The following is a 72,089-nucleotide window of genomic DNA, read 5'->3' on the forward strand; positions in this document are numbered from 1 at the left end:
CTAGAGGGTATTACACTGAGTGAAATAAGTCAGACTGAGAAAGACAAATACTATATGATTTCATTCATATGTGGAATCTAATAAAAAGCAACAACAAAAGAGTAAACAAGCAAAAAACAGAATTAATCCTATAAATACAGAGAACAAACTGATGTTTTCAGAGAGAAGGAGGTCGGGGGATGAGCAAAATGGGGTAAGAAGAGTGGGAGACACAGGCTTCCAATTACGGATGGATAAGCCATGGGAATAAAAGGCACACGTAAGGAATACAGTCAAGGGTATTGTAGTAGCATCATATGGTGACAGATGGTAGCTATGCTCGTGAACATAGCATAATGTATAAACTTTTTGAATCAGTGTGTTGTACACCTGAAACAAATGTCACATTGTGTGTCAGTTATACTCACATAAAAAGAATTCTGCATTATAAAAGCCTTGAAACACAAGATCATTCACAATGTGGGAGTATATGACTTAAGGATAGAGAAGTGAAGCTACTGGTCAAAGGGTATATACGTTGGTAATTTTGAAAGATATTGCCAAATTGTTAGCCTAGGATATTGGGTCAATTTTCATTCCCACGAACAATTGTGTAAGGGCCTATTTCCACACAATCTTGTTGGTAATATTTTATTACATTTTTTGATACTTGCCAACTTGAGAAATGTAAAGTATTTCAATGGTAGTTTTAATTTTTAATGATAATATTTTGAGTACAGTGAGGCATTATGTCAAATATAGAAGAACTATTTCTCTTTCTTCTTCTGTAAACTATCTTCTCATATCCCTTTCCATTGGGATGACTGGTATTTTTTTTTTTTTTCTGAGAGAGGGAGTGCGTGTGTGAGTGGGGGAGAAGGGCAGAGGGAGAGAGAATCTTAAGCAGTCTCCATGCTCAGTGCGGAGCCCAATGCAGGGCTCCACTCCGGGTGGGGTCCATGACCCTGGGATCATGACCTGAGCCAAAATCAGGAGTGGGACGCTCAACTAATGGAGCCTTCCAGGCACCACAAGGCAATAGGCCTTTTTTAATTTACTGACAGCAGTTTTTATGTATTAGGGAAATTCATTCTTTGTGTGATGCACAAGACTTTTGGATCTAAACTTCATGTTCCTACCATTATATTAAACAAATAAACAAAAAATCATTTTTAATGAGTGTCTCCGGAACTTGCAAATCTTTCACATAATTTATCTATTTGCGTGTAATGATATTCCCTTCGTATTTTTCCTGTAAGATTATTTCCTGTAAGATTATCTCTGCATTAATTTACAGTGTTGATGAATTTCAACTTCCTTCAATTTTCCTTATTTCTGAAACATCTTTAGAGTACCTTCCAAAATCCTAATCTTACCTCTGAGTATTCGTTCTTAGCAGAAGGCATTTCCTTTTTCTGATTTTTTTTTTACCCCAATATCTGGAAATAAATTAACTTATAAACTTCTAAATTTAGAATTTCACAGTAGCATAGATATTTCTTTTGAATCTGTTTGGGCACCTGAGTTTTCTGGGGGTGTGTGATAGCAAGTTGCACTCCCTGAGCTAACGCCTCTTCATATGTAATCCATGGCAATTGTGACATGTTGAATTTACCTCTGGAACATGGTGTTCTGGTTCCTCCCCCTTACTCAGTCTGTCCCAGAAAGAAACTATTGCACTGCTTTTTCCCATGCCCTCCTGTCCACGGATGAATTTTAGGGGATTATGGTTAGCCAAATACAAATTCTGAAAACATAAAGAACAGATTGTCATTGACAAACTCTTTGTTTTCAAGTTATTTATGTGGCTTTTCAGCAATAACACAAAGCTCTCTTTGTCTCTGAAAAACAGAAAGAACTTCTTAACTCACCAAGTATTTAAATCTACTCAATATGATGGGTGGGCTAATGCGTGAATCTTGGCCTGGTACAAAGCAAGTGCTGTGAAAAACTCATTCTCAAGCCATATACGCTGCTCAGTTTGCCACCATGAATGGTACTTAGGTAGAAGATTGAGAGGAATTAAAGAATGTTTAAAGATTTACAATGGGAATAATTCAAGTAGTTGGGAAATTAAATCTATAATGAAAGGCAAAAGGACTCACGGTTATTTAGCCTGCAAAAGAGAAGTTTCCAGAAAACTTCAATAATGTGTTTTTCTAGGTCATACTATAAACACAGAAAGAATGGTACTTATGTGGTTTTTATTTGGGGATAAGAGAAAATAGGCACATGAGTGAGGAGAAAGAATATCGGTAAGAAACAAGATAACACTTTGATTGAATATGCTCCTCATTTGAAAAATAAGGATGTGCTCATTTCTCTACACATATTATAGTTTAATAAAAAGTTAAAAAAAAAAAGGAACGACTGATTTTTGTCTGTGTGTGAGGCCTTTGGAATGGTCAGAGAGCTAGACAGTTTGTTTAAGCTTAGTGATAATGAGTATGACCCCTGCCATCAGATTTCTTGGGTTAAATCCTAGCTCCACTTTTTTTTTTATGTTTATTTTTGAGAGAGAGACAGAGTGCGAGTGGGGAGGGGCAGAGGGAGAGGGAGACACAGGATCCCAAGCAGGCTCCAGGCTCTGAGCTGTCAGCACAGAGTCTGACTCAGGGCTTGAACTCATGAACTGTGAGATCATGACCTGAGCTGAAGTCGGCTCTTGGTGCTTAACCGACTGAGCTACCCAGGTGCCCATTCCTAGCTCCACTTCTTCCTGTTTGGGTGACCCTGGGGAAACCTCTCTCCTCATTTCTCTCAGCCGCATTCCTCATGTCTAAATTAGGTATAATGATAGTGTTGTTATGAGGGTTATATGAGATAATGTATATGCCCTAGTTATGATTTGGTTTTGTTTTCAAAGGTGGAACGTCCAAATATTAGTGGTCTAAACAGGAGACACATTATTTTTGTCTCCTGAATAATTCTCACTAGGTGCCTGGGGCTGATGTGGTGGCACACACTTCCTGGCATGCAGGCAGTAGCTCGTGTGGTCGCTGTACTATGGATGACTTCCATTTCTAAGGATCTATCTGTCCTAGCCATCTAGTCACTGTCTGCATTCTGGCAACAAGAAGGATAAGGAAGAGGCTTTTTTGAGAACACTTCCTTTTCCAGGCTATTGGTCAGAATTTAGTAGCATGATGACATGTAGCCAAGGAAGGTTGGGAAGCATAGTCTTTTTCCAAGTGGCTTTGTACCCAGCCACAAGTCATGGGTTCTCTTAGTATAGATAAAGAGGAATACAGTTGTTGAGGGAGGACAAATATTTGGAAACGGCTAGCAACTTCTGCCGCAGAGTACCGACCGCGTAGTACAGACTTCAGGAATAAATAAAAACTCTTAAGATTGCTATCATTGCAAACTCAGATTCATATATCCAGTATCCAATGAGCTGTTTTCATCTGGATGTTCCACAGGCAATACCAACTCAACATTTCTAAAAATGAAGTCATTCTATCACTTGATATTCCCTTTCTTCCACTGTTCTCCCTCTCAGAGGACATGTGTTCTGCCTTTCCTAGTCTTGGCTAATGGCTTGACCACCAATCCATTTTGGAGCCTTTCTCTGCTATCCCTTTTGCTTCACTCACTACATCTAATCAGTTTTGAAGACCTACCAATTCTCCTTGGGAAACGTCCCTTGGATATAACTTCTTTTCTTTACCCTCACTATTCATTACTTTAACTTCACAACTCTTCAGAATGGACTCAGAATAGGCACAACCAATAGCTTGCAATTCTAATTGAAACTCACAGTCGAGGCCCTCCCTAGTCTGACTCCCAGTTTGGTATTCAACTCAACATACCTTGCACACTTTGTAATCTGGTAAAAAAAAAAAAAAAAGCAAATACTTGTATTTTTATTGTTTTAGGCAACTTTTGAACAAAATGTTTATTTAATACAGGATTTAATTAAAAAAAATTTTTTTAACGTTTATTTATTTTTGAGACAGAGAGAGACAGAGCATGAACAGGGAAGGGTCAGAGAGAGGGAGACACAGAATCTGAAGGAGGCTCCAGGCTCTGAGCTGTCAGCACAGAGCCCGACGCGGGGCTCGAATGCACGGACCGCAAGATCATGACCTGAGCCGAAGTCGGATGCTTAACCGACTGAGCCACCCAGGCGCCCCATAATACAGGATTTAATTTTGAACAAAGGTCGTGATTAAAAAATCTACATAAGCATCTAGTTTTATATGTTGCAATCAATGCAAAATCAGAAGCACTTTTCTGAATGGGGCACCTCTATATGTGTCTCAACAAGTGAAACAGCTTCCCAGAAAATAAAAACCACGTACGTTCTTTTCACTTATATTCACTTCTTTTACAATCTTCCCTCTAAAGCCTATAGATCCTCAGGAAAGTGAGAACATTTCAGAGATACCTACTTCTGCTCCAACGTTCCCCCATACTTTGCTAAAGATTTGCACATGATCCGTAAGTGAATTAATCTCTTGTAATCAAAATAAACTTGCTTTGTAGGCAGTTGATCCCTAGCTATTTGGTTGTTATAAGTTCCTAACCACTCTTCTTTCTGGGCTGTTAAAAAATGTTGGGACTCTTCCTTTGCCATGACTTTGAATCCAGAGTTTAGAATCCGAATTATTGTGTCTGTCTTATTTCCTTAACCCAACAGTGTTTCAAAAGGCATTTCCATCAATGTAAGGGACCTAGTGCAGACTCCAGCTATATATATCTATACCTATGTATCTATATCTATATCTATATATCTATATATATCTATATATATACTTAACTAGGTGAGCATAAGAGTTAGGAAACTTTAGTTATCAAGTTTGGACTCTGGGGTTGGCAGGCTGTAATTCTAGCCCCATCACCTCTTGGTGATGTGACCTTCTGCAAGTTCCTTGGCACCCTGGTGCCTTTCTAGAAGGCAGGTTAGATCAGTTTTGTAATGCTCTTGGAGTCTTGCTTTTGTTTTAAGGATTAAGTGAGTTAAGGTATGTCAAGCTCCAATGCCTGTGTTTATAGCAGATACCAATAAATGATAGAATCTCAGGTGCTTAATCCTTGAGTTCTATTTTAGTTTGCCAGATAAAATACAGGATATACTCCAAACACTATCAAATGATAATATTATTGCTCCTTATGTTGCAGATGAGGAAATAGGCTTAGAATAGTTAGAATTTTCCCACTGTCATGGAGCAAGTAAATGGAAAAGCTGGAATCAGAACCCAGATCTGTCTGTGTTTCAATGCTGAACCCTTTCTACATTATCAGACACTTGTAAATTAAGGCTTGAATTTAGTTCGAAATTCCAATGGCTGTGTTTTCAGGGGACTAAAAGAAAAAATGTCAGCTGGTATTGAAATCGGTGTCTGTCAAACTCATGAATGCTTTAACTTACTCAGGTTCCCTTTTTTCCTCCCTCAGAATAGGCACAACCAATAGCTTGCAATTCTAATCGAAACTCACGCTAAATTATTTCTTTTTTGAATTATAGCCAATATTTCCCCTGATAATAAAAAAAGTCATTCTCTAATTTCTCATTCTTTTTATACAGTACAATGTGGTTGTTGTTATTATAATGATTGAGAATCCAGGTCTACCAATAATCAAAATATTACATTTATTGTGTATATATTACATGTCAAATGTGCCAAATGACCCATATATAATTTCATTTAACCCATTCAACAGTCATGGAATTGTTGCCCCAGGGGGGCATTTGGCAATGTCTGGAGAGAATTTGTTCCAAAGGTGCGGGCAGGTATGAACGTGTGTACCTGCATCTAAAGAACAGAGACCGGGTGTGATGAGAAACAACTTGCAAAGTGCAGGACAGCTCCTTACAACACAGAACTATGTGTCCAGAATGTCAGTATTGCAGAGGTCAGACACCCAGCTCTAAAGTATTACGACCCCTGTATTATAGACGGAGAAAGCTCAGAGAGGTTAAATAACTTGCCCAAGGTTATGTAGCCTGTAAATGAGACAGCCAGGCCTAGAACCTGGATATATTTAGCTCAGAGCCCATGTTTCCCCCCGTAGAGAGGCAAAGAGAATCTCAATTTAGAGAAGGTGAAGATTAGTACATATATACCGACGACCCTAAAATTATTTCAAGGGATAATTAAATGAAAATACCTGATTGTTAAGCAGAGTGTTTAGCAAAAGCTTCTGACCTTGCAATGATACCTGAAGTTAGTGTCTAGAGTGCTTGATATAGAGAACTAAAACTGTAATCATGTCAGGAAAAACGGAATCATTTTTTCTTTCATTTAATCACTTTCTTTTTTGTTTCTGAAAATGTTGTGGCTGGATGTTGAAGCTTGAGAAAAGACATGGGCAATCAGATAAAGTTATTCAGGTTTCCAGGAAAGAATATCATCAAAAAATGTTCCATCATGGCTTCACTAAAAATAGACACATTATAATGGATACAAAATTGATACCAAGAAAGGCTTGATATTATGGTGGTAAACTGCCCAAAATGCTAAACTATCTTTTAAATGAGTTAATTGTATTTTACAACATATAAATAGAGCATCTGCCTTATCAAAAAACAGGACTGCCTGCTTATAGCCTTATTTGAAAGCTCACGCAAGCAATTTACAGAGACTAAACCTAAGTATTTTAGATTTTTGTTCACAAAGAGGAAATAAGACTTCTCTGAACCATATCCATAGTACTTCCACAGTAGCAAGTGGCAATGGCTATACGGAATTTGAAGGAGAAGTCAGATGTTACCGCTATACTGTGGAACTTCGGGGGACAGGTGGAATAGTGATGTTTCCAACTGTAAGGCCGGGTGTGACTTTGAAGGTGATGTATTTAGACCAAGAAGGCTTCAAATGTAAATCCCTGATCCACCTGGATAAGTTCATGGTGCCCAACCAAGCATTTCCAGAAGACCTGATAGCTCATCTTTCAGAGAATTTACCAACATTAACACTTTTGCTTATTCTGTTTCCTCTAGACTGTAAGCTTGGGGAGGACGGGATTTGTGTCTCACTTCTACAGTATTAGAGATTTCCTTATCGAATTCCTGAATGTACAGGAGTTTTCTTTTCCAATACAGGTGGTTTAGTTAAAAGGGTTTGCAGATAATACAAAAGAGCACCTCCACGGGGGGTAAGTAGATATATAAGTAATTCATGTACCCAGAGAGATGCAAACTGAGATGATCGGAGAAAAAGGGCATAGACTGACATAAGAAGTGGAATAAAAAGCTAAAGATAGATTCCCAAGGAACATTCCTAGTGATAAGGCCACAAGAAAACAGCCCTATTTGAAGGTATTTTTTTGAACCCACCATAGTTCATAGAATAGGACATGAGCAGGAATGCCAACACTTCCTCTTTCCTCTGCCTAGATTATGCAGTTCTCACCTCCTCCAGTTGAGATGTACTCAAGAAAAAGAAATGACTTTGTGGCTATTTTGATTGTGACTTTTACTGTGTGTTGAAGAAGGTCATGAGAGAAGATGACCACCAGCTAGCTCTCCAGCTGAACCTGGGCAATCAGAGGCTCCTCACCGCCCCCTCTCCCCTTGGACGTTCTGTTCACTGTTTCCATAGTGGGAGCCGTTTCCAAGGATGTAGCCTTCAGAGAGTATCGTGCTGTTGAGACCGTCTAGATTGGATATGTGACTATTTAAGATTTTGGAGGGCAGGTCCAGAGATCTACTGTCTTGTGGCCACCCAAGACAAGCTTCGTAGATAAGCTCCCTTGCTTATTCAACCTGCCACCTACCAGTCCGGAGTGGTCTGCCTCTTCCTTGGCCTCTCCTTGCCCACTGCACCTTTTCATTTTGAAGTGAATGCACCTAGAATGTAAATAATTACTCTTGGGCAAGTTTTGATAGCTTCTGGTATTTGTAATGGTACACATTTTTAAACCTTTTGATTCCTTAAGAACATTTTGCTTAAATAAGTTATGGGTACATTTCTGCTTGTTGGAAAATATTTTTAAGTTTACTTCATAAAAACTTGATCATTTATTTATAATATATTATTAGAATAACCCAACACTTTGAGAAAAAAAACCCCAAAAAGCATGATGAACACATGGAACTGAATTAAGGTATTCTATACTATAGCTCACTTGCCAAATCAGGTCGGTGTGGAAAGAAGGTCTTGGAACTTCTGAAATACGTGAGCAGGAAGAAGTCACCGAAAGGTGAAGTGTAATGGAATAGTAACCAGAACATCTTTTCTTAGCCTGCTCAATGTATTAGAGCTACCTGAGAAGCTGTTTTCGTGGACTATCATCTAGGTTTAGAGAAAACATAATGAGCCCAAGTAAATATGTCAGCAGCTAAATCTTGCAAAAGAATAGAGTTCAAGGGGTACACACTGTGCTGAGTGATGCATTCTACAAGCCAAGGGTAATTCCTTGGCTGAGCTTTGGTGTGACAGAGAGCTTTTCTCTGCTCTATGTAACAGACTTGCCACTGGCCATTGTTAATATCAGAATCTTGTCAAAACTAATTTTGCTTAAGAAAAACCTGTGCTTTTTGGAGTCATGAAGTGACTTGTTCAGGATCACACAATTGATTGGTTGTTCAGATACATCTCCGGGTTAGATGTTTGGCCTCCCAGTTTAGTTCTCTTGCTCCTACACTGTGAATCCTCTATAATGTGTCAAAGAATGACTAACAGAAAGAGAGATGAATAAATAGATACATTCCCACTCTGTGGGTTACAAGAAAAAAGTATGTGCTGTTTGGTGGGCTACAAAAACTTACCTTAAAAACAAACAAACAAAACAAAATCAACCTTTATGGAGTTTTTAAGTACAGATCCACCTAAAGGTTTAAAGTTCAAGGAACCATGATGGTTACATTTTTAAAAATATCCTCACATGATCTCACAGTTCGTTGAGTTTAAACCCAGCACAGGGCTCTGTGTTGATGGCTCAGATTCTACTTCAGATTCTGTCTCTCTCTGCCCCTCCCCTGCTTGCTCTCTCTCTCTCTCAAAAATAAAGGTTAAAAAATTTAAAAAATAAAAATAAAAAATATCCTGAAATAACAGACTAAATACACACTAATAGCATGATAATGTATAGCTCACATAATTTGAAGGCTGGCATAAAAAAGTTAGTGGTATAGTTAAGGAATTTAGTATCTGTTGTATATGCATGTTTTATGACTCTAAACAGGGAAAACAGAAATAAAAACAAACCCTAACCTGTAACTCCAAAAGGAATAGCCCTGAAATATTTTGAAATATTGAAGTACATGGTCTCCTATTATTGGCGGTAGCTCAGCATCTTCTCTGAAGATACCCGGGTGTAACTTAACTAAGATTTAGAAAAAGAAATGTATAGGGGCGTCTGGGTGGCTCAGTAAGTTAAGTGTCTGACTTTGGCTCAGGTCATGATCTCGCAGTTCTTGGGTTCGAGCGCCGCATCGGGCTCTGTGCTGACAGCTCGGAGCCTGGAGCCTGCTTCAGATTCTGTCTCCCTCTCTCTCTCTCTGCCCTTCCCCCGGCTCGCACTCTGTGCCTCTCGGAAAATAAACACTAAAAAAAATTCAAAAAAAAAAATGTATAAAACATTAGGAGTATACCCAAAGAAAAGCCAGTAACTCTGTTCTATTTCACCCTATAAAATAGGAAAAACAATGGTCTGTTTTGCTGCCCTTTTAAATAGGACACGTGATCATAAAAGCTGAAAGGAAAAGAATAGTCCTAAGATGGGAAAACACCCAAAGGAGTTGATTCCTGTTTGATGTAAGTCCGTGTATTAGTTTTCTATCACTGCTGTAACAAATCACCACAAACATGGTGGAACAAAACAAAAATCTATCTTATAGTCCAGTGGGTTGGAAGTATGACATGGGTCTCCCTGGGCTAAAATCAAGGTGTCAACAGGAGTGCATTCTGCTCTGGAGTTTCCAGGGGAGAATCAGTTTCTAGAGGCTGCCCACATTTTTGGCATCTTCCTCCATCTCCAAAGCCAGCAATGTCGCTTCTCTCTGACTATTCCTCCTAGTCACATCTCCTCCTCTGCCTTCTCCTACTTTTAAAGACCCCATGATTACATTGAGCCCACCTGGATAAGCCAGGATACTCTCCCCAACTCAAGATCCTGAACCTTAATCATATCTGCAAAGTTCCTTTCTGCCATGTAAGACAACATATTCACAGGATGTGGTCCTCACTGTGGGGCCATCGTTCAGTTTACCACAGTCCATGTAGTTAATATATTATACAGAACATTAAACAAAAAAATTTTCATTGGAGCTCTGGTTGTTCATTTAAATATTACTTCAAATTAATATATGGACATGGTTAAAACAATAAAATTGTCCTGAAGGGTTTACCCTGACTGACACCTAATAACCCTTGCTGGAAGTTGCTACTTTTACAACTTCAGTTTTTAGTTATTCTGGTGGTTAGCTCCATGTCTCTAAATAAATCATGTCTAATGCGATTTCTTGACTTATCAACTTCGACACTTTCTGGTGTCACCCTGCTGGGAGTCATGAGGGTTTACCTCACACAACTCACACCTGTCATTATTCCTCATGGAACTTCCTAAGGAAGGGGGTATGGAGGTAGATCTGTCAGTGCTTTCAGACGGAAACGTTCTTTTTTATTCCTCCCACTAGATAAATGGTTTGGCTGGGTAGAGAATGCTAAGTTGGAAAAATCTTCCCACAAAACCTTGAAAACATCGCTGTAGTATTTGGTGCTGCTAATAGAACAAGGAAGAATCAATCCTTCTGATTCTACTTTCTGTGTACACAATCTTCTTTTCCCAGCCCTCTGTGGAAACTTTTAATATCTTTTAACCATTGGAGTCCCGAAGGTGCCCACGTGTAGTTCTTTCTTCTTAAATTCATACTATTGGTTGCATGGGGACCCTACCAAATTGGAGACAGGAGCCTTCTTTCATATCTGGAGAATTTACTTGTTTTAGTTCTTTGATAAATTGCTCTCATTTCTTTAGAATTCCTAATAATTAGACTTCCTGTATTGAGTCTCCATTTTGATGATCTTTTCTCTCATATTGTCCTCTCTTTGTTTTCTGTTGTTTTTGACCTCTTAGAGAGTGCCTGTGACCTATCTTTCAAATTTTCAATTAATTTTTTGATTTGGGAAATTATTCAATTAATTTCTGAAAGCGCCTTCTTGTTTGTTGTTCTTTTTTGTAACTTTGTATTCTTGGTCTCTGGATATAGTATTTTCTACCTAAGCACACTAACGCGGCTTTCTTCCACTTACTGAACATTCTTGGCTTAGGGGACAATTTTTCTATTTATCTTGGTCTTTCTCTGTTACACTGCATCCTTCCTGTCAGTTTTCTGGTGACCAATTGTTGTCCATTTATTTTTAAAACTGAGGGAATTATAAGGTTAACATGTACTCTGTATGTGAAAAGGTTTGTGGGCTGGAAATTTTACCTTATAGGGAGAAAGAGGTGAGCCAGTTACCTTTTCTTTTGGCCAATACCAGAAGGATGAGGACTTTGCTTTCTGGGCCCAGTGAAATGCCTGACTTCAGGTCATCCTGTGTGAGAAGATAGGTGTCTAAGTCCTGTACAGGTCTTCAGTTAATGCCCTATTTTCACGTCCACTTTCTCCTGCCCTTTCTTCTACCTGTCGTCTCCGATCCGAAGCATCTCCATTTCTGCTGGGTGAGTTGTTTCCTCTATCTGCTGAAGTCTCCTTCTCTCTTCTTTTGGGCTCTGGCTTCAGTACAAGGCATTCTTTCTCAATTTCCATATTCCAGAAATGTGTTAAAGTACTGGGTTTTGGATAGTCCCACTATTCTTTTAGTTATTGTGTTTTTATAATTTTAGATAATCCTTATTTTAATCTTATGGGGTACGCACAGGGCAAAAAGTTGAAAATGGGCTGAATTTGCCATTTTGTCCTAAAATATAATATATAATGTTTGGATGAAGTTGGTGGGGGAAAGCATAAGACCAGCTAGTAAAAATTTGTTAATGATTCTTAGATTTTATGTAGAAAGTAGAGAAAGGGATAAGGATACACAGAAATAGCATCTTATGTGATTTGGACCCGTAGAATTCATGGGTGATACCTTGTTTTTCAGTCCTGCTATTCCCCTAACTTCCAATCAAATCAGAACTTTGATTCAAACACATCTAAGAATATAAAATCTCCTTTGATTTGGATTCTTTTGGTTTTTTAAGGCCCTTTTTCTATAGAGACTTCTCAGAATTGTGTGCAATAACCTCCAATCTGGTGTCTCAATTACAGTTTGATCAGAGAAGGAGACCCCCTACGAATGATATAAAATAGATTCATGGTAGCAATTAGACTGTACAAAGTGTAAGAGAATCTGGAGACACAAAGATCCGAAAGGTGAGGGTTGGAGGATCAGATAAATGTTGTTAATTATCTTAAAGGGAAACTGGTGAAGTAATATCTGGAAGTCCCCTCTGCACCCGTCTGTGGTGGGCCTGCAGTCAGGATAGATCAGGAGGACAAGGAAGCGGGAAAGAAATCTGGACCTGAAGTGAGGAAGGAAAGTGCGAACTGAGATCCACGGGGACAAAGTGGAACCCGAGAAGACAAACTGGAACTCATGTGGGGCAAAGGGAGCCCTGTTTGATGCTCATGACGTCTAATTGTGGCAATTTGGGTGACCTGAAGATGAACCTGGTGCCTTCTCACATTGTCGCACATGCACCTGGACTTGAATTCAGAAATCTAAAGAAGGATATGTGGTAGGAGCTGAGTCCCTGAGGACAGGCAGCATCTCCTAGTCAGGTGGGTGAGCAGGTCAGGGACAAGGTGCATAAACTGTAGCAGTGCGTGGGGGACAGTCTTAGTTCAGGCTGTCACCATTTATCAGTTAGACATAATCAGGTCTGATATTTCTGTTGGATGTCCATGTGGACATGTTGGTGGAAAGTTGGGAGTTTGTGGCCAGAGAGCATAATAGTAGAATCTTAAGGTTTTTCAAATAGAAGATTTCCATGGTTGATAAGATTCAGAAAATAGAAGATTAAGATCACTAGGTTTTAGGAGATTAAGGAACCATGAATCTAGGACTTTAGCCTATTGGATAAATCATCCAAATGGACATTGAAGTCATACACTATGATGATGGGTATTTTGAAAGACTAGTGCCAAAAACATCTAAGGTAAGTATTGGCCAATGGCAACAGATGGCTGAGAATAAGGGCTGCATAGCATGCCTCAAAGGAGGAGAGGTTTGTTTCCTTTTATTAGAGAAAGGTAGAGAAGAAATGCTTTAAAACTAACATGACGTGCTAGGGAATGCCATTTCTTCCCTAGTAAATAGCTTATTTTGTTTTCCTTTGGAGATATGAACTTCATGGAAGCCCTATTAAAATCAGACAGTGATAACTGGGCATAAACAAGGCATCGCCCTGGACAAATGGAATATACAGTCAATCTCTTTGTGCAGCAAGACGAGATTTAGTCTATCCCTGAGAGCATCTTTTCAGAGCAAACCTAGTCATCTGGAAACACAGGAAACAAAATGTGATGATGTTCAGAATTCTCAGAGGTAGAATATTGAAATAATGGCCACTGGGTCTATGACCTGAGTTGTGAGTTTTTCAGAGCCACCATTGCTTCAAAAAGATCTAGATAAAATTAGCACGGAGAAGATTAGTTTAGGTTTTTGGATATTTGTTTCTGATGAGCATTCACTTGTTTGCTTATTAAACACTGTTACTGTATTTTTGTACAGCAAATGGGGAAATAAGTTAGAAATATGCTTAAGCATAAATAAGCTAGTAATACTTCTGATGAGGTATGGATTCATATCTGAAAAACCACAAAATATTACTGAAGCTGATGCTTATTATATTTACCTAAAAATTCAGATATTCAAATATATTGAAAAATCATATTATTCAAATATTACTCAAAATGAGATTATATCAGAATTACCCTTGGAAATGATAATTGAGAACTTATATTTTGCCTTTGGACCTACAGATAGAATAATATAGGTTCTGTTAATAATTCCTAAATTTAAATCTTGTTGAATAGGAGACCAAATATTTTCAAGTTCCCATAGTGTCACATATTTTTACTCTTCTAGGGAGCCGGAGATATTACAATTTAACCTTCAGTGCGTCATATGATATTTTCATTTAGAGATCTTTGCTTGGTATGTGGGAAGGAAGCCTTACCAGGTTAAGAGAGAGTACCATTTACTTTTGGTTTTATTTTATTTTGTAGGTGTGCCCAAAATTTTGAAAAACAGAGTCTTTTATATTTAGTATAAAATTATAGTAACACCTTGCCAATAACCTAAATGCTTTGGAACAGAGCCCTGAATTGGAATTATGCAGAAAAGGCTTCTAAGTTCTCTAAACAAATTTCACAAAGCCTCCACACTAAATCCATGCCCTTAACTACAACACTGAGTTTACTGACCTATCATTTTGTGTGTGTGTGTGTGTGTGTGTGTGTGTACCAGAGTATAAAAAACTTCATTTTCTCTATGAATAGAAAAATTAGGAACAAAAAACTAGAGGGAAGGCAAGGAGAGCTGATAAAAAAGGAGACAAATTTAATCTACATATATTTTAATGAGATCTATTCTTAATGAAGACTCTGAATCAGCAAGAAAAATTTAAATGATGTCCATGAGCTACTGCTTAATAAGGGTAAGATATAATTTCTTTTAGAAAGAATTCCATTAAAAAATCAGTATGGAGCGCTTGGGTGGCTCAGTTAATTGTCTGGCTCTTGCTTTTGGCTCAGGTCATGATCTCATGGTTTGGTTCGTGAGTTTGAGCCCCGTGTTGGGGTCTCCACTGAGCCTGCTTGGGATTCTCTCTCCCTTTCTCGCTGCCCCTCCCCCGCACACACTCTCTCAAAAGAAATAAATAAACATTTTTAAACAATCAGTATATATGTTTTAACAAGTTGTTGGTATTTAAAGTTGTAGGCTTTACATTTGGGTAAAATTCACTGTCACTGACCACTTCATTCTCCTATAAAACTATATGAATGAAATGGTTTTATAATATGAATTATGTGAAAGATAATAAAAAATTATGCATATTATGTGATATGTAAGTATATAAAAATCTTTGTTGGTATAATTTCCCCCCAAAACAAATCTCTCTGGACATGAATACTTGAGACTGAGACTGATGAGGGAGAGTTTGGGAAAATACATAATTCTGGTTTTCTTGGCCGCAGTTATAGGACTGTTTTTAGCTAGTGCTTATTTGAAGTGATAAGTGACGTCATTCTCTAGTATAGGAGTCTAGAAACGCTGATTCAGTATCACGTCCAAAGACATTTCCTTGGGAAGTTGATGAGGTTGAGCTGGGAAACAGCTGTAGTTATGCATAGAAAGTGGTGGATTAGCTGTTACAAGGTACTGTGGCGACTGAGGATTCATCAACATTTCAGTTATGAAGAAAAACAAAATAAGCAAATTGTTTCATGAGAAGTAACATATTACTGTACTCTCCTTCCCGCTTGCCCTTCTCATCTATGGATTATTAAAATTGAGTTGTTGGGGCGCCTGGGTGGCTCAGTCGGTTAAGCAGCCGACTTCAGCTCAGGTCATGATCTCGCGGTCGGTGAGTTCGAGCCCCGCGTCGGGCTCTGTGCTGACAGCTCAGAGCCTGGAGTCTGTTTCAGATTCTGTGTCTCCCTCTCTCTGACCCTCCCCCGTTCATGCTCTGTCCCTCTCTGTTTCAAAAATAAATAAACGTTAAAAAAAAAAAAATGAGTTGTTAAAAACAACTTGGTCCCATCTTTGGGACCATGAAGAGAACAAGACAAGACTATAATAACTCCGGCCTGGGGCTAACATCGCCAGGATTCCATACTCCACACCAAACACATTCTTGTTGACAAATTTCTCTTCCCTCAAATTATGAATGAATCATTGAGTTGTTGGTATAACCTCTGAATCATTTTGCTGGTGTGAAAATATGCTGTTAGAGTTATTTACATTCCTTTCTTCCATTTCTTTTGGGTCGGGCTAGGGGAATCTGTGGACAGCAATCGGTTTCCCTCTGCTGAACCTTGTACTAGGATCGCTGCTTGGCTCTACTGCTGTTGAGATTTTATCAGCAGATCTACTTGGCCAGGTGCTTGTGGCTAATGAATACCATCTGCACAGTAGAGGGAATATCTTTCATTTTTGCAGATACACCAAGCCCTGGGGGCTGTGTGTAACATAAGCGCTGGACTTCAGTCTCTAGTTATTCAATGACCTACCAAAGCTCTCAGAACTTCTTTCAGGTCTTAGGTGTTGTGGCCTCCCTGTTTTGCCTGGTGAGGTTCTTGCCATCATTTGTCTTGTGTCTTCAGGACACAAAGAAAGGAACAAGCAGGGGGTGAGAAGTGGGGGTGGGAAAGAGCTTGGAATGACACAAAACAACACATTCTTTTCTCGTCTGAATCTTAATATGGTGGAGGTGGAGTGATCTTAGTGATTGGTTGGAAGTGTTTTCATATACCAGAGTGGCAACTCACATCTTTTTTTTTTTTTTTTAATTTAAATCCAAGTTAGTTAACATACAGTGTAATCATGATTTCAGGAATAGAATTTAGTGATTCATCACTTACATATAACACCCAGTGCTCATCCCAACAAGTGTTCTCCTTAATGCCCATCACCCATTTAGCCCATCTCCCCATCCAACACCCCTCCAACAACCCTCAGTTTGTTCTCTATATTTAAGAGTCTCTTATTGTTTGTCTCCCTCTCTGTTTTTATATTATTTTTGCTTCCCTTCCCTTATGTTCATCTGTTTTGTATCTTAAATTCCACATACAAGTGAAATCATGTATTTGTCTTTCTCTGACTGAATTATTTCACTTAGCATAATACATATTAGTTCCACCCACATTGTTGCAAATGGCAAGACTTCATTCTTTTTGATTGCCAACAACTACATCTTTCAAAAAATATAGTACTGCTTTGCTGATTATTTGCTTATTATTTATTTGTTTGCTTTTGGTAAGGCAGAGGACATTATTGCTAATAATAACTTCTCACTTTCATTTCATCACCATTTTTTAAGTTTATTTATTTATTTTGAGAGAGAGACAGAGAGAGAGAGACAGAGAGAGAGAGAGAGAACATGTGAGTTCCAGCCCCCTTTCAGGCTCCACACCATCAGCATAGAGCCTGAGGTGGGCTTGAACTCACAAACCAGGAGATCATGACCTGAGCTGAAATCATGACCTGAGCCAAAATCAAGAGTCGGTCACTTAACTGACTGAGCCATCTGGGTGTCCCTCATTACTATTTCTTGAGTGGGAAAAGAAAGGAGCATAGTTACAGTTACTATGCTGGGAATTTCACATGCCTTGTTTTCTCCATACTGCAACCCGGAAGTGACTTACTGTTTCATAATTCTGCCTGAGCTGTTCTTCACTCCTTTCCTGTTTGGCAAAAGAAATCTGCTGTTTCTTCAAAGCAGAGATCCAGTGTCACTTCCTTTCTACTAGCAGCTCTCCTCCCCCAACCCAGCAGAACTTTGCTCTTCTCAGTTCTTTATGATACCAGATGCTGCCAGTATGATGCTTATCACCTTATGTTTCAGTTGGGTATATGCAAATCTCTCCCTCCTACGAGAGGATGAGCTCTTCAAAGGCAGAAGCTCTCTTCACTGATATATAGACAGGGCCTCACAGAATGTCTATCTAGTTCTTGGTAATGCCTAACAGATATTAGTGTCAGAACCAGAACGGGTGCCAGTCTGATATTCTTAACACTATACCAAATTATTTCTGAAACAGAAATTAACCAACCAAACAACCAACCAACCCACGAAACAAAAAGAATAGTTGTTGACTTTATTACTGGCCTAATCTGCATCCTTTACTTAACTCAAGCATGGTTTTGAGCGTGGGTGTGTAGAACGTGGTTGGGGCAAGACAGGATAGAACATGTTTCTGAGCTTATATTTTCTGAGACTTCAGAATAAGTCACTTAAATCACAGAAATCTACATGATGAATACACTGTGAAACTTTTAAAAGTCAAAAAATACAGGCCTTTCAGATGAAAGGTGTGAGCTGTTGGGACATTAATAAGTGGAATGAATAATGAACATTGAAGGTACTGTACTTTTGTCAAAAGACTGGCTAAGAGAATCTGAAGGAATTTCTCTCTGTCCTTGTATAAAGCAATCTTTTTGTTTCTTCTTTTCCTCCCACCCTCCTCTCCTTCTGCTTTTCCTCCTCCTTCCCTTCCTCCTCCTCCTTCTTCTTGTCTCTATTTTATATGCTCTCTTTCCCTCCCTTTTTGTTCCTAGAAGTTTATTTTTAAGAAGTTGGCAATGACGATGGCAAGTCAGCAAATCGAATGAGGGGATGGTTATGGAGAAATTAGTGCACCTTAGACTATGACTATATGAGGAAAATATTTCTTACTTGTTTTTATTTTTCTGTGTTTCAAAATGCATTTATTTATTTTGTCCAGGCAATACGTTACATAGAGCAAAATTCAAAACTAGAGAAGGGAATATAGAGAAAAATCTTCCTCCCACATCTATCCCTTTAGTAGTCAGTCTCCTCTAGGCAGAAAGGCAAGATCAAGTTTCTTTTGTATCTTTTCAGAGATATTTTCTACATATACAAATAAACACTCACTCACACACAGATATTCCTTTCCTCCTCTTTTACATAAATGGAAGCACACATTTTGCACCTTAATTTTTCTGCAAATTATTTTTCTTTGATGGCTATAAGGCTTTCCACCATATGGATATATTATAATACATTTAGCTACTTATTCATTGATGGATATTTAGGTTGTTTCCAATATTATGTTGTTGCAAGTTATGCTAAGTAAATTACGTTGTACATATGCTGTTTCATACATGTTTAAGTATTTCTATATTCAAAGATGAAGAACTTCTAGGTCAAAGGGAATGATTTTGATAGGTGTTGCCAAAGTGCCCTCTGCTCTCCCTTCTCTCACAAGTGGTAGGTTTTAAAACTTTTTGATAATCCCCAGTATGATTCACAGGATTTCTATGAAGCATAATAATTTTTTATTAAATATTCCATTAGCTAATTATTAAGGCAAAAAGCATTTGCTTTTAGTGCTTTTATGATATTTAAATTTTAATAAAGTGCACAAATAAAAGAATCTATATTGGAGACCATGTCCAAAGAACTGGTTGAAAAGTAGAAAAAATAGAATTCAACTGGTTATTTTGTTGACATAATACTGAACCACTGATTTGAGGGTTTGTTTTACTGACTTGGCAAACATCATTTAGGCTTAGATTGAATTTCTTAATTTCATAGCAGTCCAGAAAAATATCATTTTATATCTGTTTATTTTCATAGTTACTTTCTATTTAATTCAATAAATATTACCTACCTAAAATGTGTTAGACAAGATTGGGAGATTCAAAGACAAATATGACAGTCTGCCAATTCAAGGGTTCGCAGTCTTATAAATGGCATTCAAACAGACTCCTTTTGGGGTGCCTGGGTGGCTCTGTCGGTTAAGTATTCGACTTCAGCTCAGGTCATGATCTCATGGCTCCTGAGTTCGAGCCCCACGTCGGGCTCTGTGCTGACAGCTTGGAACCTGGAGTCTTCTTTGTATTCTGTGCCTCCCTCTCCCTCTGCCCCTCTCTGCCTATGCTCTGTCTCCCAAAAATGAAATAAACATTAAAAAATTTTTAAATAGACTTCTTCTTCTTCTTTTTTTTAAGTTTATTTATTTTGAGAGACAGAGAAAGTGAGAAGAGAGAGAGAGAGGGAGAGAGCATCCCAAGCAGGCCCCACATGGTCAGTACAGAGCCCGACATGGGGCTGGAACCTACGAACCATGAGTTCATGACCGAGCCAAAATCAAGAGTCCCACACTTAGCCTACTGAGCCACCCAGGCACTCCCATTTAAACAGCCTTCTAAAATATAGTTAGGAAATACGGAAAGCACTTGCTTGTCATTTTAAAGATGGCTATTAAGGAAATCACTGTCATAAAGAGGTGAAGAAAATCTCAACCAGGAAATTTATCTCCATTTCAACTGACCAATTGATAATTAGTCACAATTCTCTCCCTGGTGCTAAGGCAAACTGGATAACCTCTTTGAGTAGAGCAACATGAAGTGAGAGCTATAAAATGCTTCACTCCTTTTGGCCTGGTAATTGCTACAATTAGGCAATTTTCTTTTAATTTGGAAATGGTTGGTCAATTTAGCCTGATCAGTGAAATTATCTACTTTTAAGAGACCAAACAACTAGTTGAAAGATCAATGTTTTCAATTTTCATGTTGTAGCCTTGCACTGACCATGAAGCATACTATTCATGAATTAATATTTACTGTATGATCAGACTATAAACAGAATCATGGACACTTGAAAGATATATTACACAATAGAAATTGTATGACATTGCTCTACTTAGTGAAGTTTTTGTGAAATCCCTTCTGTTGATTCAACATTAGATCTTAACTTCTTATGCAATGAATAATTTGTTCCATATTATGTGGTAAGAGTTTTGTCCCACAATTACATTGTAAATAGAAATTACAATTTATGATTTTTATAGTGTGTTATTGTTAATGTTGTGCAACTTTGATTTCAGTACTGTGCTTTCCTAGGGCCAGTTCAACCTTCTTATTTCAAAGCTCATGCACTGAACAAATACTAATTAGCACCTATTGTATGCCAAACTATATTTGGATATTAAGATAACAGCTGGGTATTGGGAGGTAGACCTTTTGTCATAGTGCAGAAGACAATAACAGATAAAAAAATAAGATAATTACAGATTTGGATAGCTATGATGAAGGAAACAACTAAGAGATGAGAGGAAATGTATCCAAAGCAACCACCAAATAGTCAGGGAAGGCCTCTGAGACGTTCGCAGTTGACCATGGATCAGGAGTTTGAGAATAAATGGGTTCTATGATTATTGGGAAGAGTCCTCTAGGCACAGATAATAAATGTTAAGCCAGGAAAAAGAGCTTGATCTTTTCTGGGAGAAAGATGAGAGCTCATGACTTATCTGGAGACACACTCCTACTTCATGCTAGAAGTCATAAGGCTCGCTTTGTGTAAAATCATCAAACACATCTGATTGAAGGTACAAGGGATTCATCATTCATCCAGGCCTTCACTTATTTAATATGTTTCCCTGGAAATACAAAAATCAAAACAGCAAAACCACTGCCTTGACATCTGGTATTTTCAGTGGTTAAATGACCTTTTAATAAGTTTGTGTTCTTATCATTTTCTTGATACTGAAATATGCACTTCATGAAGGATAAAACATGAAGATGAAGAAGGATAAAAGATGAAACATACAACGTTTGAATAATATTTTTCCTGGGTATAAAGAAGATTCTAATTGCCAATAGGTTATAAACTCTGACTTTTTAAAAGATTAATATGTAAATGGGACATCACACTATGTATTATGCTTTTCTTAGCCCCAGCTGAACCAGAGGTGGACATCTGATCCATGATGGACCAGGCAGATGATCCCTTACATGATGAATGGAGCTTAACCGGAGAGATTCAGTAGAGGGGGTGAAAGCCATTGCATGCCAAAGCAACAAACTACCTAAAATTTAGGGGGTATTAGAGAATCATATAATGCACAGAAAGTCAATTTGAAGAAAGTAGCAAGAAAATATGGCAAAAATGCAGAGAAGCAACATTAAGACCATGTGGCTCAATGAGAAACAGAGTGTGTGCTTCCAGATTTTCCAATCTCTATGTGTAGGATTGCTGTTAGATTCCCCCAATGGGATTCCTGCCATGGACACTTTAAAGCATGTGGGGCCCACATATCACAAACTCACACAAAAACAGTTACTTCACTAAAGAACTCAAGGATGCTTCTATCATTCAGTAGTTCCACACTGGCACAGCAAGACCCCAAATTCGGAACAGTCATTCCTGTGACTAGCACAATTCAGTCCTAGTCAAAATGCTGCTCTCTATCTCCTGCCCTGTGTCCTTGCAATAAAGCAGCAGTGCCAGTTGTGACTTTGACATCAGAGGGAGCCACTGTTTCAGAATGTGGGCCAGATGGGGGAAGGTAGACGTTCTTGAGTAAGAGAAAAGACTGGCTTTCTTATCAAAGGTTTCTCTCAGCCAGTATGAATGCAATAGACTTCTGCACAAGAAAATGTCATTTACAATAGTGCAGGATGCATATTTTTTGTTTCTCTTCAAATATTCCAATTTGTGACTCCAGAGGAATTCACAAATTGCTATAGTATTTAGAACAGTTGTGCATGGTGGAAAGGATCATTTTATAATATTAAACAATTCATATCCTATAGAAATGTATATAAATGTGAGTTATAATACACATATTGGTTTTTTTTTTTTTTTTTTTTTTTTATATATAACTGAGAGGTTCTAAATATTGTGAACAGAGCTGATGAAAACTGACATACAAGTTTGATGGATTGATGTTGTAGACTCTGGGTCTGGAGTTCTCTCTTGTCCAGCAAGAAAGCGGGACACAGGATTAAAAATGCAAGAAAGGCTAATGTCTGGGAGGAGACAAGAGCCCCGAGTAGGGACCTTGCTCCATTTTTATTAGTATCAGAAGGCTTACAAAAGTGGTGATGGACGTGCACAAAGAGACAATGAAATCGTGAACATTAACTTATGGGTGTGAGGGAAAGAGGGTTTTGAAGATATGCGGTGTGAGGGGCTTGGGTCAATATAAAACAAAATCCTGGCGCTGGGAGGAAGGTTGTTTACAGCAGACATGAGGCCCCCCTCCGTTTATCTAAACTGGCCTAGGGAACAAGAAAGAGCAAGCTACTTCAGGGTCAAAAAGGCACCTTTCTTTTGCTAATTACTCTGCTCTGGGAAGCTTCACCCTGCAATTGTTTATAGCCCTGTTTACCTGTTAACCTAATTTGGTCCTTCCTTCTTGTGAAAGCAGCTTTCTGCTATTGTACTAAATTGGTTGGGGGTGGGGGGACATTTCCGCCCTGAATACCTAATCTTGTTTACCTCATCTTGGATGTTTTCATCCCGAGATTCCCTATTCCTATACCTTTGTCCTATAGGGGGGGCCTTTGCCCCATTTACCTAATCTTATTTACCTAATCTTGTTTACTCAAATTTGGGTGTGTACATCCTGTGGCTTTCTAATTCTTTATGCCTTGTAAACTCATCAGCGCAGGCTCAGGGAATTCCCAAGCTTATTCCCCATAGATTGATACTATACAATTAGTATATTTTGCAATATTTTTGTGGAATAATAATTTTCATATGCAATCCCACTACATTTTAAGTTATGGTATATAGAGTTCTTGGTTCATTTCTGAGTTACTGACACTTCGTGTTGTCACTGCCTCATAAGAACAAAGTTTGTCCAAGTAGAAACATACAAATGTATTATTTAAGAACTACAGTGACTCGAGAGTGGAGTGGTTGTCTAATTTAGCATTACCATTGATAAAACACAAATTAAGTGAACATTTGACTATGACGACATCATCAGCAATTTTGCTGGGACAAAAGAATTAATTTTGTAGAATATGTTATTTATTGCTTATATATGTCTTTATTAGTCATCCAAGCATCTGCCTACCAGCAATATACCCGGATATTTACAATTATAATTAAATTCATTTACATGTGATATGTTGCCAACTTTCAGTTACGCTAAACCATAGGTTTATGTTAAGAAAAAAATTGTTATCAGGTTTGTGAAGGAGAAGGATCAAACGTATCTTACTTAACAAACATATTAGTATTTTGACATCACCTTCAAATATTCACTCATATGGTATAGAAGTCTCCATTGTACTCTTGTGCCATGTGCTACAGATATCAGGGGCGGGCCTGCTGTGACCTACTTTTATTTTTTTCTCGTTGAGATTCCTGTTGTGTCATTTCTATGAGACTCCTATTGTATCCTTTTAACAATGCCCCAATTTTTTGACTTAGGCTGGTTTGAGTGGGTTTCAGTTTTTTGCACTACAGAGTCTTATCTAAGGCAGTCACAGAGGCACATTTCATTTCCCATGTAGAGGAAGAATAAATTGGTTCTCATTTGAATAAAAATCATGTGAACCACAGTTTACCAAATTCTGATCTTCTTTATCTGGAGCCTTTTTTAAGAAATCAAGACTTTTGAAAGAGACTAGTGATCCTGACAAATTTATTAGTACATACACTTCTGTTCTCTGACTATTTGGATTGATTTGAAGTGTGCTATAGGGATAGAACAGGCCAAAAAAAAAAAAAAAAAGTTTTACAAAAAACAATAATTATACTTTGAATTCAGGTCCATCATTTTAATAGAGAAAACAGTCAGCTCAATGTATTACAGAGTATATTAAAAGCCAAAGTGACATTAACGGTACTTGACTCATACTTCAGACAGAAAACTAAATATAAACAACAGTAGAAAAGAACTTCGTGTAAAATATAAACACGGTTCAAAAAGAAATCTCAACTCTGTGTTTTGTTTTATTTGTTTTATTTAAGCACAAATTTCAAAGTGAAAACCCAAGAGAAACATTTCCTCTATTTATTTTCCTGGTTAAAACCAGATTGTTCACTGTTTGGAAAATGTCCTCTAATTTTGAGTCAGAGGATTCTTAGATCTGAAAAGATCTTTGTACAGTTCTCTAAATCCACCCTCTCACTTTAGAGAGGAGAAAATTGAGCTCAGAATGCTATACCAATTTGCTCAATGTTACCCAGACCATAAATGGAAGTTTAAAGTGTGCTTGTATTTTGGATTATTAAGTATACTCTTTGTACTTTCTTTAAATAAAAGAAAAAAAAATTTTAAAGTAATTATAAGAGAGAAGAAAGAGGGTTGATGACCAATTTTAGAATCCATTTCTGACCTTGTTATTCCCGAAGACATTACTGTGAGATCAAGAAGAGAAAGTTTAACCCAAGGGAAGTATCTTGGCATTAAATTCAGATTTGAACATATTTTGATTCCATCTAGCTCTGTGCATTCATTCAGATGTGAGGCAGATACTCAGATTCTGTCATTTGGTGCCTGAATGCCTGGAAAGGCAGTCTTGGTATGAAAAAGGGACAGAACTGTCGAAGTTTCGTGAAGCTTCATTTTTTTTGTGGAGTCACTATCTCAACCTCTTTCTTTTCCCTTCCTCCTCAGGGGAGTTAACCATTTTCATGAACTGTTTTATCACTTCCGTCTTTCCAAGGTGAATCCTTGCACATCTGCTTCGAAACCCCTCCATGGGTACCTTTTCGGGGACCTCATTTTTTCACACTTTTTGCTTGTCTCTCTCTAGGGGGTCTTTCCTGTCAACATCTGAATGTATTTCTATTTCTCCCATCATTAAATTCAAGCAAGCAAGCAATTTCCTCTGTCTCACCAAGTGGATATTCCCTTCCGATTCCCTCTTTCTCCTCAGGGCTAGGCTAACTTAAAGATAAATGTCTAATCTTGGTCTCCACTTGCTCACGCCCCACTCATTCCTTAATGTATTTCTTCTCGGGTTGGCCCTCCCTGACTCGCCTAACTCTAACTTCGAATCCTGAATTCCCTCACAGAAATTGCTCTCTACTGAAGTACCACTGGCTGCCTACGTGCTGAATCCCAAGGATCTTTTTCAGTCCTATCTGACTCCATCTATAGAAACACAGAATGTCACATCTAGGAAACAACTACATTGTCCCCTCCAGCCCCCTCAAATTGAGCACACAAAAACTGGAGCCATGAGACAAGGCATTCTCCTTGCCCACCACTCTCAGCAGCCCTTCCCTAGTGAAGGGAAAGAAATGAAATGTCACGTTGCCAGAAGACTCTTCTGAGTCTTCACTGTTCATCTGCCCGTCTCTCTACCAGAAGAAATAAATGAAAATTCATGATGCTGAAAGTGAAATGCTTTCAACGGGAGGCCAGTGGAGAACTGTTTTGTGGTTTGCATGCCTAATGAGTCTCATTCACGAGCTTTACGGTAGCTAGCTTTTAAAAACAGTGTGTGATTCTGGAATTTAAAAAATAATTTATTTTTACAAAGAAGAATAGATACCAAAGAACCAAGGAAGGTTTGACAGGAGTAAAATCCCTCTCTTAGTACCAGTGAGTTTCTGAAGCGGCCAATGCTCATACATCTGCGTGAATGAATTGTAATTACGGACACAGTAAAGAACTGAAAGATGCCTCTTGTTGCAGATGTGATCTATCAGCCGGCTAGATGGCTTTCTGCTGGAAGAAGGAGCTGTCTGGTCAGCTTCCTTCCTCTCTCCTCACAAAGATGCTATTTTTAACCTTTTACTCGGGCCAGCCTGGATCTCCTCCTGTTCCAACTCAAGTACTTTTAATTTTCACACTCATCTGGTGTTTCTCAGCTTCAGGAATTAGGTCAGCATTTAAATTTAGAGCCACTCCTTATTTAAAAAGTTGAGAGGCACTGGAGCCACGTCAAGCCTTATCTCTGTGAAGCATTCTGACTCGCTCTTACCAGCACTATTTGAGAATATTCTCTGAAATGTCCTCAGCACTTGCGAATTCAGTTTGTGCCACCGATCAAACGTCTGCTCACATGTTGTCTTGGAGCTCTTTTGTAGTTTTTCTCCATTTAGGTACGTTTCTTGGCCCACTCGGCTCATAATTTCCGTGAAGAACTTGGAGTCTATCCAGAAAGATGAATGAATATGGGCAATTTACTTATCTTTCCTAAATCTTAATCTGCTCATCTCTCCAACAGGAGTACTATTACCTGCTTCACAGAATTGTTCTGAGGATTATATGTTCCCAGCGTACCTGGCACGTGGCGGGAATCTAACACATGTTGATTTCTTATCTCCCTCATTTCCTCTCTTCCCTCCCTTTCTCCCGAGCAGCACCTCTTTCTTACCGAGTCACCTTTGGTAGATGCTTCTTTGTACATTCTCATTAGGTGAATGGGTATTACCGTGGCAGATGAAAGTGGGCACTTATTTTGCACGGTTAACATCGAAAACTGTATGTATACCTTGGGATGAGTTGTTCTTTATGATTCAGCTAACTAGGTGTACTAAGCAAACTTTGAAATAATACAATAAATTATTAATCCAAATTAGAGAGTGGTAGACTAGAGCCCTGGATTCGTGCCCGGAGAATGGCACTGCCACGTTCTAGGCATATGGTTGCCTGGCTGGGACAATGACTTTTTGTACGTGTGCCAAAGAAAACTTAACAATATCTGTTGACATTCTATCCTTCCTTTGTTTTCCCATTATTGGATGACTTTACTGCTCTATCTTTTGTGTGTGTGTGTGTATGTATGTATTTTATCCTAACTTATGCCAAGTAAAACATTGCTGAGAAAATGAGCAAGATGAAGGAGAAGGTTTCTCTTGTTAGATGGTTTCATGAAGTGTTCGAGCTGAAGCCCTCTATGGGCTGCTCATGAGTAGAGGTTCACACCTTTATACTGAAGGCCCAGTTTTGTTTCTACTCATGTTTACACAATGTGAAACACTCAGCAAGGCAGAATCTCTGTGTATGTGGAGTGTGTTTATTCTCAGGGGTTCAGGAAGACACTGGCTGTCCTCCTACACAATAAATATCTGCCACTCAGCTGCCTTCCACATATATCTGGTTTGGCATTCCTGGTACTGAAATCCTCAGTAGATTGGTAGTGATAAGTAATTTGTATCTATAATAATTTATATCACCAGCCCTCTAAATAGATTGTATGGCTAGTGATCTAATTTCTAGGCGAAAGATTAGAAAGCTGAATGAATCTTCTCAAATATGCCCAGATAGTAACTAATGTTTTTTTGGCGAAAATCAATGATACTTTCTGAGAAATATTTTTCTACTTAACAAAGTAGGTAATGTGATCTAAATTATAAGACCATATATTATGATTATTGAATTTAATTCAGTTATTTTCAGACTGAGTGGAAAAGTAATCTCTAAACATTTTTTTTTGTTTTCGCAACTAAACCCACATGCCAGTTGCTTACCATGGAGTTCATTGATAAGAGGCTGGGGATTACTCTACGAAGGCCACACTGAAACACAAACATGTGGGAAAATTTATTTAAGTCTCTTTCTGAGCACATTTACCTGGTTAATGGAACAGACTAGTGAGTTGCCACTTTGGATTCCTTAGTGGGATCAGATAAAGGATTGGTAAGCTTCAGTGGGGAAGGAATGAGCAGGGTCACATCAGGGAAAGGCTTTTTGAGGGCCTGGGAGGGGCACCTAAAACGAGGAGAGACAAACAAGACAGGCTTTGCTCATGTGCAGTTATACTAAAGGCCTAGTCCCTGCATCAGAGGAACCCAGCTGCTGGAAATTGGCATATGGTGGTGTAATAGTAAAGCGGAAAGGAAACTTCTCTGACAGGCAGGAATTATGGCTTGATCTGGGCTTTGCGTTAACCAGCTCTGATTCTGGACAAGCTATTATTTTGGATGAGCCTCTGTTTCCTCAGTTATAAAATAATTCGGTCAGGCGACTTAGGCCCCTCTTTCTACTGGTAACATTCTATGATTCTAAGATTAGCTAATCCTTATACCACATTCTCTATATAATAAGAGCATTTCCCAAATTTCTAGGTAGAGCTGGGGAAATATCCACTGTTGTCTTCTGAAGATTGATGGTCTTAACTTTCAAGTGAATTTTGTATTTCCAAGTTGACTAGTGGCTCTGTGTCAGTTGACTTGTAGCTACCACTGCAGTAATGAGACATGATCTGAGAGTATTAAATATTATTCAGAAAATATATTTTCAGAAGCATTCTGCACAACTTTAAAATATCTCTATGTTTGGGGCACCTGGGTGGCTCAGTCAGTTAAGTGTCCAACTCTTGATTTTGGCTCAGCTTACGATCTCACAGTTGTGAGATTGAGCCCCATGTCGGGTTCCGGGCTGGGCACGGAGCCTCCCTGGGAGTCTCTCCTTCTCCCTCTCTCTCTGCCCCTCTTCCTCTACACCCTGCCCCCAAGATAAAAATAAAAATAAAGGAAATAAAATACCTCTACGTTTGGTAATTAGAAAATGCATTTCAGATCACTATTAACAATGATAAATTCTGACCTCAAAATTCTTAAAAAAAAAAAAAGCTTGATAAGTTATTCTTACTGTGTTTTATAGTATACTTTCTTTTAACCTTGTAACTCTTGTTTTCACTAAAAGTGCTGATAGACTAATAAGTGGTTATACAATCGTATACCAAAAGTTCAAAACAAACTCTTTTTCTTATCTTATGGTTATGAAATCGCTTGTTCCTCCTGTTTGTTTGGTTTTATTAATAAATATTACTTATATTAAGAATTCATACACAATCCCCTGGGCTGATCATATGATACAATTCTACATTAAAAATTATCCCTGAATTGAACAAGAAAATTCAGAGTATATATATTAAATATTACCTTAGAGATGAAATGCATCATTTAAGTATGGAACTGAATCAAAAGAGATCTGAAATAGACATAGTAACCTACCTGAATGAAGTAACCTACCATACTTTCCATATGGAAAGTGCTAGAGGAAAAAGCTACAGTTTCCTAGATTGGAAGAAACATCAGCATCTGGTTATGCTACTGGCACAGGGAAAGAGGGGCCATATTTTTCTAATAGATTAAAATATTCAAAGGCATAGAAAATTCCCATAGATGAAGGAAGTTTATATCCCACCAATTAAACCTGGATAGAAATTATTGCAGAGCCTGAGAGAGGAAATGCTAAAGGAATCAGTCATAAAGTATTACAGAACCACTTGGCCAAGTTTCTGGGCCCTATAGAAGACATTTCCTTTGACAACACTCCTGAAATGAAATAACATGTGGGGATTTCAACTGAAATGGAGCTCTACCAGGGGAGTGTGAACGAGAGTAGGGCAGTTTTTAGGAATTCAGTCCTTTTCTCTCTGTGGCATTAAGAAAAAAGAAATTGCAAGTGACCTGAAATTCAATGAGACAATGTGACTGTTTCAGTGAAAAAGTTCATCTGGTTCACAGCGGAAAAAAACTGAAATGAGAGTTTTGCTGAAACAAGCAACATTTATAATAACCACATGAGATATTTAAAAAGAGGAAAAAGAAAAGCATTCTAAATAATTCTAAGAAAATAAGATGTAGCCAGAAAAATCACGGCAATTCTTCACATGTTCCTCCTTGGGAGCAGGAAATCGTACCACAGCTAAGAGGGTTGGCAAGTGTGGACACGGCAGAGCCTCTGGGGCCTCTGCTCCTTTCCTGACCTAGCATTATACAGCCTGGAGGGCTGGTGGAGAAGGACAGAAAGCCGGTGGGCCCAGCTGACATCCATCTCTAATGCAACGACATTATTTTGTGTCTTCTAGTCTAGACTCCTCCCAGGTCAGAGACGAGAGTTTTAGGTACCAGGAATAGCAGTTCCAAAATGTTTAGGAATTGTTGATTAGAGAAAGACTTAAGAACAAACAACAATAACAAAGAATTCCATGTCTATTTAACATGATGAAGTTATAGCAAAACCTATTTTAAAATATGTGTTTTAAATGTAACTTAAATGTTATTCCTAGTCCGTAGAGGAATGTGGGATTAAGACCAGGTATGTTGGCTTCATCCCTTACCTGTCGATATTCCTCTGGGCTCTGTGCTGGATCCTATTATATTCCCCTCTCCACACTCTGGGCAATGCCAGGTAGCCCAGCACTTCAGTGAGCACATGCCTATCACCTTCAAATCTGTATTTCTCTCTCAGATCTCCCTGATGAGCTTTAATCACACAGTACACACTTGAAAGTTCATCATGGATGTCCTACAGGCAACTCAAACTTAATAAAATAAAGTCATCATCTATCCCTTCTAAACCAAACCCTTCACTAAATTTATAGCTCCTTTGCTGCTGTGTGGAAACCCTGATTATCAGTGTTTTGCTTCTCCTCCTGGTCCTCTACTTTCTTTTCCAATGCATAATTTAAATTACGTTTTTACTTTTCTCTTATTTGTATACTTTGTAAGCTACCTTACATCTCTATTATGGAACAGGAATAGGTAAAATAAAGAATAAAAGCGGAAACACTCTAAGGTGGCAGCGAGGGAGGGCACATTCACAAGGCAGAATGTTCTCTCCAGGAGATGGCGCTCACAGTGTATTTTTGCTTTTAGGTTTCTATGTTGAGAAAAATTTCACAAGTTTCTTATATAGAGAATTAATTCGAAACAGTATGATGCTTCATACTTTATCACTTGTAAGACGGTTCTCTGGGCTACCAAGACTTTACCTAATGACTTTGTGTCTTATTTGACAGATGTAGGTAGGGTTTGGGGGTGCAATTGCTAGAAGGAATGACATTTTTGATGAGGGAGATCTGAGATATAAGGTGAGAAGAAGTACACACCTAAAAGCTGTTCCAGTAAACAGAAGGTCATCATCTTATTACTACAGGGTGGGAAGCATACGAGCTGGAAAGCAGAAGAGAAGATAGAGACGTGGGGAGAGGACAGCTAACAACTGAACATATGCCGAGGGTTATCTGAAAAGCTCAAGTGGTAAAACCATATATTTCAAAGGCAATTACATAAAGTAGTCCTGGCACTTCACTTCTAAGATGTATGATCATAGGAAAGGTTTTTTTCCTCTCTGTCTGTTAGCCGACTTGTCTTTCAGAGTCACAAAGTTGAGCTAGATAATATCTATGGATACTACGGTTCTAAAATTCTATGACTGCCAAATAGAAGCACAGAGTAAGGGGGAAAAAGTAATTACAAGTTTAACTGAGGAAAGATACAGGCTGAGAGAGAGTCTTCATGCCTTATGAGAAGGTAACCTACTGGTTTTTCCACAGAAGTAGTTTGTGGATGGATCTTAACTCTTGGTCACTATTATTAACTCTGGCTTCATATTTGGTTCCCTGGGGAGGATTCTGAATTATTGCAATGGCTGGGCCTCACACAGATCAACGAACCAGCATCCCTGGAGGTAGGCCTAGATTATCATTAGTTGTTAAAAAGTGCTCCAGGCAATTCTAAGAACCACTGATTAAGAACCACTGATCTAAAAAAACCTGGAAGATAGTAAAGCTAAAAACCTTTACTGGAGATAAACAACATTCCTCATACTTGAGAAAGATGTGGGCATAAGCCTAGAAGGGAAAAAGATACAAAAGAAAAAAAAAATAAAAGAAGAAAGAGAGAGAAGATACAGACTATAAATCTGGGAAGAATAATAGGGTGTCAGCTGGTGGGGATCCTACCAACTCAATGTGTCACCACATTCGGAAAATTTAATCTAATGAAGACGATTGCTCCATTAAAGAAAGAAGAAGAAACATTTTCCTTCACCCTCCATTCCATACCTTCAGCTCTGTTATCACTGTTGGGAAATGAAAATCCTGAATGTGGGAAATGGTGGGAGTAAGAAATAACATAGCCATGTTTTTATAGCTCACATCATGTTATCTGGAATCTCTTCTCTTTCCAGATGGAAGGGCTAAGTTTAAGGCATCTCTGCAGACAGTCTTCTTTCTATGATCTCTTCCTTATTGAACCCTTTGTTGAATTTAAGGTTGCAAGTGACTCTTATGGTTCTCTACTTGATTTTAGTACTTTGTCCCAAATAAGTCTGCAGGGGTTTTTTTGTTTTGTTTTTTGTTTTTTGGTTTGTTTAGTATAAGGATCATTTTTATAGCCTTTTCTCTCAGATTGCTTGGCTCCATTTTGAATGAAGAGAAACTATTTGTTGCCTGGGTCATTGGACGTGAGAGCACTAATAACAAAAATGTCATGTTGTGTATTTGTTTCTTTCTTTGTAAACACATAATATTGCTATTGTGGAAATCTCACTCTCTAGAAAGTTTATACTTGAGTAAGAATGCAGAGGAAAATGATAATGATCTCTCAGAGAAAACAGGATAAAAAAATTTCATTTAAAACACACACACACAAGTTTTATATACAATTTTAAGGGCTTCATTATGGTCTTGAAGCCATTCATGGATTTCTATTGGGCCCTGGACGCGGGGGGGTGGGGGTGGGGTGGATATACCCAAGAGGAATCTGGATTGGACATATGGACAAGTTAGTTGTTGTCTTTGACTTGTTAAATGAATATGCACTTACACGGTTTTGTATATATGAGTGAACTCTAAAAAAGGCACAGAAGAAGACTTGAGCAAATGAAGAAAAAAAAATCCCCTGTTCTTGGAAGGATGACTCACCATGATAAAGTTGTCAGTTTTTCCTTAAGTTATAATTTTAATTCAATTTAATAAAAATACCAGCAAATATTTAATGGAGTTAGACAAATTGATTTGAAAGTTTCTATTAAAAAAATTCAGGAGTAGCCATAAAAACACTGTAAAGGTAAAACCATGAGATGGACTAGCTCTACCAGACATTAAAACACACCACAAAGTCACCATAATTAAATCAGCCCAGTGCTGGCTCTTGAATAGACAAAAAGACTAAAGGAATAGAACTGGAAAAATAAATCCCAAAACAGACACACTACATATGGGAATTAGTATAAGATAAAAGTGGCATCTCAAATTACTGTAGGAAAGATGGACTTTGTAGTAAATGGTACTGAGACAACTGGGTAACAATATGGAGAAAAACAAAATTAGATTTTAGACCTTATGCTTACATAAGAATAAATTCCTATATAATCTAACCATACTATACACAAGAATAAATGGAACAGGGATAAAGATAGATAGATAGATAACCATACAAATAATAGAAGAGAACATAGGTAGATTATTCCCTAACCTCAGTATTAGAAAAGGCTTTCAAACTATTTTCAAAACCGAGAGGCCATAAATAAATTGATACATCTGACTACATAAAATAAAATTATTTGCATGCAAAAAAATACCTTTAACAAATTAAATGACAATTGAGGTTTTTGTGTGTAAAGAGATTGGAAATTGCCACTCTGTCTTAACAAGTAAAAAACCAAACAGGCTGAAAAATCAACTCTTGAATTCTTAAGAGAAGTGAGGACACAGGGCAAATCCCCAAATTGGAGAGACAGTCACGTGAATACAAGGGGTCACAGCTCAGTCTTCTTAACTGAGACTCATTTTGCTTAACAAGGCCTGTCCTCAGGAAAACTAGTTAACCAGAGGCATCTTCCTGGGGTGTTATCAGAGACTAACCAATCTGGCGGAAGGGAACTACCCATTCCAGCCTACTCTAGTCATCCTCTCCTACCTAAAGGGGAAGAAAAAAAATGCTGAAAAATACTTTTGAAGTTTATAGTCCAGAAGTATAGGCTCGCTAAAAGATTGAGATCTAATCATAGGACTATAATATACCTCCCCTCCCCCCATAGTTTACCACCATAATACAAAAGGACTATTTATAGTAGTTCCTTTTATTTAGTGTATCATGTCCAGTTATCAAGAAAAAAATGACAAGGCATATCAAATGGCAAGAAATACAATTTGGAGAGACAGAGCAAGGATCAGAACCAGTCATGACAGAGATGTTGGGATGGAAACGACTCTCTAGATGGGATGGGAATGTAAAGGAAGTATGGGAATTTAAAACAACTATGATTAATATGCCAAGGGCTTTAATGGATAGAGTAGACAGCATGCAAGAACAGATGGCACTATAAGTAAAGAGATGGAAATCTTGAGAAAGAACCAAAAAGAACTGCTAGAGATTTAAAAAAACAAAACAAAACAAAACACACTGTCAGAGAAATGAAGAATGACTTTGATGGGCTTATGAATAGACCGGATGTGGCTGAGAAGAGAATCTCTGAGCTCAAGGATATCGTTGTAGGAATCTTAAAAACTGAAAGTAAAAGAAATCAAAAACTGTAAAGACATAAAGGGCTGTGGGACAACTACAAAGTTATAATGTTCATGTGATGAGAACACAAGGAGAAGGAGGGAAAGAAACAGATGAAATATTTGAAACAATGATGGATTTACTCATATTAGTATCAGACATCAAACCACAGATCCAGTAATCTCAGAGAACATCAAACAATAAATGTAATAATAGTAATAATAATAATAATAATAATAAAATAATAATAGCAATAATCAAGTTAGGAATATTATATTCAAACTACAGAAAATCAAAGGTAAGGAAAAAAATCTTTAAAGAAGTTACAGGGAGAAAAAAATACCTTACTTACAGAGGAACCAAGATGAGAATTATATCAAACTTTCCTCTGAAACCATGCAAATAAGAAGAGAATGTATTGAAATATTAAAATATTGAGAGAAAAAAACCCCACCAACCTAGAATTCTGTACCCTGTGAAATTATCCTTTGAAAGTGAAGGAAAAATAAAGACTTTCTTAGACAAACAAAAATGGAGGGAATTTGTTGCCAGCAAACTTGCCTTGCAAGAAATCTTAAAAGAAGATATTTAGAGAAAGGTAACATTATATAGGTCAAAAACTTGGTTCTGAAGAAAGGAAGAGCATTAAAGAAGGAGTAAGGGAAAAAAAGCTTTTCTTCTTCTTTTTTTAAAAAATTTTTAACATTTTTATTTATTATTGAGAGACAGACACAGAGCATGAGCAGGGGAGGGGCTGAGAGATGGAGAGACACAGAATCTGAAGCAGGCTCCAGGCTCTGAGCTGTCAGCACAGAGCCCGACGTGGGGCCTGATCTCACAAACCATGAGATCATGACCTGAGCCAAAGTCAGACGCTTAACCAACTGAGCCACCCAGGTGCCCCATAAAGCTTTTATTATTCTTATTGCTAACAAATAAGAGTTTGTTCAAAATAATAATAGCAATGATGTATTCAATTATGTATGCTATGTGTATGTTATATATATGTATGCTTTATGTATGCTTATATATAAGAGGAATGAATGACAGCAATGATACAACTAATGAGAGGGAGAAATTAGGATTATTTTAATATTATAAAGTATTCACACTATCTGTGAAGTGGTATAGTGGTACTTGAAAATGGACTCTGATTAACTCTAAATGTATACTGTGAACTCTAGGGCAACCACTAAAAAGTAAGAAAAAAAGAAAGAAAGTATGACTGATATGTAAGAAAGGTGAAAAAAAACCCAAATGATATAAAATGCTCAGTTAAATACACAAAAGGCAGAAAAAGAAATGGAAAGCAAAAATAGGAACAAAGAACAAGAGCAACAAATAAAAAAACCAACAAATACGGTAGATAAAAATTAGATAAAAATTAGAATGTATCTGCATGACATGAAAAATCTCTTTAACCTATTGCTTTTTAAAACTTACTAAATTGTGCTAACATTCACAGGGTTAAATTTTGAAAAATTCTCTTAATTCTAAATGATATAATATAGAAGATACAACATTGCAGTTTCAAGCACTTTTATCTGCAAATAACTTTTTAAGTGAATTTTTGAAATATGTATTTGGTTGACTATCAAATTGAGAACAAAGAATGTATATATATGTTAGAAAGAAACTTGAGGAATTTGGTAAGTTTCGGAAAAAGAGCTTTCATCTTCTAAAATCATCTAGGTAGGGGCGCCTGGATGGCTCAGTTGGTTAAGCATCCGACTCTTGATTTGGGCTCAGGTCATGATATCAAGGTTCGTGAGATCAAGCCCGGAATAGAGCTCCATGCCGACAGCCAGAGTCTGTTTGGGATTCTCTCTCTCCCTCTCTCTCTCTCCCTCTCTCCCTCACACATGTGTGCCCTCTCTCTCAAAATAAATAAACATTTAGAAAAAAATAAAATCTTTAAAATTATCCAGGTAAAAATGAATGAATTATGGGGTATAAACAAGTGTTTCAAAATCAGGGGCAGGGGTTTTCTTTCTTTCTTCCTTTTTTTGTGATAAAACTTGTTGCTGGCTATATTTTAAAAACTGTATTTTTTTTTTTTAAATATAATTTATAGTCAAGTTGGCTAACATACAGTGTATATAGTGTGCTTTTGGTTTCAGGGATAGATTCCCACGATTCATCCCTTACATACAACACCCAGTGCTCATCCCAACAAGTGCCCTCCTCAATGCCCATCATCCATTTTCCCCTCTGCCACCCTCCCCCATCAACCCTCAGTTTGTTCTCTGTATTTAAGAATCTCTTATGGTTTGCCTCCCTCTCTGTTTGAAACTATTTTTTCCCCTTCCCTTCCCTCAGGGTCTTCTGTTAAGTTTCTCAAGTTCCACATATGAGTGAAAACATATGATATCTGTCTTTCTCTGACTGACTTATTTCACTTAGCAAAATGCCCTCCAGCTCCATCCACGTTGCTACAAATGGCAGGATTTCATTCTCTCCCATTGCCAAGTAGTTTTCCACTGTATGTATATACCACATCTCCTTTACCCATTCATCAGTTGATGGACATTTAGGTTCTCTCCATAATTTGGCTACTGTTGAAAGCACTGCTAAAAACATTGGGGTACATGTGCCCCTATGAATCAGCGCTCCTGTATCCTTTGGATAAATTCCTAGTAGTGCTATTGCTGGGTTGTAGGGTAGTTTCAGGGGTTTTCTTTTGGACAGAAAATAACATTTTATGAAACAGTTAAGTGACAGTTTAAACAACACTACTTAGGCTATTTCAAAGGCTCTTTTCAATTGAACATAGTTGTTCAAATGGTCCCAATTCAAAAAGATGGTAGTTAAAATGAGCCAATTTAGGTCTGACAAATATTGTTTTCAACTCTAGACATGTGTTAAAGTTGTTGATTTTAACACTAGATTGCCCCGTGGATGTAGTTACTTGGTTACCTTAACTACTTAAAACAAAACAAAACAAAACAAAAATCCATAGGTATATATGCTGAGAGAACATCTTTGAAAAACCTACCAAACAAAGGATTTTCCTTTTCATCTGGTATGATATTTGGATGCCGCAACAGGCAGTTATTTGGGTTTTTTTTTCAGATTATGAAGTATAAAGTTGGCCTATAATTAGAATGTATAAGCTCCATCTTGACCTCTATTCTGCAACACAAATTTATTTGCAGACACAGTGCAATATAATAACAACTACTAGTTGGCTTCCTCTTTCTTCTGTTTCTTTCATTAATTACAGAAATAGTTATAGGTGAACATTGGAAACTTAACACATAGTGGTTTTATTTATCATAGATGCATACTTAGCCCTCTGTAAACATGTAGTAGTCCTAAAGGTGAATATTCCTTGTTATTTTTCTTTCTCTTCTCCTTTGTGCTCAGCTACTACTGCTTTCACTATTTCATACTGGGTTTTAGACTTTAAACACGGTCTTTAACTTATGGCCTCACTTTCTCCCGCCCTTTGGACTAGGCATTTCCACCGGTATTCTGTCCTTGCTCCTTAGTTCTGTGTGAAGGACTCTGGCTTGGATTCATTTGACTACTATTTGAGAATTTTTTTCTGATTGCATACATACAGTCCTAAACTGGCTCCCTGCAATCCAAGTTGGTCTACCTGAGCTCATAGTGAAGGGAAGATTCTGCCCAGTGGGGTGAGTACAGAACCACTCAGTTAGTATTTTCTAGAGCATGAATATTAGTTTGGAAAAAAAAATGAATGTTCATTTCATTGTCAGCCTCTTCACTAGGACTAGCCTGATTATGTAACCAATTTAAAGGAACAGCCTCAGTACTGCTCTATCAGCCCTCACAAAGCTAGAGGCTCTATAAAAGTTAAGGTGTTGCAAGGCAGAGGTAGATGGCCCCAAATTCCAAATGTGAAAGTCCTCAGCTGGACCTTTTGAGGGAGAGAGTGCCAATGCTGCCACAATACGGTATCAGGACAAGCCACTCCAGACCTATTTCAGAACTAACACCTGGCACTGGAGAATCCATATCCCACCTAATATTACCTTTAAATCAGCAAATCTGTATTCCTGGGATTCCTAAGGGCTGATAAAAACCATAAGATTTGATAATAGAGATTCATTCATTCTGGCCTAAGAAACTCCAACTGAGATATTCCCAATATGAAAGAAAAATTTCACTGGATGCTTGTTAAAAATGGTAAGGAAGACTCTATTCAACCTATTGCAACGGGGGTCAATTCCATTGAAACAAAAGGCAGGAGAGTTTAGAAGCTCTGATGTAAGGTAGGGGAGGAGTACTGGAACACATTAAGGGGGAGGTCTGTTAGTGTAATTAGGCCATTTGTGTTTGCCAATCAGTGCTTATAAATTGGGCTTCCACTTTCTCACACAGACTTGGAGATACGGAAACTATCTTTCTAGATGTTTACATTTCTGGGAGAAGATTTACATCTCAAAGGCATAGAAAAAGAATTTACACTTGTCAATTTTCTAGAGTAAATCCTCTGAGTAAAGGGAAGTCAAGGGCCTATAGTCAGAAAGAAAGTGTCTAAAGTTAAAGTCAAGCTGAGAGGGTCATTAAGGGCATCTTGGTCAACAGGTGAGGGGAGTTCCAGTGAACCATGAAAGTACCCAGGAGAGAGGAAGTTTTAAGCCATTGGCAGACCCACAGAGTGAGAAGAGAATACCAAGTACCAGTCAGTTAAGAATTTCTTGCCCCCTTTCTTCTGTCTTGAGTTGGAATTGATGTTTTAACTGTTTTTATCCAATTCTGAAGAGTCTGGCCCAGAAGGCTTCTTGGTGGAAGAAGTGGAAAATCATGCCAAGTATTGAGCTTGTAGGTTAAGCCTAAAATAATACCCAACATTACTTTTTTCTCTCTGGTCCTCATCTGCCTTCCCCATTTATATATTTTCAGGTTTTATCTCACCCCTTCATTCTTCCAGACATCCTACTTATCCTGGAAGTCATCCAGCTTCTCTCCCTTCCCTTAGTCCACTCCACTGAAAACAGAATGAGATGTGATTTGAATTTATTATTTATTAAGTGTATGAATACAGTGAAGATATGATTAAAAAATATATAAGATATCATAATGTTAAACTTAAAGAAGTTTCTGGAAAGAAAGATTGAGGACTTGTTACTGCTGGAGTGGTTTGAGCCATTGGTGACTTTCAATTCAACATCACATGTTAGAGTAATAGCACAAAGCAGCTGATGTGCTTGGTCCTCTGGCTATAAACTCTATCAGTTTATGATGGGGTTTGGAGTGGTGGTGGGGTTTTGGAGCTGATGGCCAAGAAATAATTCTTGAAGACATCTTTGGTGCAAAAAATGTGATTTTATTAAAGAATGGGGATGGGGCCATGGGTAGAAAGAGCTGCACTGGGGTTGTGAAGAGTGACTGGTTATATACTGTGGAGTTGGGGGAGGTAAAATCAAGAGGAAATTTCTTAAAGGAATTTCCATATGCTAAAGAAGACTCACAGGTTACTGGAGCTTTAGCTATTGTCAAGCTAAGGTTGCTTTTCCCTCTAGCAAAGCATTATCCTTAAGAGTAGTGAGATCCTGGAGATTAGGCTATTGATAAGATTGCCCATTTTTGTATTATTACTAAGATATTTGTAAACTGATGGAGACTCTATCAGTTTAACCATTTGTTTCTGTCCTTTCCTTTGTTCCTGGGCAGCTAGGAGTGCATGAGGAGTGTCACACATATCCTATCTGGGGGGATAGGTATGCTAGTTTGTGCTTTGCCCTCAGCTTGCCTTATGCTCCCTCATCAATTTATCCTTCTCTTCCCGGGGGAAAGCACTGGATATTAGGAAAGTCTAATGATGTCTAATACCATCTAAAGATAGTCTGGCTTGTCAAGTTGTATCAGGATATTAAAGGAGAAGGTTAATGATCCTTGATCTATTTCTTTTCTAAAGAAACAAAACCAACTCTGGAACAAACACAGGGACAAGGATCCTCTTGGTTGGCCCTGTCAACAACTATATGATGTAGATTTATTATTCCTATTTTATGGGTAAGAAAATTAGAACTTTGCAAGGTAAATATCATGTCCATTGCAAATGCTGCACTGGATCTGAACCTAATCAGATTATGGCAGAACCCCAACGTTAACCACATCACTATCCTGGGTCAGATACTCTTAAAGAAAAATATTGCACTGTACACTTGTTAAAAATGGCATGGAAGATTTTATTCAAGACTATTGCAATAGTGGGTTCAGACTATTGCAATACAGGAGAGAGATTCAACTTTGAATATAATTGGGACAAATGTGGCTGTACAGCCAATGGGTAAAGTGAGAGAGTGGATGGAAAATTACTAAGTGGAACTTTGTTAGGTGCCTAGGGTGAGAAGAAAGAGGAACTTGATTAGACATCAAGGGTAGAGGGAAAAGGATTTTGAATAGACATCAAGGGTGGGGATTCTTGATAAACTTGTTTAGCAGGATTCCTTGCTAAAACTGAGCTCAGCGGCCCAAAGTGAGAGGTGGGGGTGGAGGGGGGACCCAGGAGACTGACTAATTTTTGGTCAAAGTCCTTGTCAATGCAGTAGTGAATTAAACAGCTGAAGATATTAGAGTTTAGAAGGAAAAAATATGTACATAAAATTGCTTTTTAAGTCATGTTACATAGAAATTTAGTTAATTTGTATATTCTGTTTTATAATGATAGGCTTTGGAAAACTCTTGGGCCTCATTTCCCAGTCATCTTGTCCTAATTACATTACTTTTATTCACAAGAAATGATAATATCATTGTGATATGCAGGAGGGAGGTAAAGAGGAATAATGTAGAAATATTTCATATTTTTTATTGCATTTCAATGTTTACTTCTTTCATATAGGTTATAGGGGAGCAAATATTACCACCCCAAGATGTGCCTTTTTGGTGTATTTTAAGTTGGTAATTTTTTTTAAGTTTGATTGATTTATTTATTTTTAAGTAATCTCTGCACCCAATGTGGGACTTGAACTCACAACCCTAAGATGAAGAGTCACATACTCTTCCAACTAAGCCAGATAGGCAACCTTTAGACTGGTTATTTTTTTTTTTTAATTTTTTTTTTTTAACGTTTATTTTTATTTTTGAGACAGAGACAGAGCATGAACGGGGGAGGGTCAGAGAGAGGGAGACACAGAATCTGAAACAGGCTCCAGGCTCTGAGCTGTCAGCACAGAGCCTGATGCGGGGCTTGAACTCACTGACCGTGAGATCATGACCTGAGCCGAAGTCGGCCGCTTAACCGACCGAGCCACCCAGGCGCCCTAGACTGGTTATTTTTAAGAAATTGCAGACACAAGAGAAGCTCTGAAAATTGAGTAGAAGTTACCGTTCTTTTAATGAGAGATTTACATGTATAGGAAATCTCCATTTGTAAGAGTGTCTCCCTCAGTACCAGAAAGATGGGGAAACTGTTAAATCTCTAGAAACTGTTATCAATGGAGAAGGCATGGGCTTAAATCTGGTAACAACCTTGCCCTTGTTTATTGTCCTTTTCCTGGTAACCTCCCGCAACTGACTCCCTATCCCCAACATTTTGCCCTTAGCTGGAGACTGTATTTAAGGTGATATCTTGGGCCATTTTGGGGAGTTATTCAGTTCTCCAGGGTCTCGTCCATGCATACAGGAGGTACACCTGTTATTAAACTTCATTTGATTTTCTCTTATTTTTCTGTTTCATGTTAATTTGATTCTTAGGCCAGCTAGAAGAACTCTGAAAGGCAGATAAAATTTTTTTCTTCCTCAATCAGGTACAACCCCATTGATGAGGGAGGATAAGACAAGTTAGGGGTAAAGTACAAGCTAACGAAACACCTCTCCACACCCCCTGCCCCCCACCACACACACACACACACACACACACACACACACACACATAACCAGGTGGGACATGTGTGATATTTTCTGGACACTCCTGGCTGTACAAGAACAAAGGAAAGAAAAACAAATGGTTGACTGATAGAGATCACAGTCATGCAGGACAGGAGTCTCCTTCAGTTTATGGATAACTTAGTAAACTACAAGAAAAAGGCAATCTTATCCACAGCCTAATCTCCAGAAACCTATAGACTGTTTCCTGGAGCCCTAATATTACCCCCATCACGAAGTAAGAGTGTTTGTTTAAGTGCTTGTCATGGTGATGTGGGAAACAAAGGCAAATGAAAAATTAAATTCCCTACTTCCTACAGCCTCTTGACAAGTCCTTGAAACAGGCAGAGTGACCTCCCTCTAGGAGCTCTGCTGCCTCGATGATGACACTTTGCTAGGGGCAAAAGGGAATCTTGGATTAACATTATCCTGACCCCTCAGAATCCTGTGAGTCTCCTTAAACACATAAAAATTCCTTTGCAAATCTCCTTTATCTTTACCCCCCAAGTATATGTTGGCAATTATACTCCAAGCATATGGCCCCCTGATTTACACCTGAAGTTTCATGACTGAGGTTTTACTAAACATTAGTAGATGACATTTTCCTAACAACAGCTAGCCCCTCAAGGTCTTGGAAACCTTGCTTTCAAAACTCCTTAGACACTGATACTGTCCTTAACCTCCTCCCAACCTGAAGGTATATAACCAGTCACTCTTCACAACCCCAGTGTGGCTCTTCCTGCCCACAGGTCCTGTCCTGGTGCTTTAATAAAATCACCTTTTTACACCAAAGGCGTCTTCAAGAATTCTTTCTTGGCTGTCAGCTCTGAACCCCACTATCACCCCAAACCGTCATCACCATTATCTGGATTCTGTGTCTATCTCGTATTTCCACCCTCCTTCCTTCCCATCCAACTTGATCTTTCTCTTTTTCTTCATTTCCAAATAGAGAAAAAAAGGAGACTTATTATTTCTTTTTATATCTAGAGTCCTAGTTTCAATTTTATTTTATTTTTTTCTCATAATTTTTAGGTTTTTAAAAATGTTAAGTTAGTTACTTTCCTTCTTTAAAATGTGTTATAGCAAGAGATAAACATACTCAACTATTTTAGGACATATGCAACTTTAAATTATCTGTGAAAGCCAGCTGAGATCTAGAAACATTGGTATGCAAGAGCATGTACTTGAGACTATTTGGTTTCCAAAGGTCCTTCATAACATCCAGTCCTGAAACAACAAACATCCTTTTGCTCTTGAAACTGGTTCAGGACAGAATAGAAAGAACAAGGCCTGCTGGTTAGAGCATTGGAGGTAAGCCGACCATTTGCTCAACAAAGCAAGGCTTTACCTCTCCAAGGCGCTTTCATCTGAAAACTGGGTTTGGAACCAAGTAGAAACAGGCCCGCTCCAGTGGGATTCATCACTTCCTGGTTTCAGATGGGTACAAAGAATAGACTCTTTTGTGTTTTCCTGCTATTCACATTTTTAGTCAGATCCGAAACTCGAGGTGTGCTTCAATAATGATGGCTGGTACACGTTTCCTTTTCTCCAACTGGGGATTCAGATTCTTATTTTCCCAGAGCAAGGTGAAACTGCTTTTCAACTCAGCACACTAAAAGCTGATGCAAAATAATATGAAAGGAACAGTCCTTCATAATGAGAAAGATAATTGGAAACATACAGTCTCTGCTGCCCCCTCTGAATGCCCTGTAATTTTTTTTTTCTTGGCCTTTAAAAGCTCTGGGTTTCTTTCTGAGGACAGGGAATAGAAAGGGGAGCTCTTTAGCTATACAGATACTGCTAAAATCAGATAATTTGGCCTAACATGACGTTCAGAAAGCCATTTGTTCCCCCTATTCCCATTTTTGTGTAATTAATGAGAACTGCATTGATTTACATATGTGTATTCTAGAAGTTTGAATACGGTGCTAATCATCAGAATAGACACGGTTTCATCTCTGCTGCCTTTTAAGAGTGGTCAGCCTCTTTTGAAACGGAAATAAAAAACACAAACTAAAACCAAAAACAAACCATAGACAGGCAAGTACTGTTTCTGCCTCCAAATGTGCATAATTGTCAAACTCCGTTTCCTGATCGGACCTACCCTTTCAACAAACCCTGCATGTTATGACCACAAATGCACATTGTTTGTGTTCAGAAGTGAGTCTGGTCAACTTGAAGATGTGGATAAGAAGCTAAAAGCAGGGGACCACTAATGTTTGGGCCTAGCTCATGCCAGAACACTTTTAAAGACCATCAAATTCCATTTTCTTTGTAATGGAAGCCACAATATTCTATATCCGAAAGGCCTCTTAAAAGGCAATAGTTGAAGGTACTAATGTTGGAGGTGGGCATTCAGTTCTTTCTTATCACAATCTATTAAAAACAAGAATCTAAAGATTGGGTCTTAATGAAAAAAAAAACGAAAAACAGAAGAGTGAAAATAATGAAGGACTGATAGGTGGGTAGAAATCTAAATATTAAGTATATGGGCATCTGATTAAATGCCGTACAAGGTAGTAACTAAGAAAAAGATATATTGTCTGTCTTTGAGGACTTCTTGCATTCTAGGCACTAGTACAGAATAGAGGAAGTAAAAGGATAGCCTCGCTTGTTATTGTCGAAATGAATATTGGCAAAGTGAAACAATTTAAGTAAACAGTGTGATGTCTTTTATCCAAGGTAAAAAAAATCCATGGACTGGGGATTGCAGGGTCTAACAATCTGTGGTGCTCTCTTCCCAAGGGATTTTGGGCGAGGGCAAGTTTTACAGAGTTTTAGAAAAGGCAACTTTAAAAATGGCATGATTGACTAGGAGGACAGGGATTTCCTTATAGGGCGAGCAGACCCTATTTTCTAGGGCCAGATAAGCTAGCTAAAACCGAGTTGGAGGATTGTGCTTGGTGTATGTTAGGCTTCCTTGACAGTGAGGCATTTTCTCCACCTGCAGGCTGACTCAGGTGCAGGTTTGTGGCATGGGCTGGGCCGCTGGGGCAGCCTCCATTTTGTGGGTCCTGAGGTACACAAATTAGCTTTACGATCGTAAGTCCTGAAAAGCAGGTGAACAGTAAACCAGAATTGTTCATTCTCTCTTTCTCCCTCTGCTTCAATATCTAATTCCCTGCTCACCTCATCCCTGTCTTTAACAGCACGTCTAAGGCTTATCAGAACGTACACTGACCCAACAATACTTGAAGACATAGAAAAAGAGGTGGTTTTGGTTTTTGTTTTTGTTTTTTATTTGTTTGATTTTGAAAGAGAGAGCGTGAGAGTGAGCAGGGGAGGGGCAGGGGGAGAGGGAGAGGGAGAGGGAGAGAATCTCAAACAGGCTTCACACCCAGCATGGAGCTGACCAGGGGCTCGATCTCATCATCCTGAGGTCACGTGTGACCTGAGCCAAAATAAAAAGTCAGGTGCTTAACGGACTGAGCCACCCAGGTGTCCAGAGGCTTTTTTTTTTTTTTTTTAACCAGCAAAACCAAGATACAACAATTGTACTGAAGAAAGAAGAACAAATGCATACATTCAACTTGTCGAGGCCTTTTATGACAAGACTGAAAATGGTGTTGACTTTTCTGAGGTTTTATTGTATTCTTTTGTTTGGAACCTATTCCCGTTTCTTTATTTTGCTCACTCTCTGGGCTGGTTTCCATGCATTAGGTAAAACCGCCACCTCTCCCAGTCTTGAAGGAGTGGCCTGCAGCGGGAGATAAACCTCACCTTTCAACACTGGCCTACCTCTTGGCTGTCCCTCCAACCTCAGTGACTGTCCCAGCGGCCAGTTTTATCTTTAATGGCTCCCAGTGGTTGAGGGTGTGCTAACACCAGGGACCTGAAGGGGAGGATCTCAGTCAGCACCTGGATTCAGGCTGATTGGAAGCCAGACCCTCAGGCAGTAAGTAGCTTTTAAAATATGCAAATACAGACAGTCAGTGGGGGCTGCAAGCTTAAGCCCCACTGGCCACCAGTGCTAGTGATCTACAGGGGTCCCTTGTGGTGCAGCTGCAAATATCCGGGCTCCAGACACGTGTATATAAGCTCCTGTCTGGGAGACAAGAGCCGGCTGTAGGGACGCGGAGAGCAAGAGTAGAGAACGCGCCCGCCAGGAAAGAAGAAAACAAAGGACGAAAAGATGGCACCTGCCAGTCTCCATCCTCACAGAATACCCTAGCAGGCCCCCCAGTGTTGGTCCAATGCCTGCCCTTCAGGCAGACCCTCCAAGACAAGCGCAGGAGCCTCTCCCACCCGAACCCCAGGCCCAGCGGCAGGGCAGGAGAGTCCCCGCACACCAGCCACCTCTCAGGTCCTTAGAGCCCTGGGGTTCTGGTGGAGGCAAGTCGCCCTGGGTTTCAAAGCTGGTTGCTTTGAGGGCTCCTCTCTCAGGTGCGCGACTTAAAAGTCTGGGGGTGCCTGATGTGGGTTCACACTGTTGGGGTCCTGAGGGAGAAGCTCTGGGATCTGGGTGCCCTCCAGACTGTGGGTCCCGGCGCCACCGTGGGTGGGGTTTATGGCGAGGCTGTGTCCCAGCCTCTCCTACCTGCTTCTGCGTAAGCCTTCTCTGACTGTGGGATGCCCAGGAGCCGCTCAGCCCGCCGCTGCACCTGTAGCTTCAGATTCAGTACGTTCCATGGAGGAACTGAGTTCAGGATCCTCCTACCTCGCTGTCTTCAATCCCAACCGGGTGTTGATCTTTGAAGGCTGAAAATAGTAAATATGGAACAATTCAAAACAATTTAAAGTAACTACAGGCAAGGAAATTGGGTGAACATCTTCATGATTTTCTACCAGATTTTCATGCCCAAGAGAGCCGTTTACCTGAAAGAGGTCTGGACTATTTATTTATTTATTTATTTATTTATTTATTTAACTTGTATTTACTTTGAGAGCGTGTGTGCACCTGTGTACCTGCATGAACAGGAGAGGGGCAGAGAGAGAGGGAGAGAGAGAGACCTAAGCAGGCTCTGCACTGTCAGGTCAGAGCCAGTAGTGGGCTGGATCCCACAAACCATAATATCATGACCTGAGCTGAACTCAAGAGCCAGAGGCTTAACTGACTGAGCCACCCAGGCACCCCTGGACTAATCATTTAAAAATCCAAACCCAACTAAAGGAAACAATAGCTTTACTGTTAGTTCAAGCATTCATTGAATAAATTCTAGTGGTTAAAGAAACCACAACCCAAGAAGTATCATAGTTCTTGTACAAGGGCTTTTCTTTCAATGAGCATTGTTGTTGATAAATATCTAACAATACATAGTATTTGCTAAATGAATAAATCTTGAAGTTGTCTTATTTTTTATTTTTTTATTGCACAAATAATATATTTTGTTTGTGGATGTTACAGAGAAATACTATATATATATATATATATATATATATATATATATATATATATATCTTTGCATATTCTTTGGCATTTTCTACTAACAGTGTGTGTGTGTGTGTGTGTGTGTGTGTGTGCGCGCGCACATGCATGAAAGTAAGTTTTATTTTTTTCCTCTCCAATTTTTATATTTTTTTCCTCCAGTACAATTTGAATAGAAATGGGGAGGAAAGATATGCCTTTCTCATTTCTGATCTTAGAAAGTTTTCAACGTTTTGCCATTGAGCATGATATTTGCTATAGTTCTCTTCTTTTAATGCGGATCCTTTATCAAAATAAGGAAAATCTCTTCTATTTTTAGCTTCTGAGATTTTAAAATTTTATCATGAATTGATGTTGCATTAAATCAAATGCTTTATTTTCATTTACTGGAATGATCATATTATTTTTCTTCTTTAGTCTGTGTATTGGAAAGCCATTGTCACCATAAAATTGCAAATCACCCCAAAACTCAGTGATTTAAAACAACAATAACTTGTATCAGGTCTGTCAATATCTCACTGGCCAAAGTAACTGACTTGGCTTAGTTCTGGGTCAAAAGGAGGGAAATGCTTTCTGCCACCAGTGAGAGGAACTTCAAAATTTCATGACAAAGAACATGGATAGTGGGAGGGGTCAGTAAACAGATCTTCCACATTTCTCTTCTTGGCCACAATTATTTACAACCCTTTCCATGCAGAATACATTTATGCCCATCCAGGATCCCCAGAAGCTCACAATACATAGCAAGAGGCTTAAGATCAGATCAAGATGCTACTCCTCTTGACCTAGAGCCCTATAAACAAACAAACAAAAAGTCAAATTATCATCTCATTTGTAGGTAGCCTTGAACCATGGACTGGATAATCATAGTAAGTGCTCTCAGATAATGGGAGAAGGGAGGCATACAGCAATCTCTAGTCCAAGGCGATTCTGAAATTCCACTGGGAAAATGCTACCATCTTCTCTTACTTGGAGGTAGAAAATGTTACTTGACCAACCTACATTGCTATCTGAGAGTGGCTGTCCATCAAGTGTCTTTTTTGGCTCTTGCCTCTATGCTCTAGGAAGTCATTCCTTTGCCATTATCCTTCCTGGTTTCTGAGGAAAGGCATTAGAGAATATGCTTTGCGGGGGAGCAGGTGAGCAGTTTTATTGGCCTGTATACTGCCTCTGGAAAGTTGAGGGCTAAGTTTTTAAAAATCTCCAACAGCATCAGTCCCTTTATCCCAGGCTAGTGACACTTTTGCTAATAGAGATCTATTTAGAAGGTTGTTGATTACCTTTGCATTTGATTTCACTCAACTCCTTTTGTCAAATGCTGCCCCTACGGTTCTTTTAAAGACATTTCTTGCTTTCTTTAGGCTTAATTATAGGTATTTTGGGTCTATCAGATTTCTATGGGCCCACATCCTTCAGCTTTCTAGGAGTCTTTTTATTCAGGTGGAAGGGTCTACTAGGTACCACCGTAAGTTTTTCATAGCTTTTAACAAAGGGCATGAATACTTCATCTTTGATTTGGTTTTTACTACCAAGCTTAATCAAATGGCCACGGTCTTGATTTAATCTCCCCCAGCCCCATCACAATTTGAAAATCTACTCTCTGGACAGGTATAGATGAAAGACAGTTTTATTTTTCAGCATAGTAAATTCTGGGCTCTTTATATACCTTTTAAAGTCTGCTTGTACACTGGCCAGTTCTTTTCTGAATTTATCTTTGCTTCGTAGTGTCTTTTTTGTACAAGGAAAAGGGATAAGCTGAAGCTTTGAACATCCTTCCTGAAAAACATCTTTCCCAAGACTACTCATTAATTTGGTACACTTAAAAAAAAAGTTTCTTTTGAGAGAGAGAGGGAGAAAGAGAGAGAGACAGCATGTGGACATGCACACACACAAGTGGGGGAGGGGCAGAGAGAGAATCCCAAGCAGGTTCCACACTGTCAGTGCAGAGCCGGATGTGGGGCTCAAACTCATGAACCCTCAAACTCATGAACCATGAGATCATGACCAGAGCAGAAATCAGGAGTCAGACGCTTAACCAAACTGAGCTATACAGGCACCCCTCATTAGGTACAGTTTTCATCTTGCATGTTATAGTAGGCAACAATTTTGCCATTATGTAACATAGGTCATCATTTTTTTTTTTTAGTGTCCTGTATTAATAACTTTGTCATTTTTCAAGACTCATAACATTTTTCTCACTTTCCACTATCTGGTTCTAAAACAATGCTATATATACTGGCAGCATTCATTTCTATTTTGGCTAACTATTGCCATAACAATGCTGCCAATAAACCATCCTGAAACTCAACGCCTTGAACAGCAATCATTTATTGTTACAGGTCTCCAGGTCAGCTGGGACAGCTCTGCTCATATGTTTGTCAGACTCATCCTGGGACCAGCGGTCTAGTCTGAGCATGTTCTTCTAATGTTGATGGCAGATACTAGATATCAAGTCCACTCACTTGAACCCTTTCAAGTCTCTGCCCCTCCCATCCCATCACTACTAACATTTCATTGGCCAGAAAAATCACGTGGTTGAGCTCAAAGTTAAAAAGAAAGGAAATGCATTCCTAACTAATGTAGTGGAAGGAAATGCAAATTTAAATGACCAAGGGCATGGATACAAAGAGGTGAAGGAAGAGTTGAGGCAATAATACACTCTACTATGTTCTGTTAATGTGGTGAATTACATTAATTTTTCATGTCCATGTTAAATTGGCCATGTTAAAATATTACTTGCATTCCTAGAATAACCTCAATTTTGTCCTAATACATTATACTCTTTTCATTTGCCTGGATTTGATGTGTTAATATTTTGTTTCAGAGTTTGAACTTATTTTCCTGAAACACTGAGTGGTTTGTTTTTTTCTTTTTAATGCCAGTTTTTAATATTAAGATACTTTTGGCCTCAAAAAATGAATTGGAAGGGTTTTCCTACTTGTCTATATTCTGAGTGTGTATAAGGTTGGTGTTGTTTCTTACATGTTTGGTAGAATTTATTAATAAAGTCATGCATACGTGGTGATTATTTTTGTGAAAAGCTTTCAACTATGGTTTGAATTTATTTAATTTTTTTTTAATGTTTATTTATTTTTGAAAGAGAGAGCATGAACAGAGGAGGGGCAGAGAGAGAGGGGCACAGATGATCCAAAGCAGGCTCTGCACGCTGACTGCAGTAAGCCTGACACTGGACTTGACTCACAAACTGTGAGTTCATGACTTGAGCCAAATTCAGATGCTCAGGCACCCGATGTTTTGTTGTTTCTATTTATTTATTTTGAGAGAGAGAGAGAGAGAGAGAGAGAGAGAGAGAGAGAGAGAAGAGGAGAGAGAGAATCCTAAACAGGCTCTGGGCTGTCAGTGTGAAGCCCTATTCGGGTCTTGACCTCATGAACCGTGAGATCACACCCTGAGTCAAAATCAAGAGCCAGATGCTTAACTGACTGAGCCAGGCACCCCTGAATTTATTTAATTTTACCCAGATATTCACTTTCTCCTTGTGTCAGGTTTGTTTGACATTTGTGCTTTTCTAGAAATGTTTCATTTTATGTAATTTTTCAAATTTATGGGGAGAAGTTGACATCATTGTATCCTTTTAATGTTTGTAGGACCAAAAGTTATTCTTCATATTGATGTTTTCTGCCATCTCCCTTTCTCTCTTACACTTCACCACCTCCTATTGTTACTATCTCTTCTATCTTGTCTTGCATTTGCTTTACAGAAGCAGTTGTTTCAGCCAGAGTTTTGTATTCAAGGGGATATATTTTGTCAGATTTTTCATTCGCTTTATGCCAATATTTTTGTGGTGAGTGCTCTTTATCTACTTTTACTTTTCTTATTCTTTTCTTCCTTTGTTCTTGGGGTATCTTCTAAAAAAGATTTTCTTCTGGCTTCATTTTGATCACTTATCTTTAAATGAGTTGAGATTAATTTCCTATAGCAATGACTTGAGAAGGAGGGGTGGTCCCAGAGCCATGTTTCAGTTTTGTAGGCATTTTCCCTATGCTCTTGCCTTTTCATAAGTGAATAGTCCTAGTCTTTACTTCTTCCCAGTCAATAGACATCAAGAGCTATAAGTCTACTTACCATTAAAAATGTTTCTTCTCTTCTTGCAAATATGGCTTATGTGTATGATTCCATTTTAACTCTCTTCTGCTCATTAGAACCAAACTGGAATAACCGAAGCTCTCATCTCTAGTGTGCTTGTGGTCATGTTAATTCTAGTTTTGTACCTGAGATCTTGATGCACACATCAAGATGCACTCTGGAGATGTGTATGTACTTTGACTCTTTTCTGCTAACACAAGATTCTTGTCTTAATTCTTCCTCATAACCCTAATGCACTTTCCTGCTTTTGACCCCTCTTTCACCTTTTTCATCTTGTTAAATTTGGGGAAAATTAATTATTTTGCTAATTTTTTGCTAATGCATATTGTTTCTTTTTTCTTATTCTCCTTGTTGCATTTAGCTTTCTTTCTAAAAGGATAAAGGAAAATGCCAATTTTACAGAATTAATCAAAAGTATGGACTGTGTTGATATGTGCCAGAATTTGTTTGAAGCAATCTTTTGTTCGTGGTCTTGAGGTCAAATCCTGTGCTCTTTTCTCATTAATGCACAACAGTTGGCCTCAGGTGGATTAGAGACCGACTGTTTCGGTAGATCTAAACAAATCCAAATCCATTTTTGAAAAACATGATTTAGAATGAGTTTTCCAATGAAAAGAAAGAAGCATCATTTTCGCATTTGAAGAATTCTTTCCATATCTATCTATCCAGCCATTTATATGTATCACAACTCTTTTACAATAATATGATAATAAAGAACAAGAAATGAGTATTTGTAGTTAAAACATTAGATATATATTAGTTGAGATCCTAGAGTAGACAGAAAACTGTATGATGTAGCCCTGAGGAGGAGAAAATATATATAGATGGTATCAAACTAACATAGGGAAATGGTAGAGTAGATCTCAACAGTAGGACCAGGCTATCCGAGGTCTAATCCCATCTCTGTTCTGTCCCAGCTGTGTGCCTTGAGGAAGTGACTTAACCTCTCTGTGTTCTCATTTGTAAAGATGAAGAAACAGTAGCATCTCTCTGATAACGTTGTTGAATTGATATATGTGGGGAGCCTAGAATAGTATGTGGCATATACTAAGCATTCAATAGATGCTTACTATTATTGTGTGACAGTTGACCTTATGCAAAATTCTTCACAAGTCAAAATAGTTTTTTTTTGTGATACATATAAACTTATGCCTACATTTCCTCAGCTAGATGGTAGTTTTGTATGCACGAAATGGAGAACAGATTGGCAGACTTTTGTAGTTTTAATTATACTTTTGCTGTATATTATTATTTTACAGTTACTTGCTTTCAATTTCTCACAACTTAAGGTAATTCTGACTTCATAAAAAGGATTTTTTTATAAAAAAATTATTATTTTTTAATGTTTATTTATTATTGAGAGACAGAGAGACACTGAGCATGAGCAGGGAAGGGGCAGAGAGAGGAAGACACAGAATCTGAAGCAGGCTCTAGGCTCTGAACTGTCAGCACAGAGCCCGATGCGGGGCTTGAACTCACGGACCGCGAGATCATGACCTGAGCTGAAGTCAGATGCTCAACCAACTGAGCCACTCAGGTGCCCCAAAAGGATTTTTTTTAGAGAGCTTGTGCTAATCAATTGCTGTACATGAAGCATATAGTCTCTAGTTTTCAGAAGATCAGAGAATCTGGTCTTTGTTCAGGGCATACCCACCATGTACACTGTTCATTGACGAATACTTCCAAACCCAAGGGGCCCAGCTGTGTGCTATCTTCTTCAAGAAACTTTCCCAAACCCCTGCAGGATGGTAAGTCTCTCACAGTAGTGCTCTAGCTTACAGCTGCAAATAAGCTAATCCCCTAAGAAAGCGACCTAAACAATGGTGGTACTAAAGCATACAAAAGTTCTAGAGAGGGGTAGCTCCATGATGGGCTCAACAGCGTTCTGCTATTATTGAGGGTCCACCTTTTCACCTTATTATCCTCATAGTACTGCGTGAGTCTAAGGACCCTGTGGAATATTGCTAGATAAAAACTCAAGGTCTTCCCTCTTCTAATTCTTTTTTTTTAACTAACAGAATGACAGTTTTATTTGCAAAGACTACTTGTCTAGCTTAAAAAAAAATGTCAAAGGAAGTCCCCTTGGATGTCACTGACATCCAAATGGATTCTGTAAAATACCACTGCTTTTTTTTTTAATGCCCACAGATATTCCCTGGAACATTTTGGAGGCTTGGATTTCATTATAAAAGTGATTCATGCTCAAAGATAAAAACTATTAGGGTGGAAAATCTTAAAGTAAAAATTAAAAATTATCTCCCCTGATCCACTCCTACACTCCCAATTTCTACTCTCCGTTCAGTTAACTTCAGTTAACAGTTTCTTGTATATTCTTTAAATGACATTATTTTAAAATGTCTTTTATTTGCTGCATAAGTTCTTTCTTAGCCTTTTATTTTTCTATTACAACCACCCCAGTTCCTTTACTCGTCTATATATTCTGAGGTAGGTAGGCTAGAAATCACTTTTGGAATGCTACAGAGACATTGGCTGTCTTTATCGAAGACAATATGTTCATTTAGGAAAAGAATTTGAATGAACAAGATTCGCTTTTGAAACGCTAAAACCTGTGACGATTATAGTTGTAATGACGATGGTGCACGTATGTGCATTTTTGTGAATAGATTACTGTCATTTCACCGCTATATTATCCATTATTAATAACTATGGCAGTGAGATGCGCTGGTCAGTCACAGATTTTGTAAATGGTCTGCCACCTTTAGTGGCAAGTAATATTTTATGTTTTGTCGTAGCACAAAAGGTATGAGTGATATCCTTTCACTGACACATATAAAGCAAGATGTGAGATTTTAAAAATGCAAAGCATGTCTTGGGTACATGTGCTGGAAGATTACGGCAGAGAAAAATGACCGAGGCTAATGCATTTGAAGCTTGCTATAAAGTACAATATACTCTAAGGTAGGACTGTTTTGGATTTCTTCCAAGCCATTTATTTCTAAAGAACCATAAGAACCTTATTAAATAGGGGTTATCCTGGGCAGTGTTATAATGTCCTTTTAAGTCTCAGCTTACTTTTCCCACATAGTTCTCCCTTTCCTCCAGAGACTGTTTTATCCAGTCCTTCAGGAGCTCCCACACTGTTTCTCCTTCCCACTAGTCTAAAGGCACTAGTATTCATTTACTTCTTAAGTCACCATGTTTGGATCCCATCTCTTACTCTGAGTAGACAAGGTGTCTTTCACCTTAAATCCTTAATTAAAGGAATATACACCATTCTTGAAGGAGCTGGAAGTTTCTGAGCCCTTTAAACCTCACTCTACCAGCCGAGAAGAAAGACGATCCTCCGTTTAATACGTTGTCATTTCAAAGACAGTCACGCAGAGAGCATTTTAGTGAGGTTCCTCATTGATGGTCAGTCCCAGACTTTTTGCTTATACTCAAGTAACTTGGTAAAGAACACCAAGGAAAAACACGTTAATTTTTTTAGTGGCCTGACAGACTTTCATTTTGAAGATTCCGTCACACCCAAGTCTTACTGTGGTTAACTGTTTAACTTCCTGCTTCCTGCTTTGAAAAGATCAAGTCCCCTCGGCCATGGTTTCGGCCTTCGGTTGGTAAAGGTGCTTTGGCAGTGAGCTGATGATAGAGCCACAGCAAAACATGGCAAAGCACAGCGCTGTAATGACTGCCAATCTTCGACACCCTAGTTGGGTCTGTTTGCCATTATTCTAGAGTGTGAAATAATTTCAAACTTCATTCACAAGTAAGGGGCAGTGGAAAAACACTGTTGTGAAATAAGAGACACCATGATAAGGTGTCTCAGATCCTCCAAAAGGGGGTTTCGCTACTATTATGCATCTTTTCTGGGCTTGAGATACAGTAGGTGTTTCTTTAGGATCTTAGATTCAATCAGCGACGTTTATGATGCTTTTCAGAGTTTTGTAATGTACTTGAACTACCTAATAACCTTATTTATGGGAAACGGTTTTCTTGTTATCTATCCAAAGTCTACCTAATGATTTTTCAGTAGGTATCTTTGTGTGACTATCTTTTTTGAGAATTTAAATGGTTATTTCATAACTCTTATTATTATATATAATCATTTGACTAAGTGTCAGAAAGGACTTAAAAGGAGAGCGGATGACATAAAAAGGAAGTTAGACACTGGAGTGACTCCACTAACTTTTAACATTTGACTAAGATAATATCCCAGTATTAAAGTATGGGTTAGTCAGTTTTCTGTATGAGAGAAGCTCACTCATTAGTCTCATCTCCTTACCTGGTAAAGTATACACTGAGATTCTAAACACAAGTGCTCTGGAATTCACTATTATTTTCAGTAATAAAAAATTCCATTTAGAAAATGTGCTTATGTGTTTTTATGTTCCTTTATTCAGCAATTTCCTTTCCTTTTAGGATAATAATCACTCATTTGTGAAACCAAATTCAGTGTAGTTGAAGACAGCTTCCTTCAGTATGTCTTCCCATTGTCAAAATCTTTTTGTGTGTGTATGAAGGTAATAAAAATGGCTAAAATAATGATTTGCTGAAGAGCACCTGGGTGGCTCAGTCGGTTAAGCGTCTGACTCTTGACTTTGGCTCGGGTCATAGCCTCATGGTTCATGGGTTCGAGCCTGCATCATGGTCTGCACTGACAGTGCAGAGCCTGCGTGGCATCCTCTCTCTCCCAAGCTCTCTGCCCCTCCCCGCTCACATGCTTGCTCTCTCTCTCTCTCTCTCTCTCTCTCTCTCAAAATTAATAAACTTAAAATACATAAATAAATAAGTAAATAAAAGAATGATATATGGAAAAGAAAAAGAAAGAAAGAAAAGAGAAAAAGCAAGCAAACAAGTTCTGATGTAAAATCTACATTAGACTTAACTTTTTTTCCAGTTTATAGTCATAGCAAATGTTACCCAGAAATATCAGCTTTGTATTGTAATCCAACCAACATCTTTGGGAAGAAATGTGACCTGGATGAAAGCGAAGAATGCTGATGGCAAACTGGAATGGCAGGTTTTCAGGATGTTTTTGATTAAACATTTGCCCCGAGAATAAGCGACTATATCTCTCTGTTCTCCAGGACACTCAGATCGGCAATGCTGTGTGTGTTAAGACTACTAAACCAGCCACTGGGCAGATGCTGGCCCTCCCAGGGAAAAATCTGCAATTGATTCAAACAAAAGATTATTTGGACTAATAAAATGTACTAATGCACTAATGTAGTGGCCAGAGTACAGTTTTCTTCTTCTTCTTCTTCTTCTTCCCTTCTTCCCCTAAAAGTATCTCACTTTTTAGCTGGTAGAAGGTCTATAGCTAAGTAACAAGAAGCAATCCACTATTAAATGAACTAAACAAGGAGGCCATTAGACTGATGTCGATCTTGCACCGTGATGGTGCAGAAGCAAACCAAATGCTGAGCCTGTAAATGCCTCCAGATTACAAAATCAAAATGCTAAGGACAACCAATCACAAACAGCCAACTAGGCTCTAAGCTATAGCCCATCTACTAATTTCCTTTCTTTGCTTCCACATTTTCTCTGCAGTAAGTCCTTCCCCTGGTTCCTGTTGGCAGAGTGCTTCGAACCACGTTTGGAATCGACTTTTGCTCAAAATAAACCCTCAAAAATTTTAATGTGCCTCATATTACCTTTTGACATTACCTAAAGTCAAGAAGGGATGGGGATGATTAAAAATACAGGGACTTTTATAAGATCCAAATGCAGGAAGTACAGCTAGTCCTCCCTGGAACTGAAAAGGAGAAAATAATCAAGCCTCTTTCTGTCTCCCTGTCTCTTTCTGTCTTTATTGTTAGCTCTGTCTCTGTCTCTGTCCTACATATACACACGTGCACACAGACACACACACGTCCTTTGTCTTGGATGTATACTGGCTTCATTCTTTTCTTTTTACAGATTGGCTACTTAGGCTTAATTCCCAGGTCCATCTGGTCTTTTAGTTCAAGTTTTCATACAGCTAATGAAATCTCTGTGTCCCTATTTTTAGATTCTAGGAAGAGAGGATCATTTTGGCCCTGGATGTGACATCCATACTGAGCCCAGAGCCCCTGAGTCTATATTCTGGCACAGATGACCAGCTGTGTGGTCTTAAATATGTCATTTTGTCAATCTGGGTTGCAGTTTGGGGATCCAGGCATGGGGAGAGGCAGCCAAATTAGAGGTAAAGGCCTGAGCCAGTCCGAGTAGGGTGGAGGAGAAAGCAGGGGTGGACAGGAAGTTCATTCTCTATCTCCATCTCTGCTTTGAACTTTGGAGCTTCATTTTTAGAATCACCTTAAGAGACTGTACCAGATACACAAAGAAACAATTTTCTTTTCTTTGTGGGTACTCTTTCCTCACCTCTGCCCTTTCCTATTTCCCTCGATTCATTTCCTCCTCCTCTTTCCTTCGTTTGCCTTTTAACAACAAACCACAGTCTGAGGATTGCCAAAGATAGACGCTGGTGCCTGTGTTAGAGACCAGGAGAGAAGGCTGAAGAGCAGGAGGAGGTTAGGAGGCCAACCCAAGCCTGGAAGTCTGGCTCACAGCGTGTGGGGAGGCAGCCTCACGGTCTATTTCTATGGTAGCTATTACTGGGCTTGTGGATATGAGCAAATGCCAGTTTTGACCAGCTCTGCTTGTATTATTCCTGTGAACAAGACAACTCTACTCCACAAATGGAGATGTCTAAAGCAACCAATTTAAATTAATAGTCAAAACAAATAATAAGATAAATACCCCCTACTTATTTAAAAAAAATACAGTAGTCCAAGTTGATAGTATGGAGTTTTTAACTGATTTCTGTTAGTCAGTTATAAAAATTTCAGTCATTAGGAAGTAGAGGCAGCCTGTAGTCTGAAGGACCAAACTATCTATTTCTTCCTTTTCTTTCCTTTCCTTTTCTTTCTTTTCTTTCTTTCTTTCTTTCTTTCTTCCTTTCTTTCTTTCTATATTTGATACCCTTGTTAAAAACAAATCCATCTCATTCTTTTATAATCATATTCCATGCTTATTGGCCTGGGCCGGAATCAACTTCAAATGCTACTTTTTTTTATTATACATTCTCATTATGGTTCGTTAATATGGATCTAATATACACTGCATTCCATGCTATGTTGACTTATATGTTAGTGAGACTGTCATAATTTATTTATTCTACAAAGCGTTTATAAGATATTCATGTTTACATATTAGTATTTACATCACAGGAGTCTATGTTTAGTGCTAGTATTCAAAATCTAGGAGAAAAATGATTCCTGCGGTATTTCACTTTTGAAGTGGTGTATACTAATTAATATATGCTACTACGTGTGCTTTGTAAGCAGAAACCAGAGAAAAGCAGGTCATGCATCCTTTTTACTATTGTATTCATTCATGTACAATATGAAATCACTGTGTCTCATATTTATTAATTTATTTCAAAACAAAAACAAAACGAACCTTGCGATCTTGCCAAAGAAACTGAAACAAGTTTCTTCTTGGAAGGGACTGGATTTGAGTAAATAAAGTTTATTATGCTGTCCTTCAGCCCATGGCCAAATCATCCACAACCCTGCCTCTCCAATAGTTACAATGATTTGAACCTTTCTATGGCCAGAATCCAAACCGCTTCTTTGTTAACACTGTAGTGGGAGACATGTAAAGCCATTTAGGACTATGGTGGATACTGACTTGAATTTATTCTGTGAGATTATTTATTCAAATTATCTTTGAATGAAGGCAATGCAAAAAAAAATGTTTTGTTTTATTTTTTCAAAAAAATGTTTTAACTGCCTGTGACACTAAGACCTATAAACTGTTACGTAAGTGTAATTAATATGACTTAAAAAAAAAAGGGAATCTACCTGTATAAACTAATAGTAGGTGGCAGGAATAAACAACTTTCTTTCTTTTTATTTTTTATTTGAGAGAGAGAGTGAAAGAGAATACAAGCGGGGGAGAGGGATAGAGGGAGAAAGAGAGAGGGAAAGAGAGAGAGTGAGAGAAAGACAGAGAGAGAGAGAGAGAGAGAGAGAGAGAATCTTAAGCAGGCTCCATACTCAACACTGAGCCCAAGGGGGGCTGGGGCTCGATCCCAAAACGCTGGGATCATGACCTGAGCCGAAATCAAGACTCGGATGCTCAACAGACTGAGCCCAGAACAACCCAGGGCACCCAAGTGCCCCAGAACAACTTCCTTTCAGTAATTTACAGTATGAATTAAGTTTCAGTGTTAAGAGTGAATGATATTACAAATTGGTAAAGGAAAGTAGTCCATGTGAATTCTTCAGTGTTTCATGGCACTGTAGAAAAACAGAGAAGAGTCAGGAAAATAGCTATGTCTGAGCTTCATATTCCTCACATGTAAAATGAAGGAGACAGAGGATCCTGAACACCTTCCCAGATATTACTCCTATTCAGTGTTTTGCAAAGACCCCGGGATGATGCCTGTAGTGGGCTTCCATTAGTCAGTTCTAGAAGATCTGCAACAGAGCCTGAGCAAAAGAAGTCCGGCTTTGAGAATCTCTGAAAACAGAGATTGCTTTCCCTTTTCCTTTGCTTAGCAACTGGATGTGATGAACTTTGGCTGCTAGCAAGGCAGGCTTGTTCCTTGCTAGAGAACTTTGTGGACACATCTGCTTTGATCAGTGTTTCAATATAGCAGCATGAATATCATCCAAATTATTAAATAAATGAAGGCAGTTTCCTAAGGGGGCTGCCATCTGCTTTGTCTACTAGTCCTAAGGGGACTGAGCATGTAACATCATGTTTTGAAAAACATCAGAAAAAATGAGTCAAGAAACTGCTGATCAGAGAATCCAGACCATTGACTTCATATTTACAATACTGAAGCATATTTAAAGCTCTTTGCTTTAAGCCATTACAAATAATTTTAAAAGTATTGACCTAACAAAATAGAGCTTTTTTGTTTTGTTTTGTTTTGTTTTTTTAATTAGACAAGATATGGATTTCAGATTTTGTGAGCACAGAAAAAAAAAAAATAATGCAAAAACATTCTTGGCTATAGTTCTCTCCCCTGGCTTTCATGAGCCTTCTTTAAAGCCAGAGAATTGGTTTCTTATCCAATATTGTAGGCAGCCTTAGAGCGCTGCCACTAAAAGGAAGTTCAAAATGGCTACAAAGCACTTTTGAATATGGATTCTATCCAGAGGCTAAATGAAAATCTATAGCAGAAAACAATAATAAAAGATTGTACTCCAAGTGGTAGGCACATAATTTTAGTAATTTAATAAAACTGTAACAAATAAGTAAACATATTACTTCTCTAATTTATTGATGGTCCAATACCAGCTGCGATAGGAATGGATGTTTTATGAATTCATGAATTATTCTTCTGCTTAGTCTTTCATTCCTGAAACTAAATGTTTAAGTCATGTTTTTAGCTTTCATTCTTTGTATTACATAAAAAGAACTCTTCCTTCAGTCCTAAAAATGTAAGTGGAACATATTTGTATAATCCAAACATATTTTTTCATTATTAATGGCACAGCCAGCCAGTCATGAAGGTTACGATTCGCTATTTGAATACACAACTGAAGGTGTCCAGCTTGTCGTTTGGGTAGGAGAGCTGTATGTTATTAATGTGAGGGAATTACTACTGAACTCTAATCCTACCAACTGTGTTTTTCTTGGAAACATGTTTCTCTATATCTGCCTTTTGGGATTGTTTTATATAGTGATCATATCTGGCATACAGTGATTGTATAGTGATATAAAGTCATTTACTCACATGGCATGTGTAAGTCATGGGTCCTGTGGTTTCCATTTAATAAATATTTACTCAGGGGCGCCTGGGTGGTTCAGTCGGTTAAATGTCCAACTCTTCATTTTGGCTCATGTCATGATGTCACAGTTTGAGTTCAAGCCCCACATTGAGTTCCATGCTGGCAGCATGGAGCTTGCTTGGGATTCTTTCTCTCTCTCTCTCTCTCCTCTCTCTCTGCCCCTCCCCCACTTGTTCTCTCTCTCTCTCTCTCTCTCTGTCTGTCTCAAAATAAATAAACTTAAAAAAGATACATGTTTACTCAGCTGTCCTAATTGTTATTAAATGAAGTCTGAATTCCTTGTTTGAACCCTATACAACACAAGCCTATGAGTCAGAGAAAACTCTTTCATTTGCTTCTATTTTATTAATTTAATTTAATTTTATTAATTTTATTTTAGAAAGAGAGAGAGTGTGAGAGGGGGAGAGGGGCAGAAGGAGAGACAGAGAATCTTAAGCAGGCTCCACACTCAACATGGAGCCCGATGCAGTGCTCAATCCCACAACCCTGTGATCATGACCTGAGCCGAAATCAAGAGTCAGATGCTCAACCAACTGAGCCACCCAGGTGCCCCATCATTTGCTTCAATTTTAGATGGAATAGAATTCCCTTGACAGTTAACTTTAAACTTGTCTTTTAAAAATCCACCAAGGGTTTATTACAACCTAGACTCAAATTTGCTTATTGGAGCATTGTGCCCCTTGATAAAATGGAATCAAGTTTTATGGGACTACTTCTAGACCCATGATGGGAAATTGCTAGAAAATTATTACTAAAATGTAGACAATAGGCAAGGGAGCTGTCCAGTAAATTAACACGAATCTTTCTGAATAAGAAAACTTTAATAGTAAATAGAAAATGACATGTATGGAAAACAATAAAGATATAAATGACACTGTCAGAGAAATGAAATAAAATCCTGGCTGACCACTTAATTTACTAGGTGATCCCGTGAAAATTACTTAACCTGATGTCTGTACTTCACTGTCCTAATCAGATAAATGGGTGCGATAGTGGTACATCTTTCCTAAAAGTTGTAAGGATTTGGGGTGTCTGGGTGGCTCAGTCGGTGAAGCATCTGGCTCTTGATTTTGACTCAGGTCATGATCCCAGGGTCATGGGAGCAAGCCCCGCAATGGGCTCCATGCTGGGCGGCATGAAGCCTGCTTAAGATTCTCCCTCTCCCTCTGTCCTTCTCCTGCGCGCGCTCTCTCTCTCTCTCTCTCTCTCTCTCTCAAAAAAAAAAGTTGTTGTGAGGAGTAATTGAGATTTTTTTTATGTAAAGAAGTTGGTAGAGTGCCATGCTCATAGACATCCCTCAATATTGGTTAATAGTAGTAATGTGGTACATAGCACAGTGCCTGGCATGGAGTTTTTGATAATAGTGTCGAGGGTGCATTGAAGAAACATCATGGTTGGCCTGTAACCATAATGAAAAGTTTGTCTCTGACTGCTCCTTTACAATTTACTCACTAAGAAGACATTTCTCTTGTCAATAGATGAAAACTGAGCAGATCCATTCTTAGTAAGGGTAATAAAAAGTAAGCACACGGTTATGGTTATTTTAAGGCACAAAATGCTCTGTCAAGTCATAAATCGGGTATTCAAAGATCTGTATTAACATTTCACTCTTCCATCAAAATTACACTTTCACCTTCTCTTCCTGTGCCTTCTGGCATCTGCAGTTGGTTGGCCGAATGCCTTGGGTGGGAAAGGGGGTGTGAGGCATCACTGTGATGTTTTCACTCTGTGCCCTCTGTGTCAGACCACATCAGGGATGGATTAGGGGAGAACAGGGGGCAGGACTGCCAAGTTCTTTCTTGACTGATCACTGAGCCTGGCAGGAACTAGCTTATTCTCTGCCTCTAGATGTTTAAGCATTGATCTTTGTCTAGTGGCCTTCTCTTTGGCAAGCCACTACTCCCTCAGCCAGAGTCTCTAGGAGCATATTTTGTACATACCTTCTCACTGTTGAAGTCCCCATCACCTTCCCAGGTTGCCATCTTAGTATTTGAAATGGCTCCAGGCACACATTTCCCTTTTAGCCTACATTTAGTCTGTAAGGAACAGTCTCTCACTCCTTGTCCATGCCACTTGTGGGACTGTAGTTACTTCCCAAATGCTCTTCTCTACCTTTCCCTCTACAGGGCCTGTATCAGGTGAATGCCATCACATCATATCACATCACATCACCTCACATCACATCACATCACCTCACGTCACAGCGTCTCTCAATTGCAGGCAACAAATTACAAACTCTCCGAGTGGTTCCCTGGAAGCCTGCTCTCTTTAAGCTAAAGAGAAGGAAGAAACACCGGTCCTCCCTGTTCTTCCTGCTTCTCACGGGGCAACCTGTCACCCCTCTGAAGAAGAGAGGGGACCCCTCAGGGAGCCATTCCCTCCAGGAAATCTCCTCACAAATCTCCTTGAACACTTGTATGTTTCTAAAATGGATAAGGAGGGATTAAAAAACTGTGGGGTAGTTTATGATTTCTCCTTTGGAATTTCTGTTAGATGTAGAGTAAATCTATATTATTATAGAAATAATAACAAGCACAATAATAATAAATAACATTTATGGAGTGCTTACCAATGCCAGATATTGTGCATGTGCCATTTTATTTAATCTGTTAAAAAGAAAATCCTGCTACAAAATAGGTCCTAGTTTCTAATTCAAAAAAATAAGGATACTTACTGAAGCATAGAGAACTTTAGTTATATGTTCAAGGCCACATAGCCAATTAAAGCCCTGGCATTTTAATTTTGAGGGACACAAGCACATTGTAAGCTGCTTCTTCATTACTATTAAATGAATCAGTGATTATATATTAGTCTTACTTTCCATTATCCCCTAGGATTTTACACAGTTCCTGACAGAAGATAGGCTTCAAATTTTTATTGAATGAGTGGGGAAAAAACAAGCGACAAAACTCGAAAGATTTTATAAAATAGATTATATTCTTTTTTAAAAAAATTTTTTTTACGTTTATTTATTTTTGAGACAGAGAGAGACAGAGCATGAACGGGGGAGGGTCAGAGAGAGGGAGACACAGAATCTGAAACAGGCTCCAGGCTCTGAGCTGTCAGCACAGAGCCCGACATGGGGCTCGAACTCACGGACCGCGAGATCATGACCTGAGCCCAAGTCGGCCTCTTAACCCACTGAGCCACACAGGCGCCCCTAAAATAGATTATATTCTTAAGGACAAAAGTTGTTTTTTTTTTTTTTTTTTTGTCTGCAATTGGGTCAATGTATGAATTTGTTGGGGGTGGGACACAATTCAGGCCATAACACATGGTAACAACTGTAACAATTCCACAACATGGGTTGACAGCCTCTTTTTGAAATATCTTCCCGGATTTGTGTGGTCAACTAATTCAAGAAACTGGCAGTGGTATTTTTCAATGAAAAATTTTTACTACCACTTAGCTTACCAGAGAGAAAGAAACACATGCTCAGAATCGAACAACCTTGTTTTACAAACAGATTTGGTTTGTGGAATCTGCACTCCTTCTAACTCTCTGGTGACTAACAAAATTCCTGTAAGAAGTGAGATCAGAGTCTTTACATGTTCTGATCTTCTGGGGCAAATTATTCCCCAGGAACTGAGTGAGGAGCGCATGTTCACAGGGTCAGCCGTGAACACAGCTCCCCACAGAACTGAGAAAGGAGACTTGGAATCTGGCTCATTAGCTTTTACTCTGCAGATTCCTTGTTCATTTAAAAAGAGGTCAGCGTCTTAGCCCCTTTTTTTGGTTTCATTACAGGTCGCTCTTCTCTGCAGAACTCTTCTTTGATTTCTAAGTTTTTAGAATTTTCTTGGCAGGATTTGCTAGAGCTGCTCTTAAAGTTCTCTCGTGACCAGTTTTGGAATTTTCCATAATAAATGCTTTTCACAATTGGTAATTGTAAACACCATATGCCTTCTGCTTATTTAATTCTTCTCAAGCTTTCATCAAATCCCTATTTATAATATAAAGAAAAAGCACCATGGAATTTAGACTTGTTAAAGAAAGATGATGTAGCCCGTTTCCCGGGTTTGAAATCTGCCTCTCCAATTTCTAATCAGTGTGTCTTGGGAAAGTTATTTAACTTCTCTGTGTCTTAGCTTCCTCATATGTAAGATGGGGATAAAATAAGATGTTGTTGAGATTAAAGGAAGTGATGTACTTAAAAGGACTTAGAATTAACAGAGAATGCTGCTTGGCACAAGGAAACACTCGGGAAATGTTAGCTGCCAATCATTTTTGTTGCTATTGTTTTTACTGAGTAGTGTGGATGTCCTTTGGCAGTTGGGGAAACTCCATGATGCTGCTTCTCACTATTCAGAACCGGCTACCAGGGGAGGTCACGGCCAGGTTCCAGGAAGACCCATCCTCTCTAGGATAGTATGGGACTCTGGGCTCTTGGCTTTGCCCTTGTCCATTTCTTCCAAGCTGGGGACATGACTTAAGTGAAGTGAAATCAACTTTCAACCTCCCTTCCTCCCATTCCCCCGACCTACTCCCTTGACCGCTAGCTGGAAGTGGACACTAGACGTTTGGATTTAGCTTTCACTTCATGTTTATGAACATGGGCTTCTTCACACAGCACTGGGAAGCCATTTAGGTTTACTTTAGTGAATGTCTTATCTTCTTTGGTACTTTCTGCCACAGTTCCATCTACCACCAGAAGATATCTCAGTGCTCTACCACCTAAGGCTCTTCATGCCCTCCAGGTGCTCAGATCCATCCTGGGGGAATCCTCCTGGGCTGGTCTCCTCAGAAGGCACGAGAAATTACAGGCGGTTTAAAACTGGAGAGACTGGGGTGAGGAAGACAGTTTGGGAAGGTAAATCAGTGTGCCAGCGAGATGTTGCATATTTGGGAAGCATCCTCCTCGCAGCACAGACTCTGGGAGAAATCAGAGTGATCTGAGTCCTTGGGCAGGTCGTTCAACTTTGGTAAGCTTTGGTTTCCTGATGGGTAAAATGGAGTTAATTATATTTCCTACTTACAGGTGAGTGAAAGATTTATGAAGTTTACATCTATTTATCTATCTTTCCATCATCTCTCTTAGATATAACTTTATCTGGGGGCCTAACACATTGTACGTATTCAATAAATATACTGTAAAGAAAGAAAGAGGGAAGGAAAGAAAGAAAGGAAGGAAGGAAGAAAAAAAGAAAGAAAGAAAAGAAAGGAAGAAAGGAAAGGGAAAGTAAGGAGGGAGGGAGGAAGGAAAGAAGGAAGGAAGGAAGGAAGGAAGGAAGAAAGGAAGGAGAGAGAAAGAAAGGAAAAGGAAAGAAAAAGAAAGAGTGACATGTCTCTACTCAAGGCAGCTAGGCTGGCCAGTTTCTGCTCTCTCTTTCTTGCACTAAGTTGTAGCCATCAGAGATATTTGTGCCTAGACCAAAAACACCAAATTTGGAGAGGCAGGTGGGAGGTCTCCTGGAATTGCCCTCTTCTAGTTGAGGGGCAGAGTATAGGCTGAGGGGAGGAAGCAAGTGGAGTGGGGCAGGTTGATGGTGAAAACAACGAAGTGATTTGTGTTCATGGGAGAGGGTTAGGTATGGTCTCCAGGATTCATTTTCAGCTTCCCGAGAAAATATGAATGTTAAGAAAAGCCTTTGGGACATTACACTGCTGTTCAGATTCAGATTCAACCAAGAGAGTTATATTCTACAAAGTGTTTGATATGCTATCAAGGCCATTTGTTTTGGTGATATATCATTTGTAGCCTGATGAAAAACAATGACTTAGGGGCACTTGGGTGGTTCAGTCGGTTAAGCATCTGAATCTCAGCTTTGGCTCAGGTCGTGATTTCATGGTTTTGTGAGTTTGAACCCCGAATCAGGGGATTCTTTCTCTCCCTCTCCCTACTTCCTTACTCACACCATCTCTGTCTCTTTCAAAATAAATAAATAAACTTAAAAAAAAAAGACTAAGATGAGGCCCATTTCAAGGCAGACATTTTCCTGGGTTGTCCCCTGCCACTGCGCTGACTAGATGCTCATCTGCTTTCTTTCATGCATAATCAGCCCTACTTTATAACTTTCCAGACACTGGAGCCAGTGAGCGTTTTAACTGTATTAGTTCCCCCCTACACGAGCTATATGTCCCTTGTTGTTTATCAATTAGTATGTATTCAGTGTCACTGTCTTCAGTTAGCACTTGTTACTAGTATCAGTGCTAAAATCAGGGATTCCCCGATTTTTTTACTTGAGAGGAAGCAGGAAAAGCATCAATAGCAGCTCAAACTGATTACAGACACTGGTTAGTCATGAGGTATTTCAAGGAGCTCCAGTCTGACCTTTGAGCAAAGTAGTCTGATAAATTAGCGAAAACTGACAAGACAGGATAGAAATGGTTTCGGAAATTCAGGAAAAGAACTCATTTAGGTTGTGTGTTTTTCATCCTGCAGAGACTCCTTCCGTCTTCTTCATTCTATATCTTTGCCTTATTCCTATCATTTCCATAGTGCTCTTTTGCCCTGGTGACATCTCCTTTCAAAAAAGTTAACAAACTCACTCTTGGGTGTAAATTCATTTAGCTATCAAGTTGACTAATTTGTGTAGGGCCCACAGCCAGCAGGTTTGTGAAGTTTGCTTCCTGCCCCCCGAGAGTGGACTTCATAACTTGGTAGGAATTGCATGAATGGATTACATAAACTTAGACGGTTTCTCTCTCCAATGGATTGATACTGATTAAGTATCCAAGTATCTTCAGGCTACATGAAGCAGATGAAATATATCATGGAGGTGAGTGAATCATCCTGAAGATCCTGAAATCAGTGGACCTGGTTGCTTGGAGATTCCAAATGGGCAGCAACAGCTCCTGGGAGTTACAGCTTCCCTGGAAAGTCTACTTGATGAGAACAGGTGCCATATCTGTGTTGTTCATCACCAAGCCTACACAGGACTTGAACACCATACATTTACATCCACTGTTGTTGCAGGGAGTCAAAGAATTTAAAGGCTGTTTTTACAGAGGAAAACAGGGGAGGAGAAAAACTAACTCCTGTAAAGGTAAGGCTAGAAGTCAAGGACACATTCAACTATCTAGTGACCACGGGAGTTTGTTATTACCAAACATTGAACATAAATGTATCACCAACTTTTCCTTTTTATTATATAATAAAAGCACTATGGCAGTTATATAGGGATCTCCCCTTTCCATCTTTTCCTCAAAAGGATTTGAAAGAGTCAGTCTTATAAAAGTGGGAAAGGGCTGCCTTTTCAAAACTTCAAAGCCTCACAGAAATCTTTAATGGTATTTCTTGCCATCTTTCACACTCTTCTCCAGAGCAATGGATAAAGTTAAGGGCATCAAATGTCAGACACCCTTACTCCAGAGTGGCATCTAATCTCCTTTTGTCTATTTTATTTTTCCTGTTTATACTGACTCTATTCCATGACCTCTGAGCAAAAGGAATCCATTTGCTAGAAGACACCCTTGATTTGACCCTCAAGTTCATACATAAATGGCCATATTTTATGGTCAAATAATTGCATACATAGTTTTACTTGTTGGGTTATTTATATGAATGTCACTATATCAAAATGCTTTTCCTGACCACACAGTCTAAAGCAGTTCCCCATTCCAGCCCACCTCAACACTTGTTAGCCTTTACCCTGCTTTATTTTTCTTCTTAGCATTTTTATCACCACCTGAAATATATTTATTTGTTCATGTTTATTTGTTTGCTATCTCTTAGCTTAGTGTTGTATCCTTAGTGCCTAGAATAGCACTGGGGGAATAGGTACTCAATAAATATTGATTGCATGAGTGAATGAATGAATCAGATATTCTATAAAGATAAAGTTTAAGCCATATTTCGGCATATATTCAAGGTACTTAGAATTGTAAATAATAAAAGTATACTAAGCTCTGATCTGGTTGTTGAAGTTGATGGACTTTGAAAACACAGGAACCTGGGTTTAATGATAACAATCATTTACTAGTGCAGTCTTATTAATCCTTTTGACAGAGACAGAGAAGCAGAGCATGAGAGGTAGAGGGTCAGAGAGAGGGGGAGACACAGAATCTGAAGCAGGTTCCAGGCTCCGAGCTGACAGCCCAGAGCCCTACACAGGGCTTGGACTCACGAAACACAAGATTACAACCTGAGCCGAAGTCAGAAGCTTAACTGACTGAGCCACCCAGGAGCCCCTAATTCTGTTTTAAAGATTAGGAATGATGTATGCAAAATGTCAAAGATTGCTCAGTTCATGATAATTATTAAAGAGAAAGAGTCATGATTTCAACAACTAGAAATACGACAGCAACAAAAACTAGAACACCCAGGATATTTATTATAGCTATGAGAAATTCTTAGAATTTTATGGAATTATTTTTCAAGTCGTGTCAGGTGGTTGTTGGCAAGTTGTTGCTTGCCTATTATAAAAATGGATCTTTCGTCTCAAAAGTTAATGCCACTACACACATCAAAAAATAAAAACTCTTTAGGCTAAGGCTGTGTGTGGATTATAGAAAATAACCAGTGAATCCGTTTTTTTTTTTCTCTTTTAAAAACTGTGTAAAACATCAGCAGGCACCTGGGTGGCTCAGTTGGTTAAGCATCTGATTTCAGCTCAGGTCATGGTCTCAAGGTTCGTGGGTTTGAGGCTCGAGTCCAGTTCTGCGCTGACAGCTCAGAGCCTGGAGCCTGCTTCGGATTCTGTGTTTCCCTCTCTCTCTGCCCTTCCTTGCTCACACTCTTTCTCTCAATAATAAATAAACATTAAAAAAAAACAACCTGTTAACACATCAGGGTACCCCCAATTACTTTTGAATAGCTATGCCCCTTTGTGATTCTGAGTTTATATAGAGAAAATTAAAACAAAAACTTTGGCTTATAGAATTCCTAGTGATTATGTAGTTTGAGTGAGAAATAGACCTTGCTATGGTAAGTTTTGGGGGTTAATGTCTTACCATAATGTAGCATAGCTTATTCTATTTTTTTCTTTCAATATATGAAATTTATTGTCAAATTGGTTTCCACACAACACCCAGTGCTCATCCCAAAAGATGCCCTCTTCAATACCCATCACCCACCCTCCCCTCCCTCCCACCCCCCATCAACCCTCAGTTTGTTCTCAGTTTTTAAGAGTCTCTTATGCTTTGGTTCTCTCCCACTCTAGCCTCTTTTTTTTTTTTTTTTCCTTTTCCTTCCCCTCCCCCATGGGTTCCTGTTAAGTTTCTCAGGATCCACATAAGAGTGAAAACATATGGTATCTGTCTTTCTCTGTATGGCTTATTTCACTTAGCATCACACCCTCCAGTTCCATCCATGTTGCTACAAAGGGCCATATTTCATTCTTTCTCATTGCCACATAGTACTCCATTGTGTATATAAACCACAATTTCTTTATCCATTCATCAGTTGATGGACCTTTAGGTTCTTTCCATAATTTGGCTATTGTTGAGAGTGCTGCTATAAACCTTGGGGTACAAGTGCCCCTATGCATCAGCACTCCTCGATCCCTTGGGTAAATTCCTAGCAGTGCTACTGCTGGGACATAGGGTAGGTCTATTTTTAATTTTCTGAGGAACCTCCACACTGTTTTCCAGAGTGGCTGCACCAATTTGCATTCCCACCAACAGTGCAAGAGGGTTCCCGTTTCTCCACATCCTCTCCAGCATCTATAGTCTCCTGATTTGTTCATTTTGGCCCCTCTGACTGGCGTGAGGTGATATCTGAGTGTGGTTTTGATTTGTATTTCCCTGATGAGGAGTGACGTTGAGCATCTTTTCATGTGCCTGTTGGCCATCCGGATGTCTTCTTTAGAGAAGTGTCTATTCATGTTTTCTGACCATTTCTTCCCTGGATTATTTATTTTTCGGGTGTGGAGTTTGGTGAGTTCTTTATAGATTTTGGATACTAGCCCTTTGTCCGATAGGTCATTTGCAAATATCTTTTCCCATTCCGTTGGTTGCCTTTTAGTTTTGTTGGTTATTTCCTTTGCTGTGCAGAAGCTTTTTATCTTTATGAGGTCCCACTAGTTCATTTTTGCTTTTAATTCCTTTGCCTTTGGGGATGTGTCAAGTAAGAAATTGCTACGACTAATGTCAGAGAGTTCTTTTCCTGCTTTCTCCTCTAAGGTTTTGATGGTTTCCTGTCTCACATTCAGGGCCTTTATCCATTTTGAGTTTATTTTTGTGAATGGTGTGAGAAAGTGGTCTAGTTTCAACCTTCTGCATGTTGCTGTCCAGTTCTCCCAGCACCATTTGTTAAAGAGACTGTCTTTTTTCCATTGGATGTTCTTTCCTGCTTTGTCAAAGATTAGTTGGCCATACTTTTGTGGGTCTAGTTCTGGGGTTTCTAACGTAGCCTATTCTAAATAACAAATCCACAAATTTATCATTTTCTTTATGCTCTTCATCCTATCTTGCATATCAAACCTTCCATTTAGGGTAACTTTCCTTTTCTTTAAAGTATATATCTATTAACTCCTTTGATGTATGCTTAT

Source organism: Panthera uncia, chromosome A2 (assembly GCF_023721935.1).
Source record: "Panthera uncia isolate 11264 chromosome A2, Puncia_PCG_1.0, whole genome shotgun sequence".
Classification (NCBI taxonomy): domain Eukaryota; kingdom Metazoa; phylum Chordata; class Mammalia; order Carnivora; family Felidae; genus Panthera; species Panthera uncia.